Source organism: Alosa alosa, chromosome 5 (assembly GCF_017589495.1).
Source record: "Alosa alosa isolate M-15738 ecotype Scorff River chromosome 5, AALO_Geno_1.1, whole genome shotgun sequence".
Taxonomy (NCBI): domain Eukaryota; kingdom Metazoa; phylum Chordata; class Actinopteri; order Clupeiformes; family Clupeidae; genus Alosa; species Alosa alosa.
In genome coordinates, this window is record NC_063193.1 from 11,484,005 (window position 1) to 11,556,093 (window position 72,089).

Genomic DNA, 72,089 nt, shown 5'->3' on the forward strand with positions numbered 1-72,089 from the left:
AACGGTAACTAACAAACTAGATCCTAATAGAAAGTTGTTAGCTTCCCCAAGCTACAGGTAGGATTATAAGGTAGGCCTATTGACAACATAAATTGTCAATAGGCTATGCTAGCGACACAAATAAAATCTCCTTTGAAACCAATGGCTTCACGCCTTACAGTATCAAGCGGACTTAAACTGTCATATCGCGGGCTTAAAAGTTCTAATAACATTCACGCAGCTCCATGAGTCAAGGAAAGCGCAAATGAAGTAGCCACTTCTAAATGGGACCTACTACACAGTAGCTTAAGGTGTTTTGCTAAAACAGCCATAATGAAATGAAGGTGTCATTGTTTGGATACTTCACACACACGCTTTTTTAATTTCACAGACTACAACTACCAAGCTGTAATCAAAGCACATCGATTCCCCTCTCACACCCTGCACGCACTTAAAACAAAATAAACAGGCGCCTCAGTCTCACGCATGTATAGGCAAAACTGCATCAGACCGGGTGTAACGTTGGTAAATCTTCCATTGCACAGAATGATTTTGTAGCACGTGCAATAAATGACAGTCGAAAGATACAAACAGTGCTGCTATACATTTGCTTGGTATAACCGCATTTATAGTTTTCTACAAATGCAATAAATCAAATGCCTCCATCACTCAACCAACGCTAACGGTAACATTACCTAGGTCCTTATTGATATTACAAGATTAACGTACCTGCAGTAAAACCAAGCATGTCCGATAAACATCCTCAGATTTATTTCGGGCTCAAGAAGAAATGGGAATTACACTTCATGTGAACATCGTCCTATCCTTATTAGATGTTCGCTGCGCGTAAATTACAGTCCTTGTATGAAGCGTCCATTGTTTTTCCAACCCCTTTAACTTCCAACAAAATTACGTCTCACTGCAACGATCATCTAGTGGACAAACGACTACTTCTCGCCAATACTGAAAATGCAGCCATGATGATGATGATGAATATTTATTTTGGCTTTCTTTTAATCCTACTGATTTTCATTTTTTTTTTACGGGGGCAAATCACAAATGAGTGATTATGAGCCAGGTTTATGTGGGCCCTTGAGACCAACATACCATAAAAGATTCACAGAGAACTGTGTCTGCCCTACCCTCCTTTCGGGGTCCAGTCCAGCGGGGGCTGCAGATGAAAACGAAAAATGACGGTTCCATGCTATCCATATGAGGGGTACATGCTCACCAAGTTTTGTGTACCCCGGTCTTTCAGTGTCCCGGGAATCCTTGTTGGTGTCGTCACTAAATGTACACATAAATTATTTTATTGTAAGGCCCCCATGAACGAAAGTACACAAAACTTGGCATGCATTCAGAGGGTGTCATAATGATCCTACACTTTTAATTTTGTGCAGTTTGACCTTGTCAGCCAGAGATATTGAGATGAAAACACCTAATTTTATGCTTTTTAATTTTTTAACTAGGTGGCGCTATACATGAAATAAGTGGTAATGGGATGGGTTGACATGCCCCCTTAAGACCAACATACAAAAAGGTGGACCTCCTAGGCCCCACGGTTCTCGAGATATTCACAGAAAACTGTCTCCGGCCACCTACAGGCCAGTTGGTGTATAGTAACATAAATTAATTTATTGTGTGGCCCCCCATGAACGGAATTCCACAAAACTTGGCGTGCATACAGAGACTGTCATAATGATTCTACACTTCCAATTTCGTGGCAGTTTTGACTATGTTAGGTCACAGATACCTTCAATTACACCACCTCATTTTTACTTTTTTTGTGTTTAACTAGGTGGCGCTATACATGAAATGAGTGGTTATGGAATGCGTTGACATGGCCCCTTGAGATCAACATACAAAAAATAATGGTCCTCCTAAACCTTACGGTTCTCGAGATATTCACAGAAAACTGTGTCTGCCCTACCCTCCTTTCGGGGGGTGCAGTCCAGCGTGGGGGCTACAGATCAAAACGAAAAACGATGGTTCCATGCTATCCATATGGGGTTACATGCCCACCAAGTTTTGTCTACCCCGGTCTTTCAGTGTCCCGGAATCATTGGACGGAAATTTGGACATCGAAAAAAAAAAAAAAAAAAAAAAAAAAAAAAAAAAAAAAATCTGATTAAACCTATATGACCGCCCGGCTGCGCTTGGCGGTCATAATAAATGCTGTCTCAACAATTTCCCCAATAACAAATTATTTGGAAACAATCTTTGTCCTTTGAAAATTCTTCAGTGTGTGTACATAATTGTCTATTGTGACAGAACATGGTGCAAATTAAATAGATTTTACACCCCACAATGATGATGCGTATGTGTTGCTGAACTGGCTATGACATTAAGTATTTGGCTGGTTTTCAGAAAATATATGTGGGCCATGAAATCTCTGAGACCCCAGAGGTCAAGTAAAACCAACAGTGTAGCAGATGTGCTTGAGGAATAATGATTTGTATGTCCATAAAGTATAATATGGCCTGCTTGCAATCCTCACATCAGGGAAATTTCTACACTTAACCTAGCAAATAATCTCTTAACTTAAAAGGACTCTTTGTCTGCAGGAGAGGAAACAAGCCAAAGCCATGTTTAAGTCCAATCAGAATGAACAAAGCAAGAGTTAATCCAACTTGATGATATGGCAGAATCTGGTGTATGAAGTAAGATCTTGTGCTGTGTGTGCCGTAAAAAAAGAGGTAGGAGGTAGAAGACTTGCATTAAGAAGTAAGGGGAGGACATGCCAGTTCTTTGTCCAGCTAGGCAACAGTTAAGCAAACTGACCAGAGTTGGGGCGCAGTGAGAGGGGGAAGTGTAATGGCTTGTACGGAATGAACAGGGAGCTTTGATGACAGGAGTATTTTCCGCTAAGGGTCTCTCTGACAAAGCTGTTCTCTGGAAAAAAAGGAATATGATGCAAATTCCCGGGCCTCCAGGACTTTCTCACAGGTAACTGGGAGAACCTCCTCAGAGATAATAATGGGGCTTTAACCACTTCCAGATGTTATAATTTCCCATAGCTTTCCAATAATGTGCACACGGGCAGACGGCACCATTTAGTCGTTTCGTTCGTGGATCTAAAGGTTTGGCTGGTCTGGCCGCCTTATGATTGGATTTATATGGCTTGCATCAGTCTCCCACCATGCACAATGACTCTTTTGTTCTGCTTTTGAACTGCCTTGTTGAATGAAAGAAAAGAAACATCTATTTAGCCATGCTCTCCATACTGTGTTTTTTTTTGTTTGCTCAGAAATTAGCCCTAGAAAGCATTGTCGGGGGGTTAGGATTTACAAATTACTCTGAACATCCTTGCCCCACAGCTCAGCCCTTTAACAAAAGGCTGTCTGTTATGTTCTAGAAAATGTTCCAGATGTCGAGGTCATCACCGATTCTCCCAGCATCGTCGCCACCCGAGGAGGTAACCTCACCCTGCCCTGCCGCCTGCACCGCACCTTTGGCTTCAACTTTGGCAGCTCTGGCATGAGGGTGAAGTGGACCAAGTACAGTCAGGACCTCTCGCAGGAGAGTGATGTGTTCGTGTCCATGGGCTTCCACAAGAAGGCCTACGGGAGTTTCCAGGGCCGCGCCTTCCTGCGGGAAGCTGATGACAATGACGCCACCCTCGTCATCACCAACGCGGGCCTGGACGACTATGGCAAGTACAAGTGCGAGGTCATTGATGGCATGGACGACAATGTTGTGGAGGTGACCGTGGAATTCCAAAACACCAAGGGTAAGAGGCCTTCATTTTTTCCCCGTAAAATTGAGTGCAAAAGGCAATGGAAAACAAATTATACTATCTTAAGGGCCATTCACATTAGGAACGATAACTATAAAGACAACTGTTACTATAACAATAAGAACATCCACTCTGACCACCGATAAGAAGCTGAAGTTCATGTCAAAGAATTTTATGTCTGAAATTTAAATGATTGTCATTGGCTGTCAGCTTTGCATCATTCTTAAAATCACTCTGAAAGTGATGCCCAACAATATCTTTCTTCATGTCTTTATCATTATAATATGCGGTGTGGATGTTGTCATTCATACTAACTGTTGGTTTTGCTGTCATTATAGTTACCATATTCCGATAGTGGGAATGGCCCTTTATTGTTTGGCAATGTCTGGTCAAATTCAATTTGGAACATTTGAGCTTGCTATACAACACAACTGGTGACACTTCTAAAGTGTAACCTCATATGAGATCACCACTTTTTTATTATTATTTGTTAGTTATTGTTTGTTTGTTTTTATAGGGCATTAGACCAAAGCACATAATTTTGTCTTTCATATATTTTATGATGACTCAATGTTATTTACATCAGAGGTCTGTTAAATAACAGTAAGCAGAAGGACGTTTAGCAAAGGGCTGATAAGCCACATTAAACCACAGTCTACTCCACTTTCCCCCCATACCCATCCTTATTTACATAACTATAAAACAAGCATAGGACGTTCCTTTTATAAAAAGCAATAACAAACTGCACACTGTAATAGTATGTGGTTTCCATGCTCCATCTGGGCCAAGACCGCCCTTGCGGACTTGGCTTTGGGCTAACAAAAGGAGTCTATAACAGGGAGAATTTTGATTGCTGGGCATAATGAAAGCTGCCTGGCACAACTAGCCATTGTTAACATGAGATCGTTGTCCAGCACAATGGAAATCTCTGAAGCTGGTAGTGATTTGTTTGATGTAACTGAATCAAGTCCTTGTGTTTCTCACAGTGGAGAAGGCAAAATGTGCTGAAGTGGCTGAATAGCCGACCAAATTTTGCCCCCATTCCCAAACAAATCTCACCCTTGATACTAGACCTACTATACACAAGACAGTTTAAGGAATACATAAAGGGAAGAGTAACTTTATCATTAACTGTTTTGACAGTTCTTTAACTGAGCAAGCCACAACATTTGAATATATTTGTCACAAAGAGTCCCCTTGCCTTCTTGGATGTTAAGTCGCGCTGTATGGCTGTGGGCCATCACAAACTTCACAGTCAACTACTCCTCAGTTCCTCTGGTAAAGAATCCCTTTTGCTTTCTTCAGGTGTTGTGTACCCGTACTACCCTCGCCTTGGCCGCTACAACCTCAACTTCCATGATGGCGAGAGGGCCTGTCTGGATCAGGACTCTGTGTTGGCCTCCTTCGAGCAGTTGTACGATGCCTGGCAGGAGGGCCTGGACTGGTGCAACGCTGGCTGGTTGAACGACGGTTCCGTGCAGTACCCCATCACCAAGCCCAGGGAGCCCTGCGGCGGCAAGGCCAGCGCTGGCGTCAGGAACTACGGCATTCGTGACAAGTCCAACAGCCTCTTCGATGCCTTCTGCTTCACTGGGCCTCTGACAGGTAGCACAAGCCAGCATATCACCCAAAGAAGAAATGTAGAAATGTTTGCAACTCGCTAACATGTGTGTCTATTCGGTCACTGTAGCAGACAAAAAGCAATGCAGATGGCTGATTGGCTTGGTAATGCTGTTGAATTGTGAACATACTTGTACTGTAGGTCCCATGCCCATGGTTGCTTATTTGTGGTAAATATTTTCCACCCACTAAGCCTCTGGACTAAGGGGAATTTCCTCTAGTTCACAAGTAGTGTCCTAGTAGTAGTGGTGTCATAACTGAGGTGTCATCTCTTAGTTCTGTCATTGAAGGGGCTGTGCGTATAGAATGCTGTTGGATTTGAGTTGTCTTGATGATTATGTTTGTCATGGCACTCTTCCATTGACTTGCATTGTATTGCATTGAGGTACTGTACAAAGTTGAATTACAGAGTACCGCCCCAAAATGGTCTGACACTAGCTGTTTAGCATACCAACTTTGGTGGTTATCTGGGCAACACCTAGCATTTCTTCAATGTTTTGAAGTAAAAAAAAAAGCCACACATATCCCCTTTAAATACATATTGATGACATGGAAGAACGCACAAACTCACAGCCTTTTCTCTTCAAATCCCCAGGGCGTTTCTACTGGTTGGTCCAGCCTGACAAGCTGACATTCGATGAGGCCGTGCAAGCCTGCCAGAATGACGGTGCCGAGATTGCCAAGGTGGGCCACATGTTTTCCGCTTGGAAGCTTCAGGGCTATGACCGCTGCGACGCCGGCTGGCTGGCCGATGGTAGTGTCCGCTACCCTATCGCCAACCCCAGAAAGAACTGCAGCCCGACGGAGGCCGCCGTGCGCATGGTCGGATTCCCCGACAAGAAGTACAAGCTCTACGGTGTTTACTGCTACAAAGCCCAGTAAGAACTCGTAACCCAGATATGTCAAGGTTCGAACAGAACAACCAAAGAGATAGACGAACAAAAAAAAAAAAAAAACATGTTTTAGTACACAATGGACTATTAGCATGAACTAGCATTATTCCACCAAACTGTGATAACCTTTATATTATAAATACAAACTGAGAATAAACCTCAGATACTGTAAAAGATATTTTATATACTGAAACATTCCACACATATACATTGGTAAACCGCATAAAAGTTATTGAAAGTTCATGAAATATGAATAAACACAAACAATTGGATATTTGGTACATCTACAGTGTATGCAACTCAAGTGGTAGATGAATGGGATGATAGTGGATTGAGACACATCAGGCTAGCTATGATTATTTTCTGTGAATGTGTCAGAGTAATTCATTGAAGCACATTTTATTTCTTTGAAATCTAAAAAGCCACTGCTAGATTGGAAAGACTGAAATCCAAATTTCTTTTTTTATTTTGGTCTGGTCTGTAACTGTTATTTTCTTTCTTTGTCACTCACAAGGCTCATGTCCATTTTCCTTTGACAGCTTTTCAGTGTACTCTTGAACATTTTAAACTGTGATCATGTGTTTGATTTATCTGCTTGAAATATAAAATGAATGTATGTGTCATTCTGCCTTTGTGTTGATAGGTAGTTGTTTCCTCCTCTTTTATGGTTAATCATAGTCACCAGGTATCTGTTCTATGCCTATGTAACTTTCCCTTTAGCTATTGAAAACTTACTTTGTATGGCCACTTTTTATTCTTTTTTTCTTGTGTTCTTTGATTGTGACATTGTTTTGTATTGTGTAATTACATTTTTACATGTCCTCATACATAGATTTATATTAGAATGCCTCATAAATGCATTGCATGGACGCCCCAAGTTGAATGCTCAAAACTGAGTTTAGAGCCATAGTTGGCTGTTTCAAACTAAAACCTAGTAAAAAACCTGTCCAAGCAGTAGTTAGCATTTAGCTTGTATAACCATCACAGCTGCCATGAATTGACAATGTCTCATAGTTGGCATGTATAGTCACCCATGACAGAACACTATGTATGTACAGAAAATTTGCAGCTGTATCAACCTTAACACTGGACACTTGCTGCCAAGACAGGAAAAAAACAAATCCCCAAATAGAGAGTTTTTCAAATATTTGTCAGCTGTATGCCCATGACAAACTGCATCATAGTTCCATGAGGCACTTGCATTTTACCTAAGACCCAGTTGCTGAAGGGCAACAGTGCATAAAGACGTTTGGGTTAAACCTTGTTGTTGCTAGTGCCATGTTAGTCATCGACTCATACCCCAGTCACAGGAGACTCTCAGTAGTTTACACAGAGCCTTTTGTTAGGTGTCTGTTGGCGGTCCATTTGACTGGCTTTCATCTATCTGAAGTTTACAACAAGAGATTTAAAGAAAAGGAAAAACGCGGAGTCTGACTGAGTCATGAGACAGAGAAGGGAATGCTGAACATTACAGTTAGTTAATAACATTTGATTTTCATTTCTGAGATATTTTTCATCAGTAATGCGTAAAACGATAAAATGATTGCAATAATGCCATGCTTTTTGGAGTGCTGTTGCTACTAGCAACTGTTCAACAGTTGACTTTGCATCTTCGTGAAACATGCAACTCATGAAACATTTAAACCATCTCTATTTAAACCAATACTAAAGCCATCCTGTATTGTTCTTATAACCACAGCTATCACCACACAATGAGTAGCAGAACAGGTCAGACACTTAGCTTAAAAGACATTTGATTCAAATATCCCCTATTGCCTACTCCATGTGACAGGGATATAGTACTGTTATATGATTGCTTGGTTTGAGTTTGCCATTAAATCACTGCATTTTGCATTATCAATTTCAGTTGTAAAGCCACAAAGATGATTGCCAATAGGTCAATTTTACATGCTGTTTTATGTACACACAACAGTACAAATGCCATCCAAATTATGTTTACTTGATCCCAGCTCCAAACAGAAAATAAAAGCCTTAAATTTTACTTGAGTTATGAAACTTTTTTTATTCTCCTCCTCCCTCTCACATCATGACTGCATTTAAATCCTTCAGTGTTGGTGTGGTTGTTGGGTAGATACTATGCCAGCGGGGTTGGAGAGGTCTGATTTATGTGATCATTATTGTGCGAAGGGTGGTTTGACTGTGAAGCCGACTGGTAACTTCATGTTCCAGAACAGAGGAGTTTTGGATGGTGTGTAAGGAATCAGTGTATATCTGATCCGAACCCTTCACAGTTTACCACACTGTGGTAGAACTAGAACCAGAGCAACACTTGAGACCACCCTGCCTAATTAGTTCAGTATGATAACTGTTAGCAGCTAGACAGCAAATCCAACATCGCAGCACCCACAACGAGCAGATTCCTGGCGGCTGCCCATGATGGAACACAACTGGAAATGTCTCCCTTCCCTTGTCCTGTCTCCTGGAAATGTCTCCTGTCCCTTTGCAACTCTTTGGCTTGTAAAACAAAACAAAAAAAGTTAACTTGGACTTAGCCTCATCCGCACAATGTTCTGCTTAGCGTTATGAAATTCAAATGCATATTATGAGATGTTATGCGAATTGAGAGAACCACAATGGGTGATGGTTCTTGAACAGCAGGAGAAATAATCTCATAAGCAGTGCACTCCGTCACTGACACAGAGAGGGGAGCAGAAGAAGATCTTTCCTATTTGTAAAGTGGAAAGGGTGCAAAGTCTTGCAGTTTAAATTATCTGCTTTATTTGCAATCCATTAGAAGAGGGGGGCACCTGCCTTTAGGGCAACTCACCATTAGCATGCAATGCCCTCACTGACACCACACTGTAAGAAGGTGACGTAAAGGCTGCAGAGAATCTGAGGCATTAGAAAATATTAAACAGAGGGTTTCACGAGATGGCCCAATGTGGTGAGTGCCAACAACTTCACAGAGAGAGTTATAATACAATAAAATTTCAACTTTTTATGAAAGCTTTTTTTGGAGAGTGAGTAAGTGTATCAGTGTCAATGTGTGTGTGTGAGTGTATGTGTGAGTGTATGTATCTGTGTGTGTGTGTGTGTACTGTATGTGTGTGAGGAATGGCAACTGTGCACACATCTGTTTGTAAGTTGGCATGTTTAAGTCATCAGGCGTGTTACATAATCCTCTTGTAAATTGCTTGCCCCTTAACAGTGGACACAGAGCTCGCTCGCTTCTGCTGGTAAAGTGAGAACCCAGGTCCCCTAATGTGGAAAATATGTCAGGTGCTCCAAGACCTTGGAGAAGCAAATCCAGCCAGGGTCAATAGCCAACAAAAGATGTATGGCTTTCAAGAGGTTTTGTGGAGGCCTCTGTGTGCACAGGGAGTCCTGAACAGTGGTCAAGGCTTATTTTTCTTTTCTATTTACTCTTCAGCAGCTGGTGCTCAGCTATAACACCAGAGGGGAGCACAAAGGTGCTAAAACTACCCATTTTGCTGCTGGGAGAAAGGCATGTGTAACTAAGACTATAAACATTTAAAACATTATGACAATCGAGTTCACAAGTTGTCAAATGGAAATAGGTGTGGTCAGGTGCATTAACAAAAATCGCTGTTCATGGGGGCTCATGAACATGCCCCCAGAGTGTAGCACTGTAGTTGCCTTGTTCTTTTGTCACTTTTGGGAGCTAGTTGGCTGGGGGGAGATGGTGAATAAGCTAATTTCCCAAAATGTTCCTTTAAAGAGAAGCAACTACAATCGACGGGTGTGTATAGGTGTGTTGATGGTCATATCCTCACTGCACCTTAAAAATGAGATCCCTTGGCCCCAGCTGTGGCGCAACTGGCTGGGGCACCTGCACCATACGCCGGCGACCCGGGTTTCGATTCCCGCCCCGTGGTCCTTTCCGGATCCCACCCCGACTCTCTCTCCCACTCACTTCCTGTCATTCTTCACTGTCCTGTCATTAAAGGCATAAAAAAAAGCCCAAAAAATATAAAAAAAATGTGTAGGGCATCAGTGTGACCAGTTCATATTACAAAAGGCCAGCCATAATGCAAACCTAGATCATTTAAATATTCAGCTAATTAGGTATTGGGCATGTTTAAGTTTAATTCACTTACTAATTAAGTTAACAACATGTTTTCGGTCACCAGGGCCTTCTCAGTTCAAGTGCCGCACAGTTCACAAAGAGGCATTTAAAGACTTCAGTCTTCTTCATCTGTGTCTTTGCATACTCAGATGAAGGCTGAATCTCAGCCAAAACACAGATCATTATTTATGGGTGTGGATCAGCAGACAACACCCGTCCAAAGGGTGAGGCCCTCAGTGTTTCTGGACCATACTTGACAAATCACTCAGCTCCTTCATTGTTTTGATGAGTGTCCCTGGACACTTTGCCCATTTTACACAGTTATTAGTGGTCTGGAGTGGTTCTCAGGGAGAATTAAGGAAGGTGGTTTCCCTCCAGATGGTTTCCTGCGTTTGTGAGGTTGCTTCTCTGGATGAATGACGCAGAACTTAATGTGTAATTTGAAAAGCCCATAAGTAATTTGGGCATTGCTTGCTTGCCCACCAGCATCTCTTTTCACAATGTGTTAATTGCCTTGCGTCAACCTGTTTGGTATAGTGGCCAGGGAACCTTACTGGTGCTAGCACCCTTGCTACAAGGAGTGCGTAATTTGTTCTTCTGAGCCTTGAATGAAGGCATTGTTTTGTTAAGACAACTCCCTGGCAAGTGTTCCCATTCCCCTTATGAAAGTAAAGAAAAAAGTGAAAACTAGAGCATCATTTTTTAAACAAATTAAAGTTTGATTGCATGTTTTGCATTACTCCATGGAGTTCCAATCACCAGTTAGCATCATTTTTGACAACACCACACATTGCATCCAGACCAGCATCCTGTTTTCTGATGATGAATGCCTCAACATTAGCTGTGTAGCTAACTGAGTTCCCACAGTCTATAACCCAGTGTATCCATAGAGTTCTCACACACTCACAAATATACCCATTATACTAAATAATACAAAAAATACAACATATGATACCACTAAACAGATGTTCCGTCCACACTGAAGGTTTTCGAAAAAAAAAAAAACAAATGCCAACAAATGTCTCCTCAATTCGTCATGAGCACTTCCACATCCCTGGCATCGTGCCAAGTGATACAAAGGCTATGTTCATTCTGGACACCATTCAGCGATTGTATTACACTGAGCTCCTATACGGTCCATATGTTGTAGAGTTGGGTTGCTTTGCCAACAGCTCCCTGTGAATTCACACCATCTGCTGAACATACTGTGATGCCATTCACCACATCCTGCTCAGTGGATGCAGTGCTCACCGTGCTCACACTGATTTCAGTCTAGTTGAAATTGAGGCTGTCTCGAGGTCTTCCAAAGAAGGTGTGATCTGAAAGGATTTACTATTGCACATCATGTGTTTTTGTGTAAATGACATGTTTTTTCCATTTGTCTATGAAGTTTTAGTTGCATGAAACATTTGTCATGAGCCCGTAGAAGCGTAACGTGTTTGACATCGATGTAATTGCTGTAAAAGAACTGGCCGTCTCACTCATCTGTCGGCCGCCTCAACACTGTTGCTTAAGAAAACAGTGAACACATTGGAATAATGTTAAATTGTTTATCAGTGCATGACTCCAAAATAAAACTGACTCACAATATAAAACAAAATCTGAGTTACTTGAGTCTCAAAATACAGCACATAATAATTGAGACAAGGAGGCAGAATATAATGTAATAAACTTTGTTTCTTTGGTGACAAATTGCATGTACAAAAACATTTTTTTTTTCCTTCCACCTTTTCTCAAATGACTCCCCAAAACATTCACATTGCATAATAAACATGTTATTCTATAAATATGAAATGATGTTATTTGCATTTTAGAAATAAAAACACATATGACAATCCAAGACAAACACATAAAACAATCACTCTTCCTCTTCCTCACTCTTCCACAAATAAATCCAAATCTGTTTTGGGGGAAAATGGCTGACCATCCTTACACTGAGCAACACAAAATTCAAAATGTCTGTGATGCCAAGTTGTATATCTTCCTTGTTCATTTGATCCATTGAACCACCCCACCCCAAGAGTAGTGTTTATCTTGTTTTTTCTTTCAGAACTGACTACATCATTCTCACTGATGCAAAGTCTGTGCCCCAAACCAAACATTGCATCAATATTTAGATTTTTGTTATTGCAAGGAAAAGAAAAGCCAGGAGACAGCATCTTCAGGTAAAATAAAAGACAACAAAAAGATAAAGAGCAGTGTGGAAAATAAATTACTTTCATCTCTCTTTTTAACATGCATCTATTCAAGTCTTTCTTCTTTTTGGGTGTCCCACAAAGTACATTCTCTTTTAAGTGACCATACGTTGTCCTTATCAAACATTTAGACTTGATTCTGCTGACAGGAAATAAATTATCCAGTACAATGTGAATGTGAGTCTGTTAACCGGTAATGATCAGATTAAAAACAAAATAAAAACAAAAGGAGAAAAAGTGTGAATTACATGTACAGTATGTATCTGAGAAAATGCTAAGCATGCATCAGAGCTCCATTGCGTTTACTGTACCTCTTTGGGTAACATCTATTGTAAAGGCACTTCAGTGGAACAAACAGTTCTGGCAAAGCCTATTGTTTCTAACATATTGCTGCATTAGTTCATATTTCTTGCATGTTCCATTAAAAGCAAAAAACATTGCTTAGACTGAGCCATCTTCTGTCAGTTTTCAGTACTGCATAGTAGAGTCTTTCTCTGGCTTCTGTGTGAGTTATGGTGAAGGCCTTGGGAGAAGCTGTTGAAGACTTAATCACAGCTCTTCACAGGGGTTCAGTGAATCCCACAAGGCACGGCGTGTGTTTGATGTGCTGTATTCCGCCATATGCAGAAGTGAAGCAACAGTCTCTTTGCTGATGCAACGCAACAGGCAGTATTTGTCCTTTTTTTCCCCTCTTAGTGAACTTTGAATATTTCACTGAATTCGAAGCAGTTAAACAAATCCTTAAACTTGTTTTAAAGCACTGGAACCTTATATTTGCATAGTAGTGACTTTACTAGCAAGGTGGCAGACTTGTCAAACACTTGTCATTTTACCCCATTTGGGCATATTAAATGATAACTGCACTAGAAAATACAAAAGCTGTGAATTTGAGGTCAGTCTTTCTCTCAGTATGTATAATACAGGAAAACAGGTACTTGAAAAGTCCTTGTTGCTTTTAGAAAAATAGTATCTCTTTGTTCAAAAATACTGCAAAAGGCCTATGAATTCATCCTCGGTTGAAAAATGAATTGCCTGTCATTTTCTTTTCATTCTTGTCTATATTATTTTTTTGTCATCCACATGAGCATCCATCATGTGTTGTGAATGGAGTAAGGGTAATTGGAGGCCTCTGTTATTTCCTAGTCCTGTTCCTTTTGCTGCCACCATGGCGGCGCTGTCGAGCCGATTCGGCAGACCTCTTTCGATGGTTGTTGTATATGCTGAAGGTATTATATCTCCTGTGGTATGTCCTTTGGTAGTGTGATGCTGCAAAGGAATACATAGATATAGATATTGATTACTATAATTTACTGTTTGATAAATATAGGGCTTACTCTTTATTACAGATAAATATAGACTACAGTGGTGTTTCACACTATTTGAAATAAAATAAATTACACTTCTCTGCTGTAACTCACTCAAAAGATAGACTGAAATACTTCACTCTTTGTAATAAGACTACTGTACTGTAAAGTATTGTTTACAGTGCTGATTAAATGAAAGAACAATTGGAGACAAGATAGGTAGCTCCCCACCAGACCTGCGTCAGTGTGACAGTGGATGAAACTGTAAGGTAACTAATTAAGGTAATAGACTTACGAGTCATGCAGGAGATTTTTGGCTGGTCCCACATTCCATCCCCTCGGCACCGGATGGTGGGCACGTGCCTCTGGATGAAGCCGTTGTTGCATTGGTACCTCACCAGGGTGTTGATCTCGTAGTGTGGCCGCGTACGCCCGAAGGTGTGTGCATTCAGTACGAATGGAGGCTGGTTACAGGACACTGTCAACAGATGAAATAAAAGAAGAACAAGAAAAAAAAACAGGTTGGTTAAGAAAAAAAGAAATCTTCTGTCAATCTTTGAGTTCTAATACAAGTAATATAGTCTTCACTAGAAGATGAGACATTAATACATCAAAACTCGGTATCTACATTGTTTATCTTCATCATCAGTGCTCACCTGTTCCCTTTTTGCAGGTGAAAGTGAGATGGTAGTTGCAGGGAACGTCGTTCCACTGTCCGTCCTCATGCCATATCATGACCACGCAATCCTCACCGGAGGAGAAGAAACTGTCCGGCTGGTTGGGTCTCCAGTTCTCATATTGCTGCAGGAGAAAATAAACAGTTTTCATTTTGTTACCAAAAAAAATACTGTAACAAGCTCATAATTTTGCAAATAAACAGAGCATGTAAAACAGTATGGACAAAACAAAGTTCAGTCTAGATTACAAAATACAAATGTTAGGCCTAAACACTGACTGTGAACATTACAGTGCAATACAATATAACTCCACATGGTGGAGCTAGTTCTCTGCTTCTACAAGAAAGAAATCTCAAGGGAAAGCCCACAGCTCAGAGAAAACAAAACAATTTAATCCAATCAAACAAACTAATTATATTCTGGAATGCTCATACATCAAAACATATTAACTTATTCTATGTCAGTGTACTCAAACATTCAATAATTTGGCTTCATTTACAGAATACATACAAAGGCATGGACTCCTCACTGAGGTTAAATAAGGTAATTTACTGTCTCTAAAGCCAAAGTGTATAACACACCTTTTCCTAAGTGCAGGACAGAGATGACCTCAAGTCTGATCCAATATCAGCATTATTAGTCTCGTGGGGCCCTGGAGTGTGAATAACTGTTTGCCAAATGCACAGGCTTTGGCCCATAGTAATTATTCATTCAGCTCCTTAAAGGAATTCGGTTTGGCTTTAGGGACCCTCTACTCACTACCACCTAAGTGTAATGTTATTTGGAACTGTAGAAGAGGTATAAAAATAGCGTTTTGTAGCGGCAAAATGACATGCCCGCGTCACTTCCAGGCTGACGAGTTTTGACTAAAAACGGTAACATCGAACTTTCTCAAAACACATCCGAATGACATGATTTGGATGTCAACTCAACGTATGTACTCCCAATCATCCGTAAATTGATCTAAAGTGCATTTTACTCCGGATAATTCCTTTAACATTGACTCCTCATGTAAAGGGCTGATCATGGAGACTTTTAGGGACTAGTGCATGACGCCCTCTGTCTACTTGTCCTCAAGCTCAATCTGTCCCCAGTGCTTACAACCTAGAGGGTCTCTATACCCTGAGCCATGAGCCCCACTACCCAGCCCCTCTGCCTATGGCCAGTCATCTCATAACCTAGGAATGATGACACAATCATACACACAGCCTAGGAATGAAACAATGCTGTCCCGTGTAAAAAAAAAGTAAGTCCACTGCAAAAGGGGCTGAATAAGAAAGGTGAACGGAGCCCTCTCAGGCAGTGTGTATATACAGTATGCAGACAGCACAGCCCTCACAAATCCCAAAACTGCAACATCAAACCTGGACATTTCCACTCTTCCAAACAGTTTACAAAGCTCTTTAATACATACAGGAACCATTCTTATCGTGGCTGCTGTTACTTAGTAAGCAGTAAGGGAACAAAGCTGCTGTGCATCTGTGTTTTGAGCCTGTCAACTGAGTCAGGAGGTGTGTGACTTTCTTCTGATCATGTCGACCATCTTTCACTAAGTCGCCTGGCTACCACCACAACGTTCAAAGCAGCTACCCCCCCCCCCTCCCCCAGTCATTATACTCAACTCTTCCTGTTTAGTGGACGCTCGCAAATCTGGTCTCCAACACATGCCCTGTTGTCCTGTAGCCCTCTAATCCCTGAAATACTTATGCATCCACAGTTCATACTGTCTTTTTCACACACACACGAACACAGACACCCATGTCCACTCTCTTCTGGTATACATACAACATACACAAACACACCTCTCTCTCTTTTTCTCTCTCTCTCTCTCTCTCTCACACACACACACACACACTCAAAGACAAACATACACACACATTTGCGCATGTCCACACACACACACACACACACACACACACACACACACACACACACACACACACACACACACAATGCTCTGGCCTTCAGGCTTTCACGCCTGCGTCTGTCACTGGCTCCTCTCGTCTGTGTAAACGTCTCTCAAACACTTCCTGAGGACAAGCAAGAACCTGTCTACACCCGTCAACTCTCTCTCTCTCTCTCTCTCTCTCTCTCTCTCTCTCTCTCTCTCTCTCTGTCTCTCTCCCTCTGTCCCTCTCTCATCTCACTGCTGTTTTCATGCTGAGAAGACCTCAGCTGACAAACAACCGGTTTCCTTTCGCCCTCAGGCCTCACCCCCACCCCTCACCTAGGACTGGGTTATCTTTTGAAGTCCTTGTCCACGCCAAAAGACTCCAAAGCAACAATTAGCTTCTCCTGGCAACTAACAAGCCACAGGCAGTAGCAACAAAGCTTACTTCCCACAATTCATCTAGCTCCGCCATGTGGAAACTACAGGCATCAGATACCTAATACTTACTATATAACCTAGCACATATTTTCTTGCCAATAATTATGCAATCTTCCTCATAATACCTAAATGGCACAGCCTGTTCTTCTCACTGATATTATCAGAATGTAGGGATTATAATAGTTTGCTCTTTCAGTGGCCAAAAAAAACAGAAAAAATCTTAACAAGCAACTTACAACAGACGTGCCATCTGTCCAGCGGAAGTCATTCTCGAACATCTTATCGTTGAGTCCGATCCACTGGTAGTCCTGTCCAAGGCCTGTGATAGCAGAATGAAACATTGCTATAAGAGTTGGAAGAGTTCCTTATATGGTCATCCGAGCAACACTAAGAAAAGAGGAGAGGATTTGTGTCTCTATGCTTCAGAGAAGTGTGATTACATTCCCAGGCCTGATATCCACGGCGTCTTGTTGTCTTCCTGTTCATAAAAATGGTCAGAGCTATCTAAAGCCAACCTCAGAAAATAAACTGGGGTTTTAGTCATCTATGTGTTCTCTGTCTGGCTGGGGTTTTTTAAATCCGTTTTTTCCAGCTGCGATGATGATTTCTTTAACATGGCTCCTTTTTAACAGCGTATGTTTGTAAGTGGAGTTCAGTCAGAGGTACAGATCCCCGCTGACACTCACATCAGTGGGAGGCAGCACTTAAGCTCTCTGTAAGCCCAGGATCTTGTCAAAATCACTACCACTGTAATTTCAGAGAGCCAGCTCAAGGCCTGCCCTCCCTCTCTTTCTGTGTGTGCGTGTGTGTGTGTGTGTGTGTGTGTGTGTGTGTGTGTGTGTGTGTGTGTGTGTGTGTGTGTGTGTGTGTGTGTGTGTGTGTGTGTGTCTGTGTGTGTGTGTGTGTGTGTGTGTGTGTGTGTGTGTGTGTGTGTGTGTGTGTGTGTGTGTGTGTGTGTGTGTGTGTGTGCAGATGTAATGAAGGTGAGGATGGTGGTGCTTACGGTTGACAAACTGCTGCTCCTCATGGGTGATGATGCTGGCCAGGTGGGCCCCCTGCACACGGCACTCCCGCTCTGCCGTGTCCCAGTTGCGACGGTGGGGAAAGTACTTGTAGCAGTGGCCCTGGAACTTGTGCCAGCCATAGCTACACGTCTCTGTGTCTACGGAGATGAAGGCAGAGGCTTATCAAAAACACCGGAAATTAACATAAATACATCAAATTAATTCTCATGTATTCTGTGGCAATATCTCAGATGATTAATGAATAGATGCACTGCAATTATCAATAAATGAAATATGTTTGATAATCTGTTGTATAGCAAACCTCCTGCAAATTATTAGATGTGTGAATATTTAAACTAATGATTTTGAATCTTTACTCCTGAAATTATATTATTTTAGTATTGCATTGGAGAAGAGTTTGTACTTTGTACACCATATCTCTGCCTCAATAACCTGACTCCCATTAGAACAAAGGTAGTAGGCCTATTGACTGCCTGGGGGCACCTGATGCTATCTCCCTTTCGTCATGATCGTGTGAGGCACTCCCCTTAGCTAAAGGACAATCATCAAGAAAGAGCCAGAGAAAGAGAGTGACCCTAATTTGTCAATAAAAGGTAGAATGCTTCATTAATTAGACATGTCTGGGCTCTCTTGTGATCTGAAAGGTCTTAAAGGACTTTTTAGTAGGGTAAAACCAAAAAGCATTACACAGGAAAATTAGTGGATGTATCTAGTTCATCTGTCACATTACTCGAATTTATCGTAACACTTGTGACATTTGTAACATTACAGATGAGTTACTTCCTGACATTTGTGCGCTTATAAAATAGCTAATTAACAACCTACACATATGCTGTCATTAAAAAATACATCAAAGTGATTCAACTCCAGTCTGTTTACAGAGAGTGAGAGCCTCAGCAAGGACTGTGTCTTATAAGTAGGTGACTCACAGTTGTCTGGAGAGAATTTCAGCTTCATACACGTAAATGGGTCACCCCCACTTCAGATGAAGTTCAATTTAGCAGCATCTTGTCATCAATCATGCAGCTGTTTGCGCCGTAGCCAGCCAGGGCAGGCATTCTCACGCATTGGATATAGTGAGGCTGTTCACTGAAGTCGGTGAACTAACTTGCCATGTGCATTTGTAGGGCACTTGGCCCTCAGACAGGATTTTTCAGAATCGGATTCTCCTACATTCCTCACTCACACACCGTCTACTGTATTTCCTCAGGTGATGTGTAATAAATGCTCTGAGATCATGTGCCTTTTTCAACGGTGCTGTCACTCCGTATAACCGAAAGACACATCTCTGGTCATGCCATTCAAGTGGCTGTTCTTAATGATAGAACAAATATGAGCTTTTCTTCCTTCTCCAATGTGCCTCACTTGCATTTTCCCAGGAATTTAAATGCTGGATGTCTATGTGGGGATTATGTTTAACATTTAAGATATGATTGGACCATGTCACTAGGTACAGATTGGTATTTATGACGAATATTGTGTCTTAGAAACAACTGTTTAATTCTATAATTAAAACTTGTTTGTTCTTTGTCATAACCACATCACTAACATAAGTCACTACTTAGTAGCTTGTAATTGCTTTCTCTTTTCTCACCTTTGAGCCAAATTCACAGTCTAAACTTTCAAGCCTGAATAAATAAATAACCCCCTAAGATATGCAGTGGTGATATTCACCTTCCCTAAATATCCATGAGTAAACATGACTAAAACAGTGACGAATGGTCTGCCTTTAAATCCCTGCCTGCGGCATTACATTTGCAGAGATTACACTTGCACAAACACTGCCTCAGGGCCTATTGTAAGACCATAATAAAGTAAGTGCAGCCCACTCTTGTCTTATACATTAGTGGTCTATTAGTGACTAAACTAAATGAACAGATTTAGCAAATACTCTACTGATATGTGTGATAATGATATTCATATGTGTCTTCTGTTTAGTGTTCACAAATGTAGTGCTCCATGTACTCAAATACGTTGGTAAGTATACAAAAGTTCATAGGGGGGTGAATGTTGCCTAACCTCATTACCCTCAATATGAACGCTACATATACAAAAGGCTTACCTTCTTCACAAAGTGTTCCTGCATAACTGGGAAGACACACGCAGGAGAATGCATTCAGTCCATCCACACATGTGCCTCCATTGCGACAAGGATTTGAATGACACTCATCGATATCTATGAGTAAAAATAAAATGGAAAATACAGAAAATTAATGGATAAATAATAAATAAAAAGTGACCAAATGTGTCACTACTCACTGGTCCATATTATCATATTTATACCAGCTAATGAGGTACAGGCTTTCAGGGATTCACTTACCTATTTCACAGTGGTCTCCTCCATAACCAGCAGTACAGGTGCAAGTGTTGACACTGCCTACTCTCCAACAGGAGCCTCCGTTTAAGCAGGGATTCTCAACACATGAATGAACGCCTACAACGAAGAATAAGCAGATATACATAAGTGATTGTATTATCAGAATGTAGCCTCATTTAAGGAAAATAACTATGTTTTATGAAACAGTGATTTGATACGAGGGTGAAGAGATACCTTCAATGTCCAGAGGCTCGCCAATATCTGTGTGCCCCAGGTCTCTTGGGATTGGGGTTGTGGTTTCCGTCACTCTACTGGTAACTGTGGCTACGGTGGAAAACTTCACGAACTGAACTTCAGCTGCTGATGTTGTGGTGTCCTCAGCTGACGTTTTCCCTGTGACCGCTGTTTGTCGCGTGGTTGTCAAATCCTCTGCATTGGTCTCTGAGCTGGAGGCTGATCCCTCTTTCTCAGGTGGTGACGTGGTCTCTGCATCAGTTTCCTTAGCTGAACTTGTCTCAGGGCCAGGTGTAACTACAACCTGCTCACCAGAGTCTATTCCACCATCACTGATAGAGACGGATGTGGACATAAGAGGCGCAAGTGTGCCACTCAAGTCTGATCCAGTCATTGGCACTGCAGTTGTTGCCTCCTCTAAGCTGCTCTTAGAGCTGCTCGAGCCGGAGGTTGAACCCTCCGTGGCAGTTGCACCACTGTGGTCAGCGCCAGGTTCCTCAGAGGAGCTTGACCTTGTAGAGGGAGATGCTGAAGTGCCACTCACCTCAAATACTGATGAGTAGTCAGTGGTCTCCTCAGTGGGACTCTTAAGCCCAGTCACATATTCCACTATGCTTTCTGAACTGGGAGTTGGTAGAGGGCTGTCGGGTTTCTGCCATATGTTAGGTATGGCTTCGACCTGGCCAAAGTCTATGCCATCATAATCTGATGAGGGTAATATAGGAATGCTAGTGCTAAAAATACTAGAAGTGGAGAGTCTGGTTGTTACCACCTTTGAACTTTCTGCTGTAGGCTTTTGTTCATCAGCTGAGCTTCCCTCAAAAATGTTGTCTACTACCTTGGTAGTGGATGTCATAAGAGGGACATGTGTGCTTCTCAGATCTAACTCAGATATCACAGTAGAGTCATTTGTGAAAGGCTTATCAGTCAGGGTGATTTCAGACAAAGCTTGTTGGTAAGTTTCATTAGGTGTCAAGACTTCTTGAGGGATATATGTTGTGACCAAATGGACAACAACATCGGGGTCAGAGGAAGATACGGTTGGGTTTATGCTGGTGGATGGCTCAATGGATGTGCTGGTTACTTGGGTGACTGATACAACAGAACTTGCATCTGTCTCCACAGATGATGTTGCAATTGTTAGAGGTCTTATTGCAGGTGGTGAAGTTACAGCCTTCAGCAAAGTGGATGTTGGATTCAAAGTCTCAGGGGTGAGTCCCGAGCTCTCGTCAGTAAAAGGGGAAACTGAGCTGTCTTGTTCTGTGATGATGACAAATGGTTGCTCAGTGGTAGATTCATCTCCCTGTTTGCCAGATTCTGTTACTTCTGTAGACTTTTCTGAAACACTTGCATCTGTCTCTTCTGAGGAGCCTGAGCCAGCTGTTGGAGACATTGTTACTGCTGCCAGTGAAGCAACAGGCTTGGGGAAATAGATGATGGGATCAAAGTCTCAGGGGTGAGTCCCAGCTCTCATCCTCTGTGAAAGAGGAAACTGAGCTATCTAGCTCTGTGATGATGACAAATGGCTGCTCAGTGCTAGATTGCACCACCTGTGGTCTGTCATCTGTACCAGTTTTGAATTCAGTGGTGTGCTCAGTAACTGACTCTGGGTGAGCGAGTGTGATTGTCTGCAATGGTTGAGCTGTGGTGGTCTGATAAGGATGCACAGTTGCAGACTGGGGAGAAATAGATGATGGGATCAAAGTCTCAGGGTGAGTCCCAAGCTCTCATCCTCTGTGAAAGAGGAAACTGAGCTGTCTTGTTCTGTGCTGATGACAAATGGTTGCTCAGTGGTAGATTCCTCTCCCTGTTTGCCAGATTCTGTTACTTCTGTAGACTTTTCTGAAACACTTGCATCTGTCTCTTCTGAGGAGCCTGAGCCAGCTGTTGGAGACATTGTTACTGCTGCCAGTGAAGCAACAGGCTTGGGGGAAATAGATGATGGGATCAAAGTCTCAGGGGTGAGTCCCGAGCTCTCATCCTCTGTGAAAGAGGAAACTGAGCTATCTAGCTCTGTGATGATGACAAATGGCTGCTCAGTGCTAGATTGCACCACCTGTGGTCTGTCATCTGTACCAGTTTTGAATTCAGTGGTGTGCTCAGTAACTGACTCTGGGTGAGCTGAAGTGTGATTGTCTGCAATGGTTGAGCTGTGGTGGTCTGATAAGGATGCACAGTTGCAGACTGGGGAGAAATAGATGATGGGATCAAAGTCTCAGGGGTGAGTCCCAAGCTCTCATCCTCTGTGAAAGAGGAAACTGAGCTGTCTTGTTCTGTGCTGATGACAAATGGTTGCTCAGTGGTAGATTCCTCTCCCTGTTTGCCAGATTCTGTTACTTCTGTAGACTTTTCTGAAACACTTGCATCTGTCTCTTCTGGGAGCCTGAGCCAGCTGTTGGAGACATTGTTACTGCTGCCAGTGAAGCAACAGGCTTGGGGAAATAGATGATGGGATCAAAGTCTCAGGGGTGAGTCCTGAGCTCTCATCCTCTGTGAAAGAGGAAACTGAGCTATCTAGCTCTGTGATGATGACAAATGGCTGCTCAGTGCTAGATTGCACCACCTGTGGTCTGTCATCTGTACCAGTTTTGAATTCAGTGGTGTGCTCAGTAACTGACTTTGGGTGGCTGAGTGTGATTGTCTGCAATGGTTGAGCTGTGGTGGTCTGATAAGGATGCACAGTTGCAGACTGGGGAGAAATAGATGATGGGATCAAAGTCTCAGGGGTGAGTTCCAAGCTCTCATCCTCTGTGAAAGAGGAAACTGAGCTGTCTTGTTCTGTGCTGATGACAAATGGTTGCTCAGTGGTAGATTCATCTCCCCTGTTTGCCAGATTCTGTTACTTCTGTAGACTTTTCTGAAAACACTTGCATCTGTCTCTTCTGAGGAGCCTGAGCCAGCTGTTGGAGACATTGTTACTGCTGCCAGTGAAGCAACAGGCTTGGGGGAAATAGATGATGGGATCAAAGTCTCAGGGGTGAGTCCCGAGCTCATCCTCTGTGAAAGAGGAAACTGAGCTATCTAGCTCTGTGATGATGACAAATGGCTGCTCAGTGCTAGATTGCACCACCTGTGGTCTGTCATCTGTACCAGTTTTGAATTCAGTGGTGTGCTCAGTAACTGACTCTGGGTGAGCGAGTGTGATTGTCTGCAATGGTTGAGCTGTGGTGGTCTGATAAGGATGCACAGTTGCAGACTGGGGAGAAATAGATGATGGGATCAAAGTCTCAGGGGTGAGTCCCAAGCTCTCATCCTCTGTGAAAGAGGAAACTGAGCTGTCTTGTTCTGTGCTGATGACAAATGGTTGCTCAGTGGTAGATTCCTCTCCCTGTTTGCCAGATTCTGTTACTTCTGTAGACTTTTCTGAAACACTTGCATCTGTCTCTTCTGAGGAGCCTGAGCCAGCTGTTGGAGACATTGTTACTGCTGCCAGTGAAGCAACAGGCTTGGGGGAAATAGATGATGGGATCAAAGTCTCAGGGGTGAGTCCCGAGCTCTCATCCTCTGTGAAAGAGGAAACTGAGCTATCTAGCTCTGTGATGATGACAAATGGCTGCTCAGTGCTAGATTGCACCACCTGTGGTCTGTCATCTGTACCAGTTTTGAATTCAGTGGTGTGCTCAGTAACTGACTTTGGGTGAGCGAGTGTGATTGTCTGCAATGGTTGAGCTGTGGTGGTCTGATAAGGATGCACAGTTGCAGACTGGGGAGAAATAGATGATGGGATCAAAGTCTCAGGGGTGAGTTCCAAGCTCTCATCCTCTGTGAAAGAGGAAACTGAGCTGTCTTGTTCTGTGCTGATGACAAATGGTTGCTCAGTGGTAGATTCATCTCCCTGTTTGCCAGATTCTGTTACTTCTGTAGACTTTTCTGAAACACTTGCATCTGTCTCTTCTGAGGAGCCTGAGCCAGCTGTTGGAGACATTGTTACTGCTGCCAGTGAAGCAACAGGCTTGGGGGAAATAGATGATGGGATCAAAGTCTCAGGGGTGAGTCCCGAGCTCTCATCCTCTGTGAAAGAGGAAACTGAGCTATCTAGCTCTGTGATGATGACAAATGGCTGCTCAGTGCTAGATTGCACCACCTGTGGTCTGTCATCTGTACCAGTTTTGAATTCAGTGGTGTGCTCAGTAACTGACTCTGGGTGAGCGAGTGTGATTGTCTGCAATGGTTGAGCTGTGGTGGTCTGATAAGGATGCACAGTTGCAGACTGGGGAGAAATAGATGATGGGATCAAAGTCTCAGGGGTGAGTCCCAAGCTCTCATCCTCTGTGAAAGAGGAAACTGAGCTGTCTTGTTCTGTGCTGATGACAAATGGTTGCTCAGTGGTAGATTCCTCTCCCTGTTTGCCAGATTCTGTTACTTCTGTAGACTTTTCTGAAACACTTGCATCTGTCTCTTCTGAGGAGCCTGAGCCAGCTGTTGGAGACATTGTTACTGCTGCCAGTGAAGCAACAGGCTTGGGGAAATAGATGATGGGATCAAAGTCTCAGGGTGAGTCCCGAGCTCTCATCCTCTGTGAAAGAGGAAACTGAGCTATCTAGCTCTGTGATGATGACAAATGGCTGCTCAGTGCTAGATTGCACCACCTGTGGTCTGTCATCTGTACCAGTTTTGAATTCAGTGGTGTGCTCAGTAACTGACTTTGGGTGAGCGAGTGTGATTGTCTGCAATGGTTGAGCTGTGGTGGTCTGATAAGGATGCACAGTTGCAGACTGGGGAGAAATAGATGATGGGATCAAAGTCTCAGGGGTGAGTTCCAAGCTCTCATCCTCTGTGAAAGAGGAAACTGAGCTGTCTTGTTCTGTGCTGATGACAAATGGTTGCTCAGTGGTAGATTCATCTCCTGTTTGCCAGATTCTGTTACTTCTGTAGACTTTTCTGAAACACTTGCATCTGTCTCTTCTGAGGAGCCTGAGCCAGCTGTTGGAGACATTGTTACTGCTGCCAGTGAAGCAACAGGCTTGGGGAAATAGATGATGGGATCAAAGTCTCAGGGTGAGTCCCGAGCTCTCATCCTCTGTGAAAGAGGAAACTGAGCTATCTAGCTCTGTGATGATGACAAATGGCTGCTCAGTGCTAGATTGCACCACCTGTGGTCTGTCATCTGTACCAGTTTTGAATTCAGTGGTGTGCTCAGTAACTGACTTTGGGTGAGCGAGTGTGATTGTCTGCAATGGTTGAGCTGTGGTGGTCTGATAAGGATGCACAGTTGCAGACTGGGGAGAAATAGATGATGGGATCAAAGTCTCAGGGGTGAGTCCCAAGCTCTCATCCTCTGTGAAAGAGGAAACTGAGCTGTCTTGTTCTGTGCTGATGACAAATGGTTGCTCAGTGGTAGATTCCTCTCCCTGTTTGCCAGATTCTGTTACTTCTGTAGACTTTTCTGAAACACTTCCATCTGTCTCTTCTGAGGAGCCTGAGCCAGCTGTTGGAGACATTGTTACTGCTGCCAGTGAAGCAACAAGCTTGGGGGAAATAGATGATGGGATCAAAGTCTCAGGGGTGAGTCCCGAGCTCTCATCCTCTGTGAAAGAGGAAACTGAGCTGTCTTGTTCTGTGATGATGACAAATGGTTGCTCAGTGGTAGATTCCTCTCCCTGTTTGCCAGATTCTGTTACTTCTGTAGACTTTCCTGTAGCACTTGTATCTGTCTCTTTTGAAGAGCCTGAGCCCACTGTTGAAGACACTGTTACTGCAGGCATTGAAGTAACAGAAATGGGGAAAATAGATGATGGGATCAAAGTCTCAGGGGTGAGTCCCGAGCTCTCATCCTCTGTGAAAGAGGAAACTGAGCTGTCTTGTTCTTTGATGATGACAAATGGCTGCTCAGTGCTAGATGATTCTACAGCTTCTGTAGATATATGCTGTTTTTGTGGTGTGCCAGTTTGGGACATCACAGTTGTGGTAGAGTCATCACTGGATGGCAGAGTTGCTTTAGTATAAGGAGATGTTTTGTCTCCAGCTCCAGATGAAGTTAAAACCAGTGAAGGTGGATCTGTTACAACAACTGAGGCAGTCACAGTTGGTTGGACAGAGGAAGTTGCAGAAGTCATGCCTGAGCCTTCCTCTCCTTTTGTTGGGAATGATGCAGTTGTAGTGTGTGGACTTTTGATTTCTGAGAGAGAGGATGTGTATGCCTCAATTGTCTTTGCAGTGCTAGTCAGGTGAGGGGCCACTGTGGTGACCTCAATGGTGGTCCCAGTCTTCTCTGAACTTGAGCTGTCTTGATCAGTTGAGAAAGTCACATTTGTAGAAGTTACAAGTATATTTTCAGCTTCCTCTGATGATGTGGTCTGTGATGTGGAGGAACTATTGAAGACAGGGATTGTTGATGAATCGGTACCAGAACCTTCCTTATCTGTACCAGGAAATACTGTGCTTGAAAACTCTGTAATAGCTGATAGTGAGGGTACCTTCTCAGAGGATGAATCAATTGGCTGAAGCATACCGGAAACAGGAGCTGACACAGTGGAGACTTTAGAGGGTAAGGGTGTTGGACTCTTCAGTTCTGAGTCAATTCCTGACACCTCTTCTGGAGACAGGGTAGACAAGACTGAAGTTGTGGTGGATGTATCGAACTTCGGTTGCAAAGTGGATGTGGTCACTGAAGTTACATGAATGAATTCAGATGTGCTAATCATTGGACGTAAGGTAGTAAATGTAGCCTCTGTGCTGGAGGAAGTTGGTTGTGATGTTTCAGACTTCTGGGAAGGCTCTCCAGAGTATGATATGAACTCCTCACTGGATGTTGAGTACGTTGGTGACGTAGCGCCCATTGCAGATCCTTCCAGCTCCTCTGTCATGACCACAGTGAAGGGTGGTGTTAGGGTGGCTGTCATACCACCTGCCTCCTGTGTTTGGATGGTGGGAGAATATGGTGAGGATGATTCTGAAAGTGGAAGCGTGTCTGCATCGATTATGTCATCTGTGGTTAGGTCCGGTGTTCTGGGAATATGTTTGTCCTCATCCCTAGTTAAAATCACAATGGTTGTAGTGCTGGGGTGTGTACCTGTGGGGCTAACTATGGTAATCTGCTTATCTGTAAGATTGCTATGCTGTAAAAAGGGTATCTGAGTTGATGTGGGTTGTTCTGTTACTTTAAGGTGACTTTCAGTGTTTGAAGACATCACAACTGAATGAGGAGTGACTGTTACTACTGACTCAGATGCAAGATGAACCACTGTAGAGGTAACAAACTTTGTTTGATCTTGAATCGTTGTACTGTCCACATCAAATGTTGAATGTCCAAACTCAGGCAAAGTTGTGGTTGTTAGAACAACTGATTTTGCTTCATGAGTTGTCAGGATTGCATGTCCTGAGCCCTCAGTTGCATCATCACTGAATAGACGGAGAGGACCTGATGAGGGTGAGTTGGAAGTGGTCAGTGGTGAAGTTGTGCTTTCAATAGGATCTTCATGAGCCCGATTCGAGCTGTGGGTTTCTGAGGTGATATCAGTTTCTTGAGAAGCCGTACTGCCTGGTAAGAATGCTGTTGTTGTTATTGGGTACTCTCCTTGTCTGACTGTACTAGATACAGCGGGAGCTGTAGTGGAAGTAGATAGCAAGGATGACACTGGAGTAGAAGCATCAACACCTGAACCTTCATCACCTGAACCGTCATCTCTACTCTCAGTACCAGCTCCAGAACCTTCTGTGGTCTCGCCACTTCCAAGTTCTCGAGTGGACCATGGAATTGATGGCTGGGGAGTCCCCGAAGGCTTAGGGGTTTGGGATGAGTTAGTGTGTGTAGGGAATGGAGTGGACTGGGTGGACACATCAACACTTGAAACCACTGTTATGCCTTCTGTCTCGGTGGTTTCTGCTTCATCTGTTGCCACACTGAAATCATAAGGTCGAGTGGTCCCCTGTGTCTCAGTAATCTCCCCACCAGAACCCTCTATGGATGTTGACATTTGGTCACCCTCTGTGGACACCACAAATGTATCACTGACTGTTGATGTTACGACTGGTTTATCTGTATTTGACAAACCAGAAATTGTCATGATCTGAGCTGATGCTTCTGTGGTTATGGCTTCAGGTATTGGTGATTGAGATGGGGGAGTTGCAAAAACAAGGGAGGGTTGAGTGTAGTCATGATATTCAGGTGCTGTTGAGCCATTATCTGGCTCTTTCTCTGTTTCAGTCTCATCAGTGAAGGCCTCAGATGGTTTGAATGTTGGTGATGGCTCTAGACTGTCCTCTGAGGTAGCTCCTGAGCCCTCTATATCAGGGTACGCAGAGCTACTCCATATTAGTCCCAGTGTCTTTTCAATTAGTTCAGTGACATGTTCTGTAATAGTTTTTGGAGTGGTGTAACTGCTGATTGTCTCTGGTGGTGATGTATCTTTGGCTGGTTTTAAGGTGCTTGAAACAACAGTGGCTGTGCTCTCCACTGAAGGAGAACTAGTTTTAGGCTTTTCTGTGGAAATATATGAAGCAGTTTGGGCTGGCGTTGTCATGACTGACACTTGAGTAAACTTCTCTGTGGTGTCATCAACAGAGCCCCCCTCTTCTGTATAATAAGATATTGGTGATGCTATTTTTGTTGTTGGTACAACAGGCATTAACTCTGAACTCATGCCCTCTTCACTAGAGATAGATTGAGTTGAAATAGTAAGAGTTTCCTGAGAGATAGAGTCTGTGGTCTGAGCTTCCTCTGTTGAGGTAAACATGCTTTCGGAGGTATCAATAATGGGAACAGATGAAAACATTTCTGATGTGTCCCTCATAGTAGCAGTGGTATAGTGAATGGTAGGACTTATTGTAGTATCTGATGTCTGCTGGCCTGAACTTTCCTTCTCTGTTTGAATAGATATTGTAAACAACTCGGGTGAAGTTTTCACTGATGCCGTTGGCATTATAGTTGACTTTCTGGGGGATGGCTCGGTGGATTGTTCCTGTGAAATATCTCTGTGGGATGATGGAGGGGGAACACTAGTTTCCCCAGTCACTGTAGACTCTGAAATCTCCATAAGAGGCTGAGATGTGGTAGTATGCAAATCAGATTTATGAGTAGTTTGAATTGGAACAGATGTTGTGGAAACTTCAGAGGTGAAATCACCAGAACTTTCTTGTGATGGAACAACAGCTGATGATACAACAGGTTGATCTGTACTAGGGAGAACTGACAGCAATTCTGAACTTGTTGTCACCTCAGTAGACACATCTGTTACTGATATGACAAGAGATGCCTCACTAGTGACAAGTTCTGATGTTTGGGTCTCAGATGGTGAAGAAGTGAATAATTTCTCTGAAGAGTCAATAATTACTGGCTTCTGTGATGATACTTCTGTCCATGTGCTATGGTAAGGTGTATGAGTTGTTGTGGTGAACATATTAGGAGTCTGCTGACTTGAACCTTCCTCATCTTTGTACACTGAAGTGGGTGATGATGTTTGTACAGAGGAGATCTCTGCTTTCATACTTTCAGTTTCTTTTGTGACTGCACTAGCCAACAGAGGATGTGATGTGCTAATATGCAAATGAGCACTTGATGTAGCATAAGCTGGAGCTGTTGTGGTAATGGTCCTTCCAGATAATTCAGGAGTAAAAACAGCTGAACCTTCCTCTGTTGAAAGATGAGATGATGATGTTCCATGCAGAGGCGTATGAGTTGTTGTGGAGAATATATCAGGGGTCTGCTGACTGGAACCCTGCTCATCTGTTTGGGTAGATGCAATAAATGTCTCAGATGTAGTTTCCATTGAAGAAGATGGCACTGGTGTTAAATTCTCTGTTGAGGAAAGGGAAGGAGCAGAGGTGGCCATGTGCTCTGTACTTGATGACTGGGTAGTAAAATCTCCAGAACCTTCATCAGTCAGTAGAATGGAGGATGATGGTTTGTGTGTACTTGTGGATACTGACAGAAACTCAGAGCTTGTTGTCTCTACATGAGACACTGATCCAGCTGACGGGGGAAGAGATTCAACAGTAGAGATCTCGATTCCAGTAAATCCATCCTCTGTTGATGTGGAGATACTCTCTGAGGAATCAGTTATAGGAACAGTTGATGGTGTTTCTGAAGTCAAGGTATGAGGTTTTTCTTCTTGTGTGGTTGATGGAACATATGGTACTGTTGATGTGTGTTCATGTGTGGCCGTGCTGTAGTTAGCTGTGGTGGGCTGCAAGTCAGCTTTAGTTGTAGTGTAAATGGGAACAGTTGTCGTGATTGGTTTTGCTGTGGAAACTTCAGAGGTGAAATCACCAGAACTTTCTTCTGATGGAAGAACAGCTGATGATATAACAGGTGTCTCTGTACTGGGGTAAACTGGCAATAATTCTGAGCTTGTTGTTTCCTCATAAGACACATCTGTTACTGAAACGACAAGAGATCCACTGGTGACAAGTTCTGATGTTTGTGGCTCAGATGGTGTTTCTTCTGAGGAAGTGAATAATTTCTCTGAAGCATCAATAATAACTGGCTTCTCTGATGATACCTCTGTCCATGTGCTATGGTGAGGTGTATGAGTTGTTGTGGTGAACATATTAGGAGTCTGCTGACTTGAACCTTCTTCGTCTTTGTACGCTGAAGTGGGGGATGATGTTGTTTGTACAGTGGAGGTCTCTGCTTTCATACTTTCTGTCCCTTTCATAACTGTACTATCCACAAGAGGATGTGATGTGCTGATATGCAAATGAGCGCTGGATGTAGCATAAGCTGGAGCAGTTGTGGTAATGGTTATCGATAATTCAGGAGTAAAAACAGCTGAACCTTCTTCTGTTGAAAGATGAGATGATGATGTTCCATGCAGAGGTGTATGAGTTGTTGTGGAGAACATATCAGTGGTCTGCTGACTGGAACCCTCCTCATCTGTTTGGGTAGATGCAATAAATGTCTCAGATGTAGTTTCCACTGAAGAAGATGGCCCTGGTGTTAAATTCTCTGTTGAGGAAAGGGAAGGAGCAGAGGTGGCCATGTGCTCTGTACTTGATGACTGGGTAGTAAAATCTCCTGAACCTTCATCAGTCGGTAAAATGGAGGATGATGGTTTGTGTGTACTTGTGGCTACTGACAGAAACTCAGAGCTTGTTGTCTCTACATGAGGCACTGATCCAGCTGACGGGGGAAGAGATTCAACAGTAGAGATCTCGATTCCAGTAAATCCATCCTCTGTTGATGTGGAGATACTCTCTGAGGAATCAGTTATAGGAACAGTTGATGGTGTTTCTGAAGTCAAGGTATGAGGTTTTTCTTCTTGTGTGGTTGATGGAACATATGGTACTGTTGATGTGTGTTCATGTGTGGCCGTGCTGTAGTTAGCTGTGGTGGGCTGCAAGTCAGCTTTAGTTGTAGTGTAAATGGGAACAGTTGTCGTGATTGGTTTTGCTATGGAAACTTCAGAGGTGAAATCACCAGAACATTCTTCTGATGGAAGAACAGCTGATGATATAACAGGTGTCTCTGTACTGGGGTAAACTGGCAATAATTCTGAGCTTGTTGTTTCCTCATAAGACACATCTGTTACTGAAACGACAAGAGATCCACTGGTGACAAGTTCTGATGTTTGTGGCTCAGATGGTGTTTCTTCTGAGGAAGTGAATAATTTCTCTGAAGCATCAATAATAACTGGCTTCTCTGATGATACCTCTGTCCATGTGCTATGGTGAGGTGTATGAGTTGTTGTGGTGAACATATTAGGAGTCTGCTGACTTGAACCTTCTTCGTCTTTATGCAGCTGAAGTGGGGGATGATGTTGTTTGTACAGTTGAGGTCTCTGCTTTCATACTTTCTGTCCCTTTCATAACTGTACTATCCACAAGAGGATGTGATGTGCTGATATGCAAATGAGCGCTGGATGTAGCATAAGCTGGAGCAGTTGTGGTAATGGTTATCGATAATTCAGGAGTAAAAACAGCTGAACCTTCTTCTGTTGAAAGATGAGATGATGATGTTCCATGCAGAGGTGTATGAGTTGTTGTGGAGAACTTATCAGTGGTCTGCTGACTGGAACCCTCCTCATCTGTTTGGGTAGATGCAATAAATGTCTCAGATGTAGTTTCCACTGAAGAAGATGGCCCTGGTGTTAAATTCTCTGTTGAGGAAAGGGAAGGAGCAGAGGTGGCCATGTGCTCTGTACTTGATGACTGGGTAGTAAAATCTCCTGAACCTTCATCAGTCGGTAAAATGGAGGATGATGGTTTGTGTGTACTTGTGGCTACTGACAGAAACTCAGAGCTTGTTGTCTCTACATGAGGCACTGATCCAGCTGACGGGGGAAGAGATTCAACAGTAGAGATCTCGATTCCAGTAAATCCATCCTCTGTTGATGTGGAGATACTCTCTGAGGAATCAGTTATAGGAACAGTTGATGGTGTTTCTGAAGTCAAGGTATGAGGTTTTTCTTCTTGTGTGGTTGATGGAACATATGGTACTGTTGATGTGTGTTCATGTGTGGCCGTGCTGTAGTTAGCTGTGGTGGGCTGCAAGTCAGCTTTAGTTGTAGTGTAAATGGGAACAGTTGTCGTGATTGGTTTTGCTATGGAAACTTCAGAGGTGGAATCACCAGAACTTTCTTCTGATGGAAGAACAGCTGATGATATAACAGGTGTCTCTGTACTGGGGTAAACTGGCAATAATTCTGAGCTTGTTGTTTCCTCATAAGACACATCTGTTACTGAAACGACAAGAGATCCACTGGTGACAAGTTCTGATGTTTGTGGCTCAGATGGTGTTTCTTCTGAGGAAGTGAATAATTTCTCTGAAGCATCAATAAAAACTGGCTTCTCTGATGATACCTCTGTCCATGTGCTATGGTGAGGTGTATGAGTTGTTGTGGTGAACATATTAGGAGTCTGCTGACTTGAACCTTCTTCGTCTTTGTACGCTGAAGTGGGGGATGATGTTGTTTGTACAGTTGAGGTCTCTGCTTTCATACTTTCTGTCCCTTTCATAACTGTACTATCCACAAGAGGATGTGATGTGCTGATATGCAAATGAGCGCTGGATGTAGCATAAGCTGGAGCAGTTGTGGTAATGGTTATCGATAATTCAGGAGTAAAAACAGCTGAACCTTCTTCTGTTGAAAGATGAGATGATGATGTTCCATGCAGAGGTGTATGAGTTGTTGTGGAGAACTTATCAGTGGTCTGCTGACTGGAACCCTCCTCATCTGTTTGGGTAGATGCAATAAATGTCTCAGATGTAGTTTCCACTGAAGAAGATGGCCCTGGTGTTAAATTCTCTGTTGAGGAAAGGGAAGGAGCAGAGGTGGCCATGTGCTCTGTACTTGATGACTGGGTAGTAAAATCTCCTGAACCTTCATCAGTCGGTAAAATGGAGGATGATGGTTTGTGTGTACTTGTGGCTACTGACAGAAACTCAGAGCTTGTTGTCTCTACATGAGGCACTGATCCAGCTGACGGGGGAAGAGATTCAACAGTAGAGATCTCGATTCCAGTAAATCCATCCTCTGTTGATGTGGAGATACTCTCTGAGGAATCAGTTATAGGAACAGTTGATGGTGTTTCTGAAGTCAAGGTATGAGGTTTTTCTTCTTGTGTGGTTGATGGAACATATGGTACTGTTGATGTGTGTTCATGTGTGGCCGTGCTGTAGTTAGCTGTGGTGGGCTGCAAGTCAGATTTGGTTGTAGTGTAAATGGGAACAGTTGTCGTGATTGGTTTTGCTATGGAAACTTCAGAGGTGGAATCACCAGAACTTTCTTCTGATGGAAGAACAGCTGATGATATAACAGGTGTCTCTGTACTGGGGTAAACTGGCAATAATTCTGAGCTTGTTGTTTCCTCATAAGACACATCTGTTACTGAAACGACAAGAGATCCACTGGTGACAAGTTCTGATGTTTGTGGCTCAGATGGTGTTTCTTCTGAGGAAGTGAATAATTTCTCTGAAGCATCAATAAAAACTGGCTTCTCTGATGATACCTCTGTCCATGTGCTATGGTGAGGTGTATGAGTTGTTGTGGTGAACATATTAGGAGTCTGCTGACTTGAACCTTCTTCGCCTTTGTGCAGCTGAAGTGGGGATGATGTTGTTTGTACAGTTGAGGTCTCTGCTTTCATACTTTCTGTCCCTTTCATAACTGTACTATCCACAAGAGGATGTGATGTGCTGATATGCAAATGAGCTGGATGTAGCATAAGCTGGAGCAGTTGTGGTAATGGTTATCGATAATTCAGGAGTAAAAACAGCTGAACCTTCTTCTGTTGAAAGATGAGATGATGATGTTCCATGCAGAGGTGTATGAGTTGTTGTGGAGAACTTATCAGTGGTCTGCTGACTGGAACCCTCCTCATCTGTTTGGGTAGATGCAATAAATGTCTCAGATGTAGTTTCCACTGAAGAAGATGGCCCTGGTGTTAAATTCTCTGTTGAGGAAAGGGAAGGAGCAGAGGTGGCCATGTGCTCTGTACTTGATGACTGGGTAGTAAAATCTCCTGAACCTTCATCAGTCGGTAAAATGGAGGATGATGGTTTGTGTGTACTTGTGGCTACTGACAGAAACTCAGAGCTTGTTGTCTCTACATGAGGCACTGATCCAGCTGACGGGGGAAGAGATTCGACAGTAGAGATCTCGATTCCAGTAAATCCATCCTCTGTTGATGTGGAGATACTCTCTGAGGAATCAGTTATAGGAACAGTTGATGGTGTTTCTGAAGTCAAGGTATGAGGTTTTTCTTCTTGTGTGGTTGATGGAACATATGGTACTGTTGATGTGTGTTCATGTGTGGCCGTGCTGTAGCTAGCTGAAGGACCCCTAGTTGTGAACATGTTGAGGGTCTGCTGACCAGAAACATCCTCATCTGTGAACATATCTGTCACACCACTCTCCACAGAGGCTGATGCCATTACTGTTGACCTTGCAGTGGGTGTGTCTGTGGATTGTTCCTCGGAGGTTGATGGTGTCTTTGATGTTCCTTCTGGTTTATCTGTAGTTTGCATTACTGCGGTGTCTGTGTCTGTGTTTGTGGATGTGGGAATGGATGTTGTTTTTCCTGTGGATGCATCCATTGTTATACTTTCTGTGTCTGCTGAAGTTGAATCTGTTATGGCAATGGGCTTTGCAGTTGCAGTCTCAGAAGTAAAATCATCTGAGCTTTCCTCGACTAGAATAATGGGACCACTTGATGGGTTTTCTGATGTGGCTTTTGTATATGCCATTGTGATTGTTTGAATTTGTGATATTGACGATATTTCCTCCTGTAGAGCTGTACTATATTGAGGTGTAGAAGTTGTTAAGGAGAGCATATCATGAGTTTCCTGACCCTCTATGTCTGGGTGGGAGGATGATGTAAATATCTTCGCTGTTGGCTGTGCTGAAGCTGGTGGCATAACTGCTGACTCTGTGCTGGGTGTCTGGGTGGACTGGTCCTCTGAGATGTCTTTGGATGTTGAAGTAGACATGGATGCTGTTTCTCCTGTGGAGGACTTTTCTGCCACACTTTCTATCTCTGTTGGTAGTGTACTTTTCTCAAGTTGATGTGTTGTCATAATACTCAAGTCAAGTCTTGATGTGGTGTAAATTGGAGCAGTTGTAGTGATGGTCTTTAGAGTGAATATCTCAGTGGGGATATCACCTGAACTTTGATCTGTTGAAAGAACAGATGGGGTTTTCTCTGGCTGCTCTGTATAGACCTCAGATGAAGCTGAACTGATCAGAAGTCCTTCTTCAGCTCTAGGGGTGAAAACTGTGGCTGTTTCCCTCATGCCTGTGTAGGGAATGTTGGTAGTCTCCCAAGTAGATGACCCCTCTGTGACTGATGGAGCTGTTTCTTCAGGTGCAGAGTGCCCCATGGTAATGTTCAACTCTGGTGTTGTTGAAGAAAACAAAGGTCTTGCTGTGGAGATATCTGTTGGTGATATTACTGTGGTAACATCACCAGAGCTTTCTACCTCTGGAAGAGCAGTGGTAAAAGGACCAGGTATGTATGTACTTGGCATAACTGATATTAACTCTGAGCTTGACAAGTCCTCAATAACTGATGTTACGGATGTAGCGTAGGGTGCTTGGGTGATAATTTCTGGGGTCTTGACTTCTTTTATGGTTTCCACTGTTGAGGGTAATAATTTGTCTGAGGTATCAATAATAGAGATAGCTGAAGACCCCTCTGGTACAGAAGACAGTTCTTTTTGTCCTTTTGTTGTCACTGAGGTGTGTGATACTGTTGACACCTCATCTTCAGTGACTGTGCTGTAGTGAGGTGTATGAGCTGTTGTGGTGAACATATCAGTGGTAATCTGGCCTGAACCATCCACACCTGGTAATGTGGATGCAATAAGTAGCTCAGGTGTAGTTGGCACTGAAACAGGTGGAAATACAGATCCTATGGCGGTCCACTCTTCAGAAGTATCTTTGTAAGATGAGGTAACTGCTCCTGTTTCTGCTGTAGATGTATCATGTGTCACCTCCTCTCTATCAGTGTGCTCTGTGGCCCCTGGAGTGACTGAAGTTGATGATGAAACTTTTCCAGTCATGGACACGTTCCCCCTACTTTCAGGTGACATTTTGTCAGTCTCTGCCGAAACTGTACCTTCGTCTTGAGGATGTATTGTGGTAATGTGTGCCTCTGATTTGGAAGTTGTGGGAAAAATGGTAAAATCACTTGAGCTATCCTCTGGAGGGATTGAGAAGGGTGTGGCAGGTTTTTCTGTACTTAGCTCAACAGACCGGGATTCTGAGTCAGTTGATGAAGTGGAAAGAGTGGATGTAGTCTGTTCAGAGGATGGTGGCAGCATTATGTCTGTCAATTGTTGTTCTAATGTTACCTTAGGGGTAGATGTGGGAATCGATACAGTTTCAACGGTGGATGGTTCCTCTCTATCTATCCGCTCTGTTGGACCTTGAGTTACCATTGATGTTATCTCAATTGATGTCACAGTTTCCTTGTCAATTCCTTCAAAACAAGGTTTTTCTGTACTTGGCAAAACTGACTGTGACTCGAAGGTGGATGTCTGTTCTTCAGTAGACACAAATGAGACTGATGTAGTTAGATATTCTTGTGTCATATTTTCCCTTGTCTGAGATTCTGAAACAATTTCTACTGTGAAGGTGGATAATCTCTCTGAGGCATCAACAATGGTAGACATCTCATCTGTTTTTGTCATCTGTTCTTGTGTAGTTGTTGGGATATGTGATACAGTTACAGTAGCTACTTCCTCTTCAGATTCACCTGTGGTTATATAAAATGACACAGTTGTGTTGGTAATGTCCGAAGATAGCCTTGTCTCTTCTGTGGGAGTGATGGATGTCTTCTCCATGCTGACTGATTCTACTGACTGTGTATATGTAGTTGACTGTGAAAGCATGCTGACTGTTCCTGCAAGAGATGCTGAGATGTCAGTACTTGGAGAAACCGTGCTTCCCTTTAAGCTCTCTGAACTATCTACTGTGGGAAATGATTTTGTCATTGGGGAAAAGGACTCCTCTGTTTGAGTTGGCTGTCGATTTTGACTAGTGGTGACACTTTCTTGAGAAATACCTGAACCATCGTCTGTACTTGTGTCTATGTAAGGAATTGGAGTTGGTGGAGTTGGTTTCTCTGTCACCGAGGAGGTGGGTCTTCTCAGTGGTGTCACTGAAGCAGATGGACTGATGGCCTTTGTAACAGTCTCTGTGGTTCCTTCATCTATGAGTGTTTCGTTTTCCGCCAGAATGAGAGGTGGAGAAGGAGGAGTGTATTCTACTAAGGGGACACCAGTCTCATAATAATCAGGGTCATTGTCTATGAGTGTGTAATCAAATGGTGAGGGCACACTGACATCCTCTGGGTACGGCCTGATCCACTGGTCCCCTCTGCCCCCTTTAACATCAGGGCTGAAAGTTATAGTCAGAGTGGGGGTAGCGGCAGGGGAGGACACATCCAAATGTCCACTGCCTACTGCCTCATGGTCCTCAGAGGAGGGTACAATCGGAAACTGTGTTCCTTGAGACTGAGACTCCCCCATGATAACTGTGAGGGGGAAAAAAAACAGATAAGAGGACAAAGTTGCCTAAATGCATTTTGCTATGAACAGCCCAGCAATGCTTCAATAAAAAAAGATATTAGCATGAGCTAATGGATATAACTGGAGATGTATACAATGCTGACACACAGCCATCACAGAGACCTAATTTTAAAACAAGTATGGAGGTCACCAGAGCTACCAAAGCATAGCACAGCAGAGGAAAACATGACATTCATGAATACACAATCACACTAAATGCAAGATGTAAATCACTAAATTAGAAATTACAACAGATACACATAATAATTGCTTAATTAGAATACTTTAATAAATAGGTGTGGAATATTTGTTTAACTTTGGTGCTGTCTACTCCGATGAAACGATTGGGGTATGATCACACCACCAAATTACTGCAAATCCTCACTTATGACATCCTATTAAATGATTCCCCAAGCCTTTCCCTAGCTCTTCAATACAGTTCTTTTAGAACTAGTCCACTGTAGCTTCAGCTGTCAGGAAACCAGATGGGATGAGGATCCTACACACAGTGAAGCTGGTGTTCAAAGGTACAAAGGCAGGATTACGTGCAAAAGCCCGCAGAGCTTAGTCATCCAGAGCCTCCATTGCCCTCTATTGAGTTTATTGCCCCATTACCTTCACAACAGGGACAGATTACGTAGTGACTCACAGTCGTTTCTTTACAGCTGAGTCTGTGACAAGTGTGTGTGTAGGAATGAGGCCATTTGTTAGAAAATGTATCTAGTACTGTCAGCCAAAAACAGAATTTATGAAATGATTGCAAGTGAAGCAATTATGTCATCTAATTAGTGCATATTGTGAAGAGGTATTCCCTCCACCTCAGGCAGAGAAAAAAACATATCTGACACATCTCCTTGTCTACTAAGAGAGACCCATCCAGAGGTGATCTGACAACAGTAACACTCACCCCACTGGTCAACTGTCCGACACAAGTACATAAATTCCTCTGATGCACTACAGAATGTACAAAAGTACACTGTGGCTCACTATTTGACTTCGGGAAGTAGAATTACAAATCCAAGCAGCCAGTGTAAGCCTATGCTGCAAAATCGATGTGGATGCTACAATAATAAGAAGTGTGTGGTCTCAGTCACAGCCAGCCCAAACCAATAAACAGAATTTAAAAAAAAAAATCTGGTACAGAACCAGTCTTTCCCAAAAAGCTGTTTCTCCTCCAGATTAGTAGCTGACAGAAGCAGCAACACCTGCATGGAAAGAGCTATGCAGATATGAACACCTGTTACACACCTCTAAACCATGGGAAGAAGACAACAGTCCTCCAACTTACAGAATACCCTCCCCTCCTCCCCCAAATCTGCCACTTCGCCTTCCCCTCCTGATGCACAATACCCATTTCCCATGCATCCAGTAATAATATCCCACATGACTTGTAATAAAAAAACACTGCAGGCCGCTGCAGGTTGTAGAGACAGACTTGACCAATTAGCTGTTGAAAGGGCACAAACACACTTTTATGCCTAACTCATTACCTCAGCCACTCAGCAGCAGCTCACATCTAAGCTCCAGACACAACACACTAATTGCTACACTTTCTTGTCTTATGCTCTTCACTGGTGTATTGCAAAGGAAGAAAATCATGATGGGCTTATAGAGTGATATAGAAATACAAAGACAACAAACATTCCATTGTTTAATAATGAAACATAACATAATTTAACAACAAAATAATCAAACATTAACAAATTTTAATTATGCAAACCTATCACTTAATGCCAACATGAACATAAGATGACAATACAACATTATCCAGTGAATTTTCTTTCACTCTCATCTTAGCTGCCAGTGACTTAGCCATGTCACATCAACTAAAAGCTGCACCACTAAAAAAAACAGAGTCAGTCTGCCCTGGCAACCTGAGAGCCCCTGGCTACTCAGCTGTCTCTACAGAGTGGGGAGACTTTACATTGCTGATGTCGTCACCCTCAAAGAGGCGTCCAGTAACCAGTGTGCCAATGGGCATCTGTGTTTGTTCAGGTAGCACTGCCAGCTCTGCTCTCAACCAGACTCCCAGACACCTCAGAGTAAAAGTAAAAAACTAAACAAAAAAAGAAAACCATGGACATCCAGGGAAAGAGTGTGTGTTAACTGAGCTTATAGAGCCTTACCTATCAAGCTAAAGTGGACTCCAAATCAACTGTGTGACATACAAAAAACATCCTATGCCAGGTCATGTAATTATCAAGGTGTGGCCTTTTCTAATGAGAAAAAAATACAAACAAAATGTATGTAGCATGTAGACATTACTCAGATGACTTAATTAATTACATCGATCATGGAGAGTGATCTCAATTTAATTCCACCAACACACCCCAGTCTGACTCATAGCAAGCCCGCAGCATGAAAAGCCATCAGGATCACAATTGTCAGCCACACTGAGAAAGCCATTGGAACATGTTGGATCATCCATAGAAAACCACCCCATTCACCCCCTTCTTTGGACTATTCAGAGCTTCAGTTGCTCCCAGTTGTTTTCCCCATATTAAAAACTTATAACTATGAAACGAGCATGTAATGCCACTGTCAGTGTGGATTACAGGTTCAATCTTGTCTCATCAGTATCATCTCAACAGGTGAAGCATGGACATCACTCTGTGTTCCTTCATCCCTTTGACCCTGTAATTCACAGCGCAATTGCTTTCAGATTTGTTTCATTTTTTGACCCTTGCTAATCCTGAATAAAAAGACCTGAAGTATGTAGTGATGTGGTAATCTGGCCACTGGCCTGCCTATTCTGTGGATGTGGTTTTAAAAGAATACCCTAGAAAAGGAAAGCCAAAAGTACAAAACAAAATTCTTTGGATCAGATTACCACACAGATATATGGGCTCGGGTCATAGTTATATGATTTATCAAGCATGTGTCTGACAGATAAACTGAACAAATGAGAATTTAACGATACTCAAACATACTTTAAACCCCTTGAACAGTTCACAGAGGGTGAATCTGCAGCAGATGCATCTATTCACAGTGTCTTTGTCCTCAACAGCCTAGAAGAGACTCCAAACGGAAGTTGGTCAGTCAAAACATCTCTTGTATCGGAGACGTCTGTTTGGAGCTTGGACAGTGAGATCCAGCTGGGTGGGAATGTAACAGGCTTTGTCCCAAACGCCAAGCCTGAGCAGTAGCATGGGTAATCTCAACCTTTGGACCAACGACAGCTCAGTGAGCGGGCGAACACTTCAGAAACTCCTTGCCTATAGCTCAAAACAAACACTAAGTCCTTGACTCCTAAATTCCTTACTCAGACACAGTCAAGCTCTTCCCCTTGTAACTGTCCATGGTACAAAACCACAGCATCAAATTGCTGTGACTGACTAGAAAACCACAAAAGTATAAAAAAATATATTTAAAAAAAGCATGGGATATTTGAGTATTGCTTAAGAAGTGCATTCCTGTAATGTCTATGCATAGTAATAATCATTTACAGCCTGGGAAAAAGCAGCTGATACATAAAGGAAATTGCTCTTATGCCTAGTACTGTATGCAACTGTTTCCAACCCAGTCTATACATTACGTCTGGCAGACACTCTGCTCCTTCAGCACCCTGGACAGCAGAAACCTACAGAGTGTACAATGATCACTCTGGCCATATAGACAACAGCTGGATGAACACATATACTGTAGACTCTGCAACTGTTAGGTGGGGATCACATTAGCCAGAGGCAAGCGGCAGGTTTCCTATTGTTCTCTATGGTTCAGCAGCGGAACGGTGGCAACGCTGGCGTTAAGCAAGCTGAGCATTGAACTTGGTTCAACTTTCAGAGCGCAACGCGAGCGTATTCAATTGTCAGTTAAGGCAAACCATTTGTGTTACCACAGGAACGAGATAGAACTTATTATGGTCTGAGCGTTGCGTTACACTTGCCACTGCCACTTGCCGCTGGCTAATGTGATCCCCGCTTTAGAAACAACTAAATTAGCCCTTAAATGTCTTGTTTGCTGAAATACATTACCAGAATACACCCTATCTCTTAATTATCCCTCTATTGCTCCATTGCCTATATACATTAAATATAGAATGTAATAAAATGAACAAAGTACTTACCAGAGGCGTTCAGCAGAGTGTCAAAGTCATCCACAATGACCTGTTCATCCTCTTTCACAGGCACAGTTGTCTCAAGTACAACAGAAGACATGGAGGGTGTTGGGAGGTCTGTAGGTGCCTCCTTGTCCTCAGTCACTAGCTTTGATGAGGATTCTGTTTTGTCTGAAATTGATTCAAAGTCATCCACAATGACCTGTTCATCCTCTTTCACAGGCACAGTTGTCTCAAGTACAACAGAAGACATGGAGGGTGTTGGGAGGTCTGTAGGTGCCTCCTTGTCCTCAGTCACTAGCTTTGATGAGGATTCTGTTATGTCTGAAATTGATCCCTTGGTGGATCTGTCAGCATCCATGGCCGTTGTTTCGGATTTTTCTGTGGCCACGGTACTTGTTATTTCTGTCTCAACTCTCTCAGCTGTGGGAGTGGTGCTGCTTTCCTCTTCACGTGATGGGACGGACGTTTCCTGTATGGGTTCAGTTGTGGCTGAGGCAGTTGAACTTGGTGTGTCTGTGTCACAAACAAATGTGGTGGAGGTGGACAGCTCAGTGACCAGTGCCGTTGTGAACGAGTCTGTTTGCTCCAGCGACTCTGTTGTTGTGGTCGTCGCTTCTTCGGACGTCTCAGAAATAGGTTGTTGAGGCGGCGTTGACTCAACGAGGACATCAGGAGTTTCAGGCCCATAGTCTGGATAGGCAGTTGTAGCAGAAGTTTCCAGAACTGGCAGAATCGTAGATGCAGGTGACTCTGGAGCATCAGTACTTTGCTCTGTGCCATTTTTGTGGTCCTGGTCAGACTTGTGTGATGTATCAACAGAGGTCTCAGTAGCTGGTTGGACGCTGGGAGACAAATCGCTTTCCCCTGCGGTGGACTCTTCTGCCGAAGAGGTCGCCTGCCCTGAGGGGGCAGAGACAATCTCCTCTTCAGTGTCCGTCACTTCCTGGATGGTGGTGGCAGTGGTGTCCAGTCCGTCTGTGGCAGATTCCGTTTCTGCCGTACTGGCTGTCACAGCTTCCTCTGCAGGATGGGTGCCCTCGAGGTCAGAGGTCATGTCCACGGTGAAGCCTGTCAGGATGGTCTCCTCCGTTTTTCCCTCAGCAAACTTGGGCTCCGTCGGGGAGGCGGTGAGGAGGATGTCAGGCTGAATGGTACCCACATTAATCACCCCCTCATCTGACTCCGTCAGAGGCTGGGTGGTGGTCATGATATCCACCCCCTGTTCTAGTGGAGAGGGGGAGGAAGCAACACCTTCTACAGGTTTTGGTGCTGGGAACACGTCACCACGAGGTGCTTGGGTCGCTTTCCTCTGAATCAAGTCCTGCCCCAAAAAGTCTGTAATGTCAAAGACCCTCAGAGTTGTCACAATGCCATCTTCAGTGTCATCTGGTTTGCTTGCAGCCGTTGGTGTCACCAACAGCTCCAATTCACTGTCCGTAACCTCCTCAACTGTGGGCGGTGCCATGCTTGTGGAGAACATGGAAGGAGGCTCTGTGAAGATACCTCCATGCAAGGGATCTACTGTGACAGCAGCTTCCATTGGGACAGGCTCGGCAGTGCTGAGGTCCAGCTGAAAAGGAGCTGTGGTGGTTCGGCTGAGGGCTGGAGTCAGGGTGGGAGTAGCAGTGGAGCTCATCACAGTTACATCCACAAAAGTGGTTTGGTTCATCTCTGTTCTACCTGCAGAGTCAGACAAGCAGAGATTAATTATATTAGCAATTATTTAGTCAAATTAACATACCTCACCAAGGAGTTTAGAAAGTGTTTAGCATGGATTCAGAAAAATAAGTAGCCTGGGTTTTCCCATGCTGCCTTACGCGCGCAATTTTATTGACACTGCTAGGCAGCCTGGATTCTATGGACTTCGTTTTCACCTCAACGAAGGAACCAATCACATAACGGAGGGAGAGCAGCAAGACAATGACGACACACCAAAGCTGTTACGAGCTACGTACAGGCGCATTCGATAGACATTCGTAGCGCCCAATAAATGGCTCTGGGCATTCGTAAACCACGTTTCAAATACGAGAAAATTAATGTCTAGTTCCCAGACCCCATCTCAATGAGATGAGATCTGACGTTAGCCAGGCTAAAAAATAAGCTTAATAACGGAATTTGCCACGTCTCTTTCTTCAATCAGTCAGGTTACTTATTCGCAGTCTACCTGCCGTAGTTGCAGCATCGACGTTACTCTGCTCGCAACCGACCACCTCCCCTTACGCCTCCCGTCTTCCATAGTTAAAGAATAAAGGGGTGTATGGTGGAATCCTGCCCGACTCCTGCTTGCGCAGTCGACTCCGGCACGATTCCGCGAAGCACTTCAAGACCCTGGCCAGAGACTTCGCCAAACATGCTCTTCTATTATGCTTTGATGTCTTTATGCAAATTCCAGAATGTGAACTAGTGAACTTCAAATAATATTAACTGTAAGATAGATATAGTACTGATACTAAAGATATAATACTGTCAGATACATTGAATTCATTAATCTAAAGTAACTTAAGTGTATCAAAGTGGAATATGTTATTCAGAGAAAATTAAATCTGTCAATTGTGTAAACATAATCCCCTAGTGACTCGTGATATTACATTTTTGGTTGACAGATGTTTATAACTATAAATTCTTTTTTAGTACAACAAAAAGTCAACTGTCTTGGAGATATATGGTATTATTATGTAGCTCTTATGAAATATCACTAGTGTTTTGACTATTGGAACCAAATCATTGGATTGTGGTTTCTGGGCACCACTTTTAAGGTCTGACAATGAGTGAATTAACAAGTTTTGATTGTGAAATGTCAGCTGAAGTTCCTCCATTGTGACGTCCACTCCCAATTATTTTTGCCCTTTCACTTGTAAGTCAGAGTAATAGTTTAGTTACCAAAGTAAGTCCAATGAAATTAAAAGAAAAAGGTTGAGTCCCTTCCTTTATATTTAGACAAAAATATCTGTGAGTTTACAGTGGGTTAAAGTGCATCAGTGCAGAAAATGTCATGCCATGACAAGGCTTGTCTGTACATATATTATTTATATATTTTACTTTATTCAAAACAAAAGTTAAAGATAAAATTGTGTAGAAAATACATTGCCCTTAGGAAATGATTGCCTCTATCCTTCCGGACTTGATATTGTCCTTGCTCTAATTCAAATAACACATCAATGCACACACAGTTACCCAAAGAGAAACCCATGCAAACACATGGGAGGGAGGGAGACCATTTAGAGAGTCCACTGTACTCCACCCAACTGAGACTAGTCACACACACACACACACACACACACACACACACACACACACACACACAGCACACACACACACAGCACACACATGCTGAGAAATAAACATCCTTTGGTGTGTGTGTGTGTGTGTGTGTGTGTGTGTGTGTGTGTGTGTGACAACTTAAAGAGCCTCTCCTCTGTCTGGCGCGGCACGACATCGTGAAGCAGAGGTCCAGCTGTTCTGTATTATGCACATGGCTCTGTTGCCCTCCCTCCCCAGCTATATCTGATGCAAGGTGTGACATACTTTTTTCCTCTGTCCAGAAAAGAGCCCCCCTCCCCAACTTTCCTCCTTCATCCAGTCTGAGAGAAAGATGTGTTGTTGCACTGATGTGTTTTGTGGTTGTTTGTGGCACAAAGCAGAGCTTTATTGTATCATCCACTTTCAAAACAAAAGCACTGTCCCTTCACTTTCTGCCAATGGCTTGTTCACTATCTGCCTCACTGATAAGAATTAAGTGGGAAATACTCCAACAGCACAAACACGGCTACTTGAAAGGTACTTAAGGAAACGCAGAGTGTAGAGGTCTGACAGACCCCTAAAATAGACCAAATAAACTGGAAGGGTCACCTAGTTTGTCTGTTTGACCGCTCGGGGCAAGATTTATCACAGAGGTGGTTAGCTTAGCACTCGTTTTGAGCCGAAGCCTAGGGCCCTGCAAGAGACAGGTTATCTGAAAGAGCTTCGGGTGAAAAGATAGGCTGTCAGAGGTCGTCAGAGCTCGTTGGTTTTAGGGCTCTGGTAGAAGCTCGCTCACCCATTATCTGAGCGTCTGCTCTGATTAACTCTGAGTGATAGTGACAGAAAGGGAGGACACCACAAGTGGAAACTGAAGGTGATGTGATGTGATGAGGGGAACAGGGTTGGAGGGGTTGCTACCTCAGCACTTCCCCGAAAACATGACTAAGTGAGGGTCCAACACATTCGGGAACAATCCTGTAACACTGCACATCGACGTATTACTGCAGTTATCTTAACTTACGCGCATTAAGTGGCTAATTTTTGCAATGACTTACTCATGTTAGCTGATGTACTGTACGTAGTTGGTGAACTCACAAGGCCTTCTTTTCATGGTAGCAGGGTGTAAAATTTGGGTCCTGTCTTGTAACTATGATGAGGTCATTGGTGACTATGGATACTGATTTTATTTAAAAAAAAGAAAAACACACATTGCTAAATGTGTTGTCACATTTGACAAAAAAATGTCAGGCTAGACTCTCAAATATAGTTTGATCACAATTGAATTTAAACCTCTGATGTTGAGAAGAGTTGAAATAACACTCGGTTTTGTTTAATAGAGTTTAGTTTTACTGTTTGCCAAGCCCAATTTGGCTGCTAAGGAAATGGGTGTGAACCAAACTGAACTGAAATGAAAGTGAGGTCAAGGAATCACTGGAGAATTAGCAATACTGTGCAACAAGACCCGTGTAAAAGTTTCCATGCCCAGCTCATGTGAGCTCAACTCATGTGAACTCTTACAGTAAAATCAGCACCAAATATAACAAAGACTCCACAAGAAGGGGACACACACATAGTGGCAAAGTGATTAAAGCTAAGGGCATTGTTGAAGCCAGTGGTCATCTCACCATATAAAGGATATGTTTGTATTGGTAGGCCTGTTCAGTTGTTTGATGTTGATGTGTCTGGATGAAGCTTACAGAGAGCAATGAGGTTATACAAATGGGGCGGGAGAGGGGGTAGGGAGGTTGATGTTTATAAGGGGGGCCTGGGAGCACAGCCACTGTGGTCTGGGAGAAGTGCACCAAAGTTACACAAAAGTTTACACGTGACTCTACCTTTGAAGCAGTACGCTCCAAGCTTCAGAGTGGGCTTTGGGAAGCCTGTCTGGTTGAGGAAGCGGTACATGGTGCGGACACCAAGCAGGCCGCCGCCGCACTGTACCCTGGGCCTGGCCACCGGATGGCGAGCACTCCCGTCGGACAGCCATCCATAGTCACACCTGTCCAGCCCCCTCCTCCACGCAGCATGCAGGTGCCCTGGAGAGGCCAGGACAGCGTCTCGCTTCTTGCACTCCTCCTGGGCCTCTTCGAAGGTCATTTTGGTGGTGGTGGGTGCGTAGAAGACGTCACCTGGATAGCACAAACAAGCATGCATCTGGTCAGCTAATTGGATGGGTGTCAGCTCTTGAATCATCAGCTTTTACTGAAAAAAAAGACGTCTGTTATGAATGCTTGCTTTGTAAGATGCTGGGTGAGAACATGATTTAATTACCCTACTTGCTAGACTAAAGGGTGAGCTTTCATTGCGGCATGGAAATCCTGTCTCGATATGTGCCTCAACAAGTCTTTATGGATTTGAAATAGTCCCTCAAAACTTTTTAAATCTTAATCACTTAATCAAATGCTATTCTCTCCCTCTCCTACTGAATCACATATTATGTGCCAAAAGGAAGAGCAACATATGTTTTGTGTCGACTTGGGCGTGACATTTGAAGGTTTTGGTTTCCCCCATTGATTCAGTTCTGTGACGCGGATTTTTCAAAACCACTCTAAAAAAATTGTATTTCATCCAAGTCAGTCCGACACGTGAAAGAGTGCCACATGTGAGACAGTTAACAGTTGAATTATGAAGATGTCTTATATCTCATATCTCCAGTCTCTTGTATTTATGTCAAAATATGCATGACAGAAGTTTCTGTTACAGGGACTCAATGAGGCATGGAGAAATAAAGCCTTGACGCCAGAACTGTGGGACATACCAATCATGTCATCATGCAATAATTGTTTCAGCAATGAATGCAAAGGAAACAAAATGTGTGTCTACACTTTGGATGCTCCCAAGCTTCCACTTCATTGTGCCAGAAGTATTAGTGACATCAATTATCACATATTTTCTGGTTTTGCTATCGCAAACTCTGGAACGTCAAATGAGGATACCTGCCTATGTTGAAATAGTGTCAGCATGCCCCTTGTCTAAGTCTAAACCACAAAGGCTCACACCACAGAATTGTAATTATGTTTCTTTTATGTAACTGCATACACGTTCAAACACTATATGTATGAATGTATATTTGTTTGAGGAACTTTCTTATTCTTACCATCTAGTTTGTCCACAAAGCAGTACACATCATAGGTCTCAGTTGGCTTTCTCAAACCATATGACCTAACGCCGGGTTTGGATTTGAGATTTCCATAGCAGCCGGCCCTTGGTTGGATGATAGGGTATCTGGAGAAGACACAGCACAATGTATCAAGATATATATAAAGACAGCTCAAAGTCTACCATATGATACTACTGTATGTATAAGTAGTATATATACTCTTTTGATCCTGTGAGGGAAATTTGGTCTCTGCATTAATCCCAATCCGTAAATTAGTGAAACACACACAGCGTACACATAGTGAGGTGAAGCACACACTAATCCCGGCGCAGTGAGCTGCCTGCATCAACAGCGGCGCTTGGGGAGCAGTGAGGGGTTAGGTGCCTTGCTCAAGGGCACTTCAGCCGTGCCTACTAGTCGGGGTTCGAGCCGGCAACCCTCCGGTTACAGGTCTGAAGTGCTAACCAGTAGGCCACGGCTGCCCGTAGTTTCCGCATATGAATCAAATCCAATCTTGAGAACAGTAAAATAGGGATAAGCAAACCTCTTAGAATAGTTACTGTTTCTGGTAGGTTTTAGGTTCTCACCTTACTGTTTGATCGGCGATCCAACCAGCATCACAGTGGTCAAACCCATCCTCAAATGCTGATTTCAGTTGGTCAGGCGTGGCGATGGAAGCCCCTATGTCCGTGCAGGCTTGAACTGCCTTGTCATAAGTGAGGGTGTACCTGCTCATTTTTGCTCGATAATGGAACACAACACCTGTGGGTGAGGTAAATAACAGATAGGATAGAACAGAATAGAATAGAATAGAATAGAATAGAATAGAATAGAATAGAAATTATTGTCATGTCGAGCACAAAATTGTCTTCCAGATAACCAGTTAAATATCATCTCTATCTGGTCCAGTAGTTACCTGGTCCAGGCATGTCCATCTACAGTATATAATATTCCCTTATGGTTTATGGTTTGGACTAAGCAAATGCTATGTTGTGGACAGGTAAAAAAGTATGCAACTTATGGCTAACCACACACACACACACACACACACACACACACACACACACACACACACACACACACACACACATCCCAGCATAACAACTTTGTAGTTTTGCTATTTATCATCAACTCAACTTATAAGACAGGAATTGAAACTGATCAGCCATTTCAGGTTAACAAGAAACAACATAAAACTAAATGTATGTTCCTTAATGCTTGTTTGAATGTCAGTGGGCCTTGGAGTGCTGTTACAGTAACACCACCCAAACAGCCAGTGATACTGCAGCCTTGTAAACTCATCCATGAATAAGAAAGACAGAAAGAGATTCACAATCAAACCAGAACTCACCATCGACATTCAAAGAGACCATGTCCTGGGTGTCCTCAATGCCGTACATGACCTCACAGCGGTACGTTCCGGCATCACTGGCACGCAGCTTGGAAACGACCAACGAGGCATCGCCCACATCCTCGGGGTGGCTCTGCACCGACACACGACCCCGGTAGCCCCGGCCGATCTTGATGACGCCGTTCTGGGCCACTAGAACGACCGTCTCGCTGTTGCCCTGCACCTTGGTCCACTTGATGCGCAGGTAGTCCTTGTCGCCGGCGGCAGGGCTGGCTTTGCTGTCGGTGATGGCGGGCGCACCGGTAGGTGCGGTGGAGAAGTGGCATGGCAGGGAGACCCGGCCTGAGAGCGAGCCACTCACAGGCCTCATAACCACGAGACTTGCTGAGGCTGAAAGCAGGACAAATATTTACCATGACAGAATGCCCTTCCAAAAATCTATGTGAACAAGCAGACAACATGTCAGCTATCCAGTAGACTTATTTGCCATGAAGTGGTAGTGTATTAGTATAAAAAATAGGTGATGTATAATTGCATTGTCTTCATTCATCTTTGTCCACATTTTGGGTGACAAAATTTATCAGTATGTCACTCTCTGTGGCTGGACAATATTGCATTCACTGCATCACTCAAACTGGCAGATTGCCTGTGTAAAAGTGTTGGCCTCAGTGTCTTGTCAGTGACTGTTTTAACCCCAGCAAAATCCTAAGTTCAATCATTGCCTTGCCCAGAGTGAAACAGCAAGACAAGATAGAACGACTAGACAGCCAAACTGGGTGAGGAATGCTTTGGACAGGTGGGAAAGACCCTGGGGCAATATGGAGCAGCAAAGGTAGCTCTTGAACTTAGGCAGGGACCATCTGTTTTGCCCAGACAGTAAGCCGTACCTAATTGAATGGTCTGTGGTTGGGTCTGGGAAAGCTCCCACGACTAGCTTAGTTAATGTCATCATCAAGCCATCAAGACCACAAGTAGAGAAGGGTTTGATATAGTATAGTTATAGACAGCATAACAACACATTACACCACTCACCAACGAGCCCTTCTGATCGTGTAAAAAATGACATAGGCCTACTACACAGCACAAGTCTCTCATGCCACCCCTCTCCCCAGACCCCATCAATCTTTACATCCCTCTGATTTACATCCATGAGGATGGCAGCCAGCAAAAAGATCAAATCACATATCTAAATCCACCAACGTTTCAGAAAATAATGAATATAAAGATGGACTTACCGAGAATTGTTGTGTGACACACGCAGAATAACCACAGGATATGTTTTATATTCAATAACATCTTTGATCTAGAAAACAAACAAACCCTTGTTTACAACAAGACACTTGACAAAAGCAACAAACTACATCACAAAAATGTGCGGCCCACTTGAACGCCCGTGGATCTGCATGACATCTTCCACCACTGCCCACCCTTATCTCCACGCACGTACAGGCCTGGTTGTTCTGGCAGCGCGGTGGGCTATCGCCTTGGTGGTCTAGAGGCAATTTGTCCGACACGACACTTCCTCCGAGAACCTGGGTGGTGTAACCGAATATTCAGTTGTTGTAACCTCCCGTGGGGACAAGTCACAAATGTGTGGATGGTGAGGTGGTGTGGACAGCAGCGCAAGCGACAGGGTGAAACTTGTCAAAATAGTGCGGTAGGTAAGCAAACACAGATGCAAACCAGCACATTTCATTCAAACTAGGACTGATTTAAAACATGGTGAACATCAATGTGACTAAATAGCCTAGCCTATTCTTAATCACAGATTTACTCTAGGTTAGGCTGCTACTGAACAGCGAGGATGCAAGTAGGATATTAAGGACACAGTATATTCACCTCATATAACCTTTAGTGGAGGCAGTATTTCCATAAGCAAAGTACCGTAGCCTCTCCAACCCTTTAGAGTAAACCTGGTCCTTTCAAGGCATTAATAGCCTAAGAGTCGCATTCACCAGGTCTGCTAATAATCACTTGTAGGCAATGTAGCCTCGTACTAATTTCTTTTTTTATTATTATTATTATTATTAGATCTTCTTGATTAGACTATTTTAAGGTTGTTATGGAGTCATCAGAGCCCGGAGAATTCAACACGACTTTGGCAAGTATTTCATTTCCATTTTAAAGTGTGTCTTAGCCTACTTAGTATTAGTTAGTCTATACATTATTAATATGCATTGTCTCGTGATGTCAAGCGACACTCCTGAGTCAAAAGTGAACAACTAATGTGTTTGGCTGAAGGACATTAAACCACGTAGATTTAACGACAATTAACTAAACAATGATGTCTGAATGTCATCCTGTGCCTAAATTGGAAAAGTTGTGAATCCCATCAGTCTGTCTGAATAACTAAAAAGTATGCCAGACGTTACCCAGTATCCTCCTCGCAGTGCAGTGCGATAATTCATCCATCCATAATCTCCATCAATTGTGCAGACGCACATTTCGAAACAATCTACACTTTCTTTGAAATAGCCTGGATCAGACTTTGCTATGACTTCCATGACATTATTGGAGTTCCATTATGCAAATATCAACTGGAGAGCTTATAGACCTAAACTCGCAATAGGCTACCATCAGCATTTGTTCATATATCATAGCTATGTGATAGGCTATTAATGAACAATCAATTGCCGATTTGATAATTTTATAAACAAATATTATCAACCCTGTTAATACAGTTGACTAACAATAATTGTAATATAATTAATTGATCATAATAACACACAAAAGCAATACCTGAACTATGATTGTAATTCCACATACATTGATATGAGTTGATCCTTTAAATCCAGTACATCCCACTATAAAGAATGAGGTGATATTTGTAAGAGTTCCCTGTCAGCCGGTTAGTTCTCAGTTCCCGTCTGCGCCTGTGTCCCTTGTGCCTGCTGCTCCTGCGGTATGGGTCCCCGCGCCGGTGCGTTACTTGTGATGCTCCAGACAAGAAGACTAAGATGAGTAGGCTGACTCCAAGTTGAAATCTGGCATTGACGATACACCCACGATTTCGTCAGCATAGGAGGGGCACACGCTGTCCACCCGAAAAGTGAGTGGACACCAGCCAGAGAAATAGGGTAGGACACGCGTCACAGGTGGGGCGCTTCATTTAGAGACGACTTTCGATCTTTAAGACCACTCCTCTTTATATCTGGAAATGGGAAAAGCACAAATGTATGTTAAAACATCTTCGAAAGTTTTCTAGCACAAATAGATAATTATCTTGGATGTGTTGTTGAAGGATTTGGGGAGATTCATTTTTTCTAGGCTATTTGTTCATTATGGGGTAAAATGCTTAATTATTGGGGTTTTCAGATATCGGACATCAATCTATACCGATGAGGCTACCATTAAAGCAATGCCTTGCTATGACACAAACATATACATTCCATAATGTCATCTGTCATTAAAACTTATTTTTATAGATGCTGACAGATACGTTACACTCATTATTAGCAAGAATGCAACTGACAGTAGTTTACCTATAGTTATATACAGTGTTACATATAGTTATGTCGCCAAGACTCGCCATGTTATCTCGTCTCTGTAGCCTTGATAGCACTCTGTAGCGCTATCAAAAAGTTGCCATCATCAAACTACTTCACAGGTTCTTCCACAAGGGGGAGAGGCCGGGTCGTAGAGAGTTAATATTGACAGGGAGGTCCTCTCCATTAGTTGTCAATGAAGTCACCCAGGTAACTTTATAATCCGAAATACATTCATAGACAGTAAAGACAACTTGTATAGAAATAGGAAACTGTATTGGTTGTATAAAAAACATGATTTTAGCAAATAAAGTTAAATATACTGTATAAAGAATCACAATGCATTGGCAATTGACCTATTTGCATACTGATTTGTGATATTATGATAAATAAATGAGTGATGACATTTAAAACGAAATCATTGGGAATCACATTTCATCATAAATACTTAATGTATGAACCTGTGGGTCTATAGCTTGTCTTCTTTGGGTAGTCAGTATTTTATTCCTCATAAATTCAGTAAATATATACATGGGCAACCTCAGCACAGGGTTCCCTGTGCACATAGGCAACAGAAGGGGCTGAACTATCTCTGTGGCCATACTGTCGCTTTGCCCCACCACATCCCCCCTACATCCCTCAGACATGCCAAGACCTGCTACAGCAATAGCACACTTTCCTTCCTATGGAAATGACAGTTGTTACCCTCAGCCTGTCTTCAGACAGATTCAGGGTCTGATAAAGGCCATATTGTAAAGAAAGTATTCAACCATAGCTAACAGGACACTAGAATATCTGATGAGACATGCTGTCCTTCTATAACACATTTCTAGCAATCTGATTAGCCAGTTGTGTTTCTGCTTGTCAAAAATGAGAATTAGTCACTGTTTGTGGCCCCATTCACCTGTGAGAGGTGACTGCACTGTTGTCCACAAAATTGTGACCACTTCTTCAAACATGCAGAGACAGCTCAACAATAGCCTTTAGGGACTATTGTAAACTGGGCATAGACTTTATCACTGAACTAATTATGTAGCTAATTAGTGAATGTTTATGGCTTTATTATGGCTGTACTGCCGGACTGACGGAATGCTTCACTTTGCAACCTTAACCCTACATGAAGGTGGCTTTCTAAAGTGTTTCATCCAAAACCTGTTGGTGTGTATTCGGTTGGTGTGAGTATCACAGCAGGACTATTCTTTTGCTATGTAAGGGCTAGCATAGTATGGTTTATTTATTGCTGCAACATGCCTCTTCTTGACGAAATGACCCAACTTTAAAGGTATAGACACTAAAAGAAACCACTAAAATTGAATTCTAATAAATAACTCATTCAAAACTCCACAAGAGGGTGAAAGGTAAATTATGATAGCTTTATTCTCTGCTATATTACACAGGGCAGTTGTCTGCCAGAACATTATTGTTAAGCACCGTCTTAATGACACAAAAACAATGTCTTTCTATAACTCTGAAGTGAGTCCAGATGCAATAACCAGAAAATGTGGGAAAGTGGTCCTGCCATCCACCAATCTGACCCCACTCTTAACCATTATCCCCTGAAGTCATGGATCATCATTTTGACCACCCCCAACTGAATCCAGGGTTTTCAGGGATTTGACTGCAGGTCTAACATATTTTCTCTGTGAAGATATTAAACCAGTCTCAAAGTCATCCCGGGGCAAAACAATCTGTGGCTTCCTTAAACCTACCAAAGCCTTTCAGTGCAGTGTGAGAACATTTAAAGAGTTAGGTTCATTTAGTTGGTAGTGAATGGGTAACCACATTATAGTAAGTAATTCCTAATTCTGCAGTTTGTGGGATTTGCTGTAAAATGTAGTTACATATTTGAACCATTGCACTATACTGAATTTCATAAGGTTGCATTATTCCTGCAAACCACGGGTGAATGGTTAACTTTTAAGTATAAACTGGAACATGCAGTATATACAAATGGCCAAAGTCAGAGTCACATTTTTACCTGTCCTGAGTAGGTATGCCATTAGCATACACTCATTATAACTCATTTCCTCCTTCTCTGAAGAACATAAAAATAATTAATAGGGGCCAAAAATGAAAGCAGCCTTGAAGACCCATACCAGGTGTCCCCTAAATGATAAGACTGCACATTGCTCAGGAAGTGGCTGCCTTTCACAAACACAAACACACATTTCGAATTTCAATGCAGCTTAAGGGCATGGATGAAAGATTGAGTATTGTTCACATATTGGTTTAAGAATATTAAAAGAAAATGAAATACTGTCAAAATGCAAAATGAGTATCATGCGTACTGTAAGCAAACATATGGCAAACACCTGTAACAGGATGTTCAGGCAGATATTGAAGAACTTGCCTGTGTGGTGACTCAGGACATCTTCAGAATAGTCATATGCAAATGATCTGAATTGTTTAAACAGGATCCGGAACACATTAAAGAATTTTGGAGATACTTGGAGATATTTATAGAAACTATAAATTCTGAAAAAATGCTTGTACATTTTAAACTAACTATAGGCCTACTATACTGAGCACAATTGCACAATGAGAAAAGCAGCTTATTCCAGGCGTGCATGTTCAAAAATATGTTGAAGACTTAATTAGTAATAACCTAATGACCTAATTAGTAATAATAATGGTAATGAATAATATTTGGATTTTCAGAGCATTTCAAATACTTCTTACACCAAATCCTGTATCTCAGATTTGTCAAGATTATCTTGGGACCTTGTTTTGATAGGGGTCTATGTCCAAAATGAAATGAAAATTGTAAGTGACAGTGTAAGAGCAAGAGCGGGCCATATCTGAGAGGGTTTGGGATTGGACTGCTGGTGTCAGACACCAAACAGGACGAGGACCACAAAAGCGTCACGTTAGAATGTTTATTTAAGGGTTGGGGGTTACAGGGGTTCCGGGAGTTCCAAGAGTCTGCGTGTGTGTGTTCCCCCAATAGCCGAGCAGCAATGGCAGGAGCTGGATGATCCAGGAAGTCCTGGGGGAAACACACACACAACAGCAATTGAAACGAAGCAGCAGTACAGTCAAGGGCTAGGCTGTATTCGTAGAAGAGAGACGGAAGGCAGGTCAAGATTACCGGGGCTGGAGATCAAAGAGGTAGTCGGCGGGTCTGGGTTCACAGGCAAAGAGTCAGAGTCGTTTTTCCAAGACAGGCAGGTAACTGGTGCGGGTTTGCAGACGATCTGACAAATGTGGACTGAAAAGCAAGGCTTTAAATACAGGGCATGATGAGTGGTGAATGCAGTGCAGCTGGTAGGTAAACGAGGGTGAGGCAGGGCAGAGCAGGAACAGGTGGAGGTCATCAGGCTTTTAATCAGCGTGTTACCAGGCAGAGAGAGCTCATGACAGAACCCCCTAAGGGGCGGCCCCAGAAGTCCCCAAGAGTGACACCACCCGGGGGGGCGGAGGGGAGCCGGTGGAGGGCTAGAATTTCCTCCGGCGGTCCGAGTGAACATCCCTCATCCTCGGAGGGAGCTGGAGGGTTAGTGGACAGAAGACGGGACAGGTACCGAGACAGGGTCAGGGTCAGGCACAGGACAGGAAGCCGGGCGGGCAGGACGGTTAGGGACCCCTCTGGGGCGCCCCACGGATTGCAGGTTGATCAGGATGCAGGCGGTGGAAGTCGGCGATGAGTGTCCGGTCCACAATCCGACTGGCTGGCACCCAGGTTCTCTCCTCAGGTCCATAGCCCTCCCAGTCGGCGGAGATACTGGAGGCCCCCCCTCGCCCGCCTGGACCCGGCAGGCGTCGAGCGGTGTACACCAGCCCACCGTCAACGGCGGCGAGGAGGAGGAGGAGGAGCGGCACGGGGACCAGCGGGCTTTCATGCATCGGCTTGACTTTCCGAAACATGGAAAGTAGGGTGCACCCTCATGGAGGTTTGCAACTGGAGCGGGACTGCGGTTGGGCTGATGACCCTCTGGATAGGGAACGGGCCGAGGAATCGAGGTGCCAGTTCTGGCGATTCCACCCGCAGTGGGAGATCCTTGGCTGACAGCCACACCTTCTGGCCAACACGGTGGCGGGTGCGGGCGATCTTCGGCGGTTAGCCCCAGTGGCATAGCTGACAGCTGACTTGAGTAAGCGTGGCACGAGCTTGTGACCAGGTGCAGGCGGCAACGGCGGGGCATAGGCGAGGGCAGGCGGGCAGGACACATCTCCCTCCTGGCTGGGGAACAGGGGGCTGGTAGCCATACACACACTGGAAAGGTGACATACCAGTGGCAGAGCAGGTGAGGGAGTTGTGAGCATACTCTATCCCGCCAGTTGTTGTGCCCAAGCCTGGGGTTTGCGAGAAACCATGCACCGGCGCCTTCTCCAGCTCCTGGTTTGCCCGCTCCGGATTGACCATTGGACTGGGGTGGAACCCAGAGGTGAGACTCACTGTGGCCCCTAGAAGGCAGCAGAACTCCTTCCAGAATGTGGAGGTGAATTGGGACCTCGGTCAGAGACAACATCCCTGGGCAGCCCGTGTAGGCGGAAGACATGATCAAGAACAGCCTGGGCAGTCTCTCTGGCAGATGGCAGTTTAGGAAGGGGAATGAAGTGTGCCATCTTGCTGAACCGGTCAACCACAGTGAGAATGACCGTCATCCCACCTGATGGTGGGAGGCCAGTTACAAAGTCCAAGGAGGCGTGGGACCAGGGTTGTGTGGGCACAGGCAAGGGCTGGAGTAAACCAGCGGGGGGGCGAAAGTGGAGGACTTGTTCTGATTGCAGGTGGGGCAGGCACGGACGAATTCCCTCGGACATCCCTTCTCAAAGCAGACCACCAGAAGCTGGGCAAGGAGATGGCAGGTGCGGGCGGAGCCCGGTGGCAGGCAAGGCGGGAGTTGTGTCCCCACTGTATGACCCGGGACCTCAAATTCTCTGGGACAAAGAGACGACCGTCTGGGCATGCACTGGGACTGGGATGGTCACGGGGAGGCCCTCCTGAATTTCCTCCTCGATATCCCAGGTCAGGGCAGCTACTGGCACGGGGATCGGGCAGAATTGATGCAGGTTCCTGGGAAGGGCGCCATCCTTATGAAACTGACAGGAGAGAGCGTCCGGCTTGGTGTTCCGAGAACCTGAACCTGGTATGACAGGGTGAAGTTGAATCTGGTGAAAAACAAGGCCCAGCGGGACTGTCTGGGGTTAAGACGCGTTTGGCGTTATGGATGTATTCGAGGTTTTTGTGATCCGGTCCAGACCAGGAACGGAACTGTGGACCCCTCCAGCCAGTGGCGCCCACCCTCCAGGGCAAAGCTTGACTGCCAACAGCTCACGGTCTCCAACATCATAATTGTGCTCTGCAGGTGAAAGCCGGGAGAGAAAAATGCACAGGGTGCAACTTGTTGTCCTCCTCTGCCCGTTGAGAGAGTATGGCCCCGACTCCCACGCCCGAGGCATCCACCTCGACAACGAACTGCCGGTCTGAATCCGCATCTGGAGGATAGGGCAGTGGTGAACCGGGCCTTGAGGGTATGAAAGGCTGTGTTGGCCTCTGGGGTCCAGGAAAAGGGGTGTTTGATGCTGGTCAGAGCTGTGAGGGGAGCCGCGACGGAGCTGTAGTTCCGATGAATCTCCGTAGAAATTGGCAAACCCGAGGGAATTGCTGCAACTTCTTCCTATTCCCTGGAACTGGCCAGGAGGTAACTGCCGAGACCTTTGCGGGGTCCATCTGGATATTGCCTTCAGCGACAATGTATCCCAGGAACGACACCGTCTGAGCGTGGAACTTCGCATTTCTCCGCTTTGACATAAAGAGAGTTCTCCAGGAGCCGTTGAAGAACCAGCTGGACATGACGAAAGTGTGTTGGGACAGAGTTCTGGAGAAAATTAAGATGTCGCCCAGGTACCACGAAGGCAATTTATTCAGCATGTCCCGCGAGCACATCATTCACCAGCGCCTGGAATACCGCTGGGGCGTTGGTGAGGCCAAATGGCATTACCAGGTACTCATAATGGCCGGTGTGGGTGTTGAATGCAGTCTTCCACTCGTCACCCTCCCTTACTGGGACTAGGTGGTAAGCATTTCTAAGGTCCAGTTTGGTGAAAATAGTGGATCCCTGGAGCAACTCAAAAGCAGAGGTGAGTAAAGGCAGAGGGTACCGGTTCTTCACTGTGACATCGTTCAGACCTCGATAATCAATGCAGGGGCTTAAGAGAACCATCTTTCTTTCCCACAAAGAAGAACCCGGCACCAGCTGGCGAGGGAAGACGGGCGGATGAGTCCAGCTGCCAGGGAGTCCCTGATGTAATCCTCCATAGTTTTTCTTTCAGGAGGGATAGTGAGTGAGAGGTGACCTTTGGGTGGAGCAGTCCCAGGGAGGGAGATCAATGGCACAGTCGTGCATCGGACGGTGTGGGGGCAGAGATGTGGCTTTGGTCTTGTTGAACACCTCTCGGAGGCCATGGTAACATTCAGGGACATTAGAAATGTCGGGGGCAGTGCTGGGGGTACTGAGCCGGGGCAGCCCAGGCAGCACGCAAAACAGGTCAGGTGGCAGGCATTTCCCCACTCTTTCACAGTTCGAGGCCCAATCGAGGTGAGGATTGTGGAGACGGAGCCAAGGGTAGCCCAGGATTAGGGGTTGGCCTGGGGAGCTGAGCAGGTGGAAGCCGGATGGTCTCTCGGTGGTTTCCTGACACCATCATTGAGATGGGGGCTGTGATGCTGGTAACTGTGCCAGTGCAGTGACCGTCCAGGGCCGGGCTGGAACAGGAGTGGACAAGCGATGGCTTTCCAAGCCCAGCTGGCGAGCAAGTCCTGTGTCAATAATGTTTGCTTCTGCACCAGAGTCCACCAGGGCTGCCAGGGTGTGGGTGGAATCAGACAGGTAAAGACAGACTTGGATGAGGGGTTTCACGGCTGATGGAGGCGGAATGTTCATTGAGCTCATCCGAGTTCCTCCTACATCTGGTGAGCTCCGGCCTTTGCTGGACAGGTGGCGACTCGATGACCATCACCACCACAGTACAGGCACAAGTTGGAGGTGATGCGTCGCTGTAAGCTCTGCAGGGGTTAGGGGGCGGCCGATCTCCATCCCGGTTCAGACTGGTCCGGCTGGTTAGGCGGTGTGGCAGGTCTGCGGACAGAAGGGCAGTTGGGACACTCCGTGTGCTGGTGGATGGACTCTGGCCCCTCTCTCGGCAGCCGGACCTGGATCCTGCGCGGTCGTCACGGACAGCCAGAGCAATGGCTTCATCAAGAGTGGGGTTGATCATGGGGAAACCAGCTGCGTCCTTTATGTAGTCCGTCAGGCTGTGGAGGAAGGCATCCACCAATGCTTCCATGTTCCAGGAGCTCCGACTTGCCACAGTTAGGAAGTCAATGGAGTAATCCATAACAGTCCTTCTGCCTTGGCGAATACTCATCAGGGTCGAGATGCCTCGGCTGTGGTGGATTCCAAATCGAATACCTTGAGCATCTCTGCGAATAGGTTGAAGGTTGCACATGCTGGGGTCTGGCGCTCGAACTCCGCCCGTTCCCCAGAGTCGAGCTTCGGCCCGTCAGGTGAGTGATCACGTAACCGACCCTGCCCCTTCAGTGGCAAAAGTCCTGGGTTGCAGGGTAAACTGGACCACGGCAGCTCGTCAGGAACGCCCGCACCTGGGTTGGGTCCGCTGAACCGCTCTGGGTTGCGATCCTGGGTTCTGGGGCTCCGGCAGCCACGGCAGCAGTGGACTGGGCAGGAGACTCGGGTGCTGGGCCGGTGAGCAGGCTGGCTGGGGCTGGGCCGGTGGGAGCAGGCAGAGGAGAAAGGTTGGTGAGAAGTTGAATGACCATTGCAAGTTGTTGCTGTTGGAACTGCTGAAGCTGTTGGTAGGCGGCTTGAAGTAGGGAGGCAGTGTCAGCAGTGTTGCGGTTTGCCTCTCTCTCAGTCTCTTCCAGGCGTTGCATGGCGGTGGGTGGTTCTGGTTCGTCGGTTTCCATGCTGGTTCGACCGTGCGCTGGGTCCATGTTTGGTCAGATCGTACTGTCAGACACCAAACAGGACGAGGACCACAAAAGCGTCACGTTAGAATGTTTATTTAAGGGTTGGGGGTTACAGGGGTTCCGGGAGTTCCAAGAGTCTGCGTGTGTGTGTTCCCCCAATAGCCGAGCAGCAATGGCAGGAGCTGGATGATCCAGGAAGTCCTGGGGGAAACACACACACAACAGCAATTGAAACGAAGCAGCAGTACAGTCAAGGGCTAGGCTGTATTCGTAGAAGAGAGACGGAAGGCAGGTCAAGATTACCGGGGCTGGAGATCAAAGAGGTAGTCGAAGCAGGTCTGGGTTCACAGGCAAAGAGTCAGAGTCGTTTTCCAAGACAGGCAGGTAACTGGTGCGGGTTTGCAGACGATCTGACAAATGTGGACTGAAAAGCAAGGCTTTAAATACAGGGCATGATGAGTGGTGAATGCAGTGCAGCTGGTAGGTAAACGAGGGTGAGGCAGGGCAGAGCAGGAACAGGTGGAGGTCATCAGGCTTTAATCAGCGCGTGTTACCAGGCAGAGAGAGAGCTCATGACAGCTGGTGATTTATGGGTACTGATTTCCCCCCTTATTCAGCCACTGCAAGAAAATGGGACACAACTGGGGAAACACAATTCACTATTTCTTCTCTAATATAATCAAATGTGATAACAAGTCATGCAAATGGAATAAGATATGGTCTGCCTAGCTCACCACTGATATAAGACCCTGGGGCAATAAAAGACAGAGAAGAGCTGTGACCTTGATTGAGGATGGCAAGTGGAAGGTCATGGGGCATGAAGTAAGGGTTAATTGAAGCATCCACATTTCAAATGCCTGACTGGTGATGAGATGGAGGCTTCAAACTGTCTTCTTGCAGTAAGTGGGCCAAGTGTAGATATCTGACCAGTTCTTTAGAACATGGCTAAGTTATGCATAACCTACTATTTATACATTATATTTAAGGTGTAAGTAAACATGAAATTAGAAAATGTTGAAGCCAATTTGAATCCCAATTCAGACAAGTATTTTAGTTTGAAGGAAAAAAGAAATAGATGCTTTGGCAAACAAACATCAGCATTACCACATAACTGTGTGCATACAACGGTAAAAGAGAGGAGGGCAGATTGATCAGGGCAGAATTGTCTTAGAGTGTCAGAGATAAACCTCAAAAGATAAAACATATCTGAGAGGTAATTTGGTCCCATTTCGTCCCATTTAAAGGTGCAGTCAGCGATCGTACACAGTTTCAAGCCCACAACATTTTTTGTCACATTCAGTGAGGACCTCCTCATGATCTGCTAGCTGCCCATCCTGTGAGTACATTTTTTTAAAAACAGTCTCTGTAGGCAGCCCAGGCTCTGAAAACTGGAAACAAACAAAGTCGGGTCAGCCTGTCCCCCAAACAAAAACGAAACCCTGTGTGGAGTTTCTCTGGGAATACTGAAGGGAGGGGTGAGCTACCTCTCTGGTGTGTTTTGTTTGGGTGAACATTGTTTTGGACAAAAGTGTCTGCTAAGAAATTTCTATATAAACATAGACATAAACAAATGTGACATCACGGGCAATCGCTCATGACTTACTGGAAGCCAGTGTAAGGACTCTGGTGTAATGTACAGAAGAGAAGACTATTATATTTGGTTCTATATACAGTGTTTGACATATTCTTACCTGCTTTGCCTAGCCTGACGAGCCAGACCCACATTAAAATGTAGTGTCTGGGGACTCATCGTTCACAGTACTCAGTCCGAGGGGCGGGATAATTGGTTGTCTTTCAAATTCCCTCTGCACACAATAGGATAGCGCTACAACTCTAGGGCAGCCGTGGCCCACTGGTTAGCACTCTGGCCTTGTAACCGGAGGGTTGTGGGTTCTAGCCCCGACCAGTGGGCCGTGGCTGAAGTGCCTTTGAGCAAGGCACCTAACCCCTCACTGCTCCCCGAGCGCCGCCGTTGTAGCTGGCAGCTCACTGCGCCGGGATTAGTGTGTGCTTCACCTCACTGTGTGCTGTTTGTGTTTCACTAATTCACTGATTGGGTTAAATGCAGAGACCAAATTTCCCTCACGGGATCAAGAAAGTATATATACTTATACAACTCATGAGTCCCATGCGTTTTCCCTCCAGCGGAGTTAGTTGGCTAGTTCAAACTTTTGCCAACTTAAAAAAAGCTTAACTCATGTCACGTTGTTCACCAACAGCAACATCCATCATCTTGTTGTTTGTTTTCAAGTAGCAGGGAATTCACGCCGAACCGTTTCAACTCTGCCATCAATCATTATGTTAAGCCCGTCTAACGACTCTATACGATGTGATTGGCCCTATCGAAGTTACATTTTTCCAGCTCGCAAGCCAACGTTGAGTTGCTAGACTAGCCCAGGCAGCAAATGAAATTAGCTGCCACTAGGGTGCGTCTAGATTTGTAGGCTATGCTTTGCCATGTTACCATTCTAAATTTGTTTTTAATTTCTATAGTGTACATCAAATTGCCTCCATGCATGAAATGTGCTTTATACAAAAGCTTACCTTGTCCTGTAATGTAGTGACATTTGTCACCATAAACAGAATAATGTTACATCAGCCCAAACAAGTACTGTACTGCATCTCTCACGTTAACGTCCACCCAATAAACAAAATAACCTTAAAGGAGAATTCCAGTGATTTTTCACATAGATCTCTGTTTCTCGAAGTCATTGAGTACTGTCAGTACGGGAAAAAAACAAAAAAACAATCGGTTTTATCTAGCTCGAATTACAGCTACTGTAGAGCTGCCAGGTAGTTACAGTGCTACACTCTGAGGGCATACACAGGGGGGGTCATGAGCATGCCCCCAGAGTGTAGCACTGTATCATTTAATAATCCACTGATATCTGACACTCCCCTTGATATTGTACATTTGGTTTTCTAGCCATCACTTCACACATCTTTCATTGAGTGTTTATCTTACTCTGTTACTATAGAACTTTTCTCTCATGTTCGATGACTGACTTTGTTGGATTCCCTGCTGTCCCTCTATACATTCCATGAGAGACACCAGAGTCTCACCAAAGGGAGGGGCACTCCTCATCACACACTAATAAACATTGATGGCGACATCAACACGTCATAGGCAGTCATGAACAATTCTCCATATGAAAATGGATGTTGATTTACAGTGTAATTGTGGTATTCTGCATGTGTGCTCTGTCATCTGGGGAATTGGATGCATAATTCAAAAATGTCTCCAGTCTCTCTGAGGCACCCTCTCATTTGTCTTCTCCCATAAAGAAAGAGAGAGAGAGAGAGAGAAGCTGAGGAAAAACATTGCATCCTGTGACTATTCTGAGTAGTCAAATCACTGTCCTCTCACCCCAGTTCTGATTGGCTCCCAGTCTATTCTGTTGTGAATCTGCACTCACAAATACAATGCAGGAACTCTGTAGCATGTCTATGGTCTATTTTCAGTGTGTTATCTGCCTTCATGTCCCTCATTCCAATTCAGCATTTTGTAGCTGTTTAGGGGAGGCCTGTGATGATATAGACATACAGAAGAGCTAAGCCTACCAAAAACTCTGTAAGAACGAGAGCTCAGAAGAGCATGTCATGAGAACAACAAAAAAAGAGGCAGGGGAAGTCTTAATACTGCATCTCAATATACACTCTTAATCTGTCTCTTTTGACACCTATCTATATTGCTGCCTTTGTCTCTCTCACACTCACACATTGACAGAATTACCCCCATCCCACCCCCCTTCTTATGCTCTCGTTAGGTTTTTCTTTACAGGATTGGGCAAGGATTCAGAAACTAGATCATCACCATCCTGGTTGTGCACTGCAGTGAAGGCTTTTTCATCCTTTTGAAGTAAGGCCATTAAGTCAAGTTTTAACATGGGGCTCTAATACATCAATAAAAAGGCAGTTCCTTGACCCCAGCTGAGCTGCCAATTGAGACTGTCTGTGTGAAATATAAAAGGTGCGTTTATCAGACCTCATAGTTTCGGTATTAAACCTTAACCCCACTAGACCAAGAGCTCTCCCACAGAGGCACTAATACACTCCTGGAGTCACGTGTCGAATGTGTAGGTTATCCCCAGATTCCGCCTCTACATGATTGGGCTGAAAGGAGCCTTTTGGAGCGGCAACATTTAGTACTGTACTAATTCAGTTCTGTCTTGGTCATTTGGCCCATTTCCTGAGATATTTAAGCCTAGAGGATACTGATGAGTTTTGCGTAGTGAATCCAATTTTATTTGACATGACTTTTGTGCTTTCTTCCCAATGAATTTGGATATCAAATCTTCTAAGACCTTGAGCTTTTATGTTTTAGAGCCTCTGTTTCTTAATTCTATCTACTATCTAAAAGTCTATCTACTGTTATCTAAATGATCTCTGTTAATGTTGTGCATTAGAGTGATGATTGCCAAAATGAAGCCACTTAGGCAGAATAATGCAGATCAGAACATGTGATATTTCCAGAGAGGGTGTTTTGTGCTTTGCGAGATATTAATACTAACCTTTTCCATTGGTAACCTGGTGAGGATGCCCTTTTTAATAACCATGTGTGGAAGATTCCTCTGGGAAGGAAATAGCCTACCTGATGTAGCGGCTGTGTATCACATGTTTCTGCAGGGGGTTGATGCAGGGTGGCTGTGAGGAGCAGTTCAAAGAATACCAACAGGAAGGTTCATCGCCACGTACGCATCGCTCCGAAATCCACATAGCCATTTTATAATGGCCAGCCCGCTGCTTTACTCACATACCTCCCCTCCTCCCAGTGTGAAGAGAGGCATGGGGTGCTGCAAGCCAGTAGCCTGACGGCTAATACAGTTTGACATCTCGGAGGCCAACAAAGCCAATTAAAACTCATGAAAGGGAAAGCAAGTCATTTAAACAGGCAGGAAGAATCCTCCTCATCAGAGGAGAAAGGTTAAAAAAGAGGCACAGGATTAGGCATATGCAAATGTCAAAACATACAGTTTCACCAGATAACGTGCTTTGGACAAATGCTCAGCACATAGACTGGTCACATTCATTTTTAAAGAATTTGATGATCATGGGGCCAGACTTTCTCAGAGAGTTTTTTTAAAGAGAATATTTGAGCTAACACTGACCATTCAGCTTCTTCCATTCCAGTCTTTGGATCCCTTTTTATCCCTTTCCATTTTCAAGTGATATCTTTTGAAACATCCCTCCATTTTATGACTTTGACTTTTGACTATGAGACAAGCTGCACTGACAGACATACTAGGGTCCAAGATCAGCATCGTCATGGGGAGTTTGTGTAGAGATTGCAATGGGTCGTCTGCCCTAGTAAGCAACGGAGGCCAAGTCCTCGCCCCAGACATTCTTATTACTCCCTGGGGTTTGAGAGGACAGCAGAGTCCTGTGTTTGACCCCACGCTGGGGAAGACTTGACTCTCCCGCCATGCCCTTCATCTTCCATTCTGGCACCAAGATGAAATGAGAGAGAGAAAGAGCTGAAAGCTGAGCCTACATAGCACACCTTTGAGTTCAAAGCACAGATTACAGTGTGTCAGTTGGGTAATAAAGCACCAGGTAAAAGTCTGTCATATACATTACAGTCATATAATCTAGTCATATACATAGCTAGTCATATACATTACAGTATTTTTCATAGGCATTCACCCACCAGTGATAACTTTCTGGTGAGCAGCATGCATTCCTGTCTCATCTATAGGGTGGTGGCTTGAGTATTTTCTTTTCCATCAATCAATCGCATTGACAGCTACAGGCTTGAGGAAAGTCCAACTATTTAAGATGGCTTGCAGAGCATACCATCTGCATTATGGTAATTTGCCACCCAGGCACCGCCGATGTGGTCACTCACTTTACTGTACCACACCACAATTGTTTCCATTACCTTGGATGCATTCTTCTAGTTCATAATTGCCCTGGAAAAAAAAAGAAGTCAAACAGTAAAAAAGGAAAAGTTTGGTTCCAGTGTATTTTGTTTTTTGGGTACTTTGTGACTGTTAAAAGTTAAGTACTTTCAAGTATATGGTGGTGCTGTCGAATACCGAAACCCCAATGCAGTGCAGCATCTGTGTCTGCACTAGTGTGAGATTATGGGGGTGAAGAAAGTAATGAGTGTCCTGACTGCACACATTAAAGTATTCATCAGCCACGGAACCAAATCGCTTGCGGTGGAATGTCTCGTAGCACCAGGGGGGTCAAGGTTCAGTGGCTGATAGTAAACTGATGCGTGTTTCTGAATTGGCTCATTACATGGTTAACTAGAGACCTTTGGGTGTGAGGACGAAGTAATGAGACGGATAATTGTGAAGATGAATAAGTGGAGGAGGAGGAGGTCAGGTTGAATTGCCTTTGTACTGCACACTCTGAGCAATACAACTGTTTGTTTGATTAAGTGTAACAACAAATTAAACTCATTTTGCTCAGGAACTTTAGGGATGTTGATCTCAAAGCCACAAATGGGACATGGTGGTGGAATGTAGGAGAGCCTCTCAAGTCATAATTTGTGCTTATTTTTATTTTGTTGTCATTGTTTTAATTGTGAGTCTAAATGCCAATCCCAAGTTATTAAATTCAGCCTCAAGTTCAGAGTCTTAGCAGATTTGTTGTTTTTGTGAACTGTAAAGCACTTAAATTCTTCTATTGAATAAAAATGGCTAGATGACAAACTTATATTTATTTCTCTATTTATTTTTATTTGTGATCATAACAGTCATGCATGTAGTTGTTTATTCATTTAGGAAATGTTTTGACTGAAGGGAGTTCCTGGTTATTGAACACATGACTAACCACTTCAAACATAACACACACACACACACACACACACACACTGGATTGCCGAAATTATCTCCAAAGAACATGAAGTATTACATTTAAATTTTGGCAAGGTTTTCTAACCACGTCACATCCACTGTCATCAGACCCAAAATTCGCAACATCCGTTGAGACATTTTTCAATTCCATGTGTCACAAATGGCGTACTTCTGCACTTACAGTACCTACTCTGAGTGCATGAGTGCATTAACACTGAATATTCAGATGACACAAAGTGCCCTGCTAGTCCTCTGATGTTGCACTCATAAAGGAGAAAAATCTGAGTGTGTAATGGTGGACACTTTTCGCCCTCAACAGACGACGTCTTGGCTCAATAGCGTAAGGCGAGAGCATTTTCAAACATGTGATAATTGCGGTTGATAACTCTGGAGCAGCAGAAATGGAAAACACACTTTACAGATCTACAACAAGTTATAACATAAACTGTTAATGTTTTGACACAGTATGACGCCGTCACTGTCAAATAGAGGACACTGATAAAGTTATACTGTATTTAAATGTTGAGATTGTCATTTCCATTAAGTGCATGGAGTTGGTGTTCGGTTTAAGACAACACTATTCAGTTGAAATGCACACACAGCAGACAGCAACAGCTAGCCCCAGTGTGTCAGTGATTTGGGGTGGCAGCTGCATTAGGGCTAACAACGTTGGTCCAGTTGTGTCTCATTGCCCAGTGAACTGTGAAGAAGCCTGCTTGTTTTGTGTCACTTTGGTCGTAAAGTTATTAGCAGGCCATTAAGAGGTTATTGTGTGGGTGGGCAAGGTAAGACCAGACCAAAATCCCCAGTGAGAAGAAAATTAGAGATCTTATCTCAGAGATAAAACCCTATCCTACTAATCCTGTGTACCCTTAAAAAGACTAGGTTTGAATATATCAGCCCTTTCTTCTGCATTTGAAGAACTTTATGGGACTTTGACTGATATAGTTAATCTTTTTTACCACAGAAGAAAAATGTCATGTGTATCATAAAACATTAAATTCGATTAGATTCAACTTTATTGTCATTGTGCAGAGTACAAGTACAGAGACAACGAAATGCAGTTTGTGTCTAACCAGAAGTACAAAAAAGTGCAGTAATATGAATATAAAAATAAATAATAAGTGCAATAGACATATCTATTAGCCTAATACTCTGCCTCAAAGTGTATATTGCAGGTTAACCACCACAATCAATTTATGTGCAAATAAAGCGTTCAATATGTATGTATTTTTTAACAAAATTGTCTTTAAATGCATTAAAATAACATTTATTATGGTTTCTGTAAGGGTTGCATGTTTGTTAACTCAACTGGGTGATGACGTCATAAGGGTGAGTTGTGGTAAAAGAAAAGGTAGCTTCTAGCCTGAAATATGGAGAGCAACTGGGAGAGTGAGGAGGTGGAACACGTCAAAATTCGTAATGGACCACAGCCCTACAATTTTGCGCCTGTCAGGCGTGAGAGGGGGGAGGAAATTGTCAGAAATGATGGCCCTGAAAGAGTTATAAATGCTCGGTGTGAGGAGAACAAGTGGAGGTTTGGCCAGGTGTCCTGGTGAGGAGCCAGGTTAGAGAGCGAGTTTAGCCTGGTGAAGTAACCCATGACATTACTGAGGGAGCAAGCTAAAGTATTTTCAAAATCGCTGTTATGATCATGTAAAATAGCAAGGAGGGACAACAAATGAACACAATACTCGTAATAAAAACACAAATTTCGTAATATTTGCTCTGGTGTCCTTTGTACCTGTATGGTATCTCTGAAAAGTTGTCGGTTCAATTCCCGGCTTCCACCGCTGTGCCCTTGAGCAAGGCACTTAACCCCAAGTTGCTCCGGGGACAATGTAATCCCTTGTAAGATAGTTGACATATGTAAGTCGCTTTGGCTAAAAATGTGTCAAATGTAATGTAATGTAATGTAATGCAATCTCTGGTAAGCAAACTCAAGGACTCACCCTTATGCCGTCACGACCCGCGTTCTGAGGGAGATGGGGAAGGTTTAAAACCACTGTTAAGTACTAACCTTTCATATAATATTCAGCGTTCTGATGCCAAAAAACTACAACACGATGGATGACTGTTCTAACATTTATTTTTAATGCAACTACATTTCATTAAATTAGTGAAAAAAATTAACCTGCAATGTACACATTAAAGCTTTAATTTATGGGACGATTATGCCCTACATCCACCTCCTTCTCTTCACGGTTAACCTGGCTTCCCTCTTTTCTCTGAGATGACTGTAGCACAGGCCCTAGGTGTCCCCACACACCTATTTTCCTGTAAACCTGTGAGAAACCTCCCGATTGAAGCATTACTTTAGAGAATCAGTCAATGAGAGTGACCCCAGATAACCCTGTTGTCTGCCAGTGACCCAGGTCAAGCCCAGCTTGGTAGCCCCAGGACTGGGATTAGAACCTTGTCCATAAAAGCAGAATCAGAGAAGACACACTGACCAGAGCATTTGGCATTCCACAAATACCCTGTGTTCATATTTGATTTAGTTCGTAGATGTGTGCTTGTGAACACATGTATACACACACACACACACACACACACATTCAAACATCTTAGTCTGATATATACCTCTTGGAAAATAGGGCAAGTAGTCTTGGACAGAATATTTTTTGCAAAGCCTCAGGCATTTTTAAACGAGGTACTATATATGGATGCACTTATAACAAAGATTACAATCAGTTGTTTTCAGATTGACAGTTCCTAAATTCTAAGGAATATCCGAACAACAATAGCTAGCATTTCTGCTCTCCAACGTTACCAAGAGCACTTCCTTTTGATTTACATACAGTATTTAGATACTAATAAGTGGGCATGTTCTATATATGGTCCAGACCAAAGAAACAGAACCCATATTAACACATGGGAGTGACAATGAGTTGGCACTCAATTCAAAATGTGATTTCCATTCCCAAGGGAGCAAATAAACAACTTGTTTCTGTTGGCCTGCCATTTATTGGCCAAAAGGAACACCCTGTGACTGAAGTTGAGGCAAGGCAAAAGCTGTAAACATTTTAGTCCTTTTCATATTAAATCTACCCAGCACATTAACTCTCTAGCTCTCCTAGCTCTCACTCGTTCACTCTTTCTATCTTCTCTCTTTTCTCTCTCTCACACACACAGAGTCAGAGAGAGAGAGAAAAGAGAGGTGTTGTTTGCAAGCATGTTATCCCACACAAGTTAAAGTTAGTGTCTTAATGTCGCAGCAGTGCCAAACTGTGTCTGTTGTCAGTCCTTGGTGCCTCTATGACTGTATTTGCACCGCTCACAATGTCTTTCAAAACAAAGGAACCTCATTATCTCTGAAGGTGGGTGCAGTTGGGGGAGGGATACTGTAAGCAACGACATTGCCTACCTTAGGGGGAATGTTGATAGTCAATCAAACCAGTGTCATTATGGCAGTAATAGCATGACTAATGTAAGATATTGTGTTAGGGGAGAAATGAGGATGAGGGAATAGGAGTGTGGACAAGGGTCTATGTAAGGGATAATGTATAGAATCGGCGGTCATTATTGGGAAAATATAAGTCCTGACAGGGCTTAACCGGACCCCTGACATGCCAGCGGAGGGGTCTTGCTTAACCCTGAAGGGACTTATTTTCTCAATGACCGGGCGCTCTATACATTATCCCGCTTTATTATAACAGCTTATTCAAAAGCGAAAAAATAAACTCCATGATACGCCTCTTTACATTTTACAAATAGTTCACAACACAAACTGAACTTGAATCAAACGCTCATTAGAACACAGCTGATCAACCGTCTACCTTCACTTTTAAATAAAAATCCGTTGCCATTGAC

The 72,089-nt window shown here is 43.8% G+C and overlaps 2 protein-coding genes across 4 annotated transcripts in view; one reads left to right on the plus strand and one right to left on the minus strand.

Annotated features, from left to right (window-relative positions):
* hapln1a (hyaluronan and proteoglycan link protein 1a) overlaps positions 1-8,230 on the plus strand; it is a 30,418-nt gene extending 22,188 nt beyond the window's left edge. For all 3 annotated transcript variants that reach the window (XM_048244322.1, XM_048244323.1, XM_048244320.1), the window contains 3 exons: positions 3,335-3,709; positions 5,021-5,320; positions 5,931-8,230. In XM_048244322.1, the coding sequence (XP_048100279.1) occupies positions 3,335-3,709; positions 5,021-5,320; positions 5,931-6,217 (962 nt within the window). In that variant the 3' untranslated portion in view covers positions 6,218-8,230. The remainder of the gene's footprint in view (positions 1-3,334; positions 3,710-5,020; positions 5,321-5,930) is intronic.
* A 3,582-nt stretch (positions 8,231-11,812) lies between these two features.
* vcana (versican a) lies at positions 11,813-51,351 on the minus strand. Its single transcript, XM_048243789.1, has 12 exons — positions 51,287-51,351; positions 50,056-50,435; positions 49,292-49,466; positions 48,702-48,829; positions 47,440-47,733; positions 20,127-20,240; positions 19,869-19,982; positions 17,785-17,943; positions 17,018-17,100; positions 14,432-14,576; positions 14,071-14,253; positions 11,813-13,737 (listed from the first exon to the last, which is right to left on the minus strand). Exons 1-12 carry the CDS (start codon positions 51,349-51,351, stop codon positions 13,604-13,606), a joined length of 1,974 nt encoding a protein of 657 aa, XP_048099746.1. The 3' UTR covers positions 11,813-13,603.
* Positions 51,352-72,089: the final 20,738 nt, after the last annotated feature.

Coding starts and splice junctions, on each gene's coding strand:
- vcana (XM_048243789.1), bottom strand. CDS start 51,351: ATGTTATTGAATATAAAACATATCCTGTGGTTATTCTGCGTGTGTCAC. Junction 47,734..48,701: donor CTTTGTGGACAAACTAGATG/GTAAGAATAAGA, acceptor TGTGCTATCCAG/GTGACGTCTTCTACGCACCC. Junction 17,944..19,868: donor AGGAACACTTTGTGAAGAAG/GTAAGCCTTTTG, acceptor TCATCTCCGTAG/ACACAGAGACGTGTAGCTAT.